This window comes from Oncorhynchus kisutch, linkage group LG17 (assembly GCF_002021735.2).
Source record: "Oncorhynchus kisutch isolate 150728-3 linkage group LG17, Okis_V2, whole genome shotgun sequence".
NCBI classification, from domain to species: domain Eukaryota; kingdom Metazoa; phylum Chordata; class Actinopteri; order Salmoniformes; family Salmonidae; genus Oncorhynchus; species Oncorhynchus kisutch.
The window spans coordinates 39,306,839-39,374,522 of record NC_034190.2 but is presented as its reverse complement, the minus strand read 5'-3'; the positions used below and the strand labels follow the sequence as shown (position 1 = coordinate 39,374,522).

The following is a 67,684-nucleotide window of genomic DNA, read 5'->3' as shown; positions in this document are numbered from 1 at the left end:
TTACTTTTTCCACATTTTGTTCAATTACAGCCTTATTTCTAAAATGTATTAAATTGTCCCCCCCTCATTAATCTACAATACCCCATAATGACAAAGCAAAAACAGGTTTTTAGAAATTTTAGCAAAGTTGTTAAATATAAAAAGCTCAAATATCCCATTTACATACACTACCCTTCAAAAGTTTGGGGTCACTTAGAAATGTCCTTGTTTTTGAAAGAAAAGCAAAGTTTTTGTCCATTAAAAGAACATCAAATTGATCAAAAATTCAGTGTAGACATTTCTAATGTTGTAAAAGACTATTGTAGCTGGAAAAGGCTGATTCTTTTATGGAAGATCTATATACAGTGGGGAGAACAAGTATTTGATACACTGCCGATTTTGCAGGTTTTCCTACTTGCAAAGCATGTAGAGGTCTGTCATTTTTATCATAGGTACACTTCAACTGTGAGAGACGGAATCTAAAAAAAAATCCAGAAAACCACATTGTATGATTTTCAAGTAACAAATTAGCATTTTATTGCATGACATAAGTATTTGATACATCAGGTTTCTTACCATCGTTTAGTGTCCTCTGAGAGGGAGGATATTAGAGAACACACTATGGTAGCTTGGGTTAATCATGAGGGGGACATTGATATTGATGATACAGTACAATTCATTACATACAAGGCTCCTAGTCTGTGTCTTATTTTGACATCCGAGGATGAAGGAGACTGGCATGGAGACTAGCATTCCATTGGCATAGGACAGAACGGATGGATGGTTCTTGCCCCCAACCTCGGGGTGGTGTGAAATTATTAAACATGTATTTTCTCTCTTTCCTGTTCCATGTGTCCATATGTTTTCTAGGTGTTGTGGAACATGAGAATGATCATTGCTCCAGAAGAGGGATTGTAAAATTGACTAATTGACTTGAGAATATTCTAGTATGTTTATAACTATAAAAGTGGATTAGCAGTAGTGACTAACATGTTATGGGTTAGATGGAATGATTTATGTGCAAATGTATTTGTGGCCGGAGGCAAGGTACATAGGGGGCCTGTGTTTGAGACAGAATGTTTGTATAAGGATGTCAGTTGCAGTGTCTGGCAGGACCGACATCAGTGTACTCTGTGAAGTCTCAAAAACCAAGGCATTAACATTACAGGGCACTGGGAAAGATGGTTGTAAAGTGACACAGGAATGGAGATCTGTGTGGCTCATAAATTAAGGAAGGGGGTATTAGAGTCTATGTGTATAGTGATATCAGGGGATAGCTCGTAGTAGAGGAAGGAAGGAAGTAGTTAAATTGAACGTCACACATACCCAGATCACGGTGAGAGTAGCAGAGATAGTGTTTCAAACACTATTGTCAACTTTCCGTGAGGGGTTCGTCAAAAGAGGTGCACCGCTTGAAGGATTCTATAGTGATTAAGGCCACCACACATTTATATCGGATTGCCGTGGAGGAAGAGGGAGATGGGGAGTGAAGTGAAAATGACATGGCTTGGAAACACCTCTTGGAACCTGTGGCCGGACGGGTGAAGACTGGGTACGAGGAGGTTTTCTAGCACCTTCATTTTTTGTGGAACCCAGCAGAAAAGCAACTCGAAGGCATAGAGTCAGGCGAAGAGAGAGTGGGAATCATCATGTTATCAAACTTTGGTTTTCTGTTGCATATACAATTATGCATAGCTCAACGCATTATTAATACTTGTTATGTTTTGTCTTTCTTTTTGACACTCTCTTAGGGAACTGAAGGAGGAAATGGAGAAAGTCAAAAGCTCCAGCTGAAATGTCATTGTCACTTGTTCGATGAGAGATGGGAATAAGAGTGTGCATAGTGTGATTACAGATCAGATGCAATAAGTCCGGGAGTTGTAAATAGACAAATCAACTGTGGGGTGGTGTGTCAATCATGTTTTTTATATTATTTTTTTCATGTTTTGTTTTTGTTCATTTATAAGTAATTTCAATGTTTATGTGATGTTAAACAGTATGGAATTACTATTCAAATAGGAGGGACTGTTGGGTTGTAATTTGAAATACTTGCTACACCAGAAGTTAATGTTTATGCGTATATAGGAGGAATTTACATGGTGGGATCAATTAAGGGTGGATATGAGCCATGATCTTGGAGAGTTATTAAGTAAGAGAAAAGGCAATAAATAAATACTTGGGTTGAGCTAGTCATCCATGTACTAGTTTTTACTCTGTTTATTTATATCCTAACAGCACCATACACCATCTTGCCCATTCACCATCTGAATAGCACACATACACAATACATGTCTCAAGGCTTAAAAATCCTTCTTTAACCTGTCTTCTCCACGTCATCTACACCGATTGAAGTGGATTTAACAAGTGACATCAATAAGGGATCATAGCTTTCACCTGGATTCACCTGGTCAGTCTGTGTCATGGAAAGAGCAGGCAATGAAAGGAACACATTTTATTGGATACAACTGACATCTATTTACAATAACTATTTAATATCTCAAATCTCAACCCTTAATCTGGCTGTTAATAATAGTATTTTATAACAACTGATATTACTTGATTTGGTTTTGTTGTATGTAAAAGTGCCATGCCATAAACACATTTCCTGGAATTCACTCAGCTCAGCCTTTACTCTTGCGGTTCATATTAGTTTCACAAACTACTGTACCTGTGTCGGAGCCTTCTGGGCAGGCCTCGATCTGGTCATTCCACTTTGGGTTTTTGGTCCCTCTGACCACAATGTTCCTGGTGAGGAGGCCCACATCAGCTCTGCCCTCAAACACGGTCCCGTCAGGTAGGGTGACAGACACCCCCAGGTGAGTGTATGTCAGAGGCTCTGTTAGGATAATGGTCAGGCCTCAGGATGATGGTCAGGCATCAGATGACACTGATGCTATCCTCCTCACCTCGTTCTCCTTCTGATGGCATAGTCATTCAAACTATGCACTTTTCAGGAGACCCAAAGCCACTTTACATAGAGATAATCAGCCAGATATAGTTTGAATAACATTGGAAACGTCCCGTGTGAATTCCGCCTTGAGGCAGTATGTCAAATGAGTGTAAATTCTGCTTTGGGGAGTGTGTTTGTCTCAAATACCAGTGACCTGTGGAGGCAATGACAATCAGCGTGAGTGTGACAGAGCCATTGGTGGAAGTCTGAGACAGTTTGAGACAGGTGGGTCCAGGGGACAAGAACAGGATTTACAGCCCAGTCAATACTCTTATCAGTCCTGGCAAAACAATGTACTTGCACTTGTCTTTTCCTACTAGCTCTGACTTTGCTGATAATTTCTTTATTGAGGAAAACAATTTCTTACTATGACTGATATGTGGTTGTTTTACTCAGATATCTTAAAATGAATGCACAAAGTAAATCGCTCTGGATTACTTTCTGCTCAATGACTAAAATGAAAATGTGTGTGTGTGCATGTGTTTCTGTGTGTGTGTGTGAAGTACAGTATAAAATAAACAATGCACTTTGTGTGCAACTGAAAATAAGCCAAGATTATATTATATATATATTCTTTTTAACTCACACTACAACTGTGCTTATGTAAGAAGAGACTAAAACACCACAGAGTCATGGATATGTAAGAAGAGACTAAAACACCACAGAGTCATGGATGAATTACATGCATCTTAACAAAGGATCAAATGCTCACTAACAGGGATGTAAACACATTCGTACACAACATTTTTGAGAAAATAGCTTTTTGTGCGTATGGAACATTTATGGGATCTTTTTTTTCATCTCATGAAACATGGAACCAGCACTTTACATGGTGTGTCGATATTTTTGTTCTCAATGTATATAGACTGAAAAAATGAATTCGTTGCCACTGCTATCCACTGGTGGTGCAGAGAGTAACTGATCTGGCTGAAGTGGAAATTGTCATCATATGAAGTGTAAACAATATGGTTGTCATTGGTAACTTAAATGCATCTAAATGTTCTGAGATAAATTGTGTATTGTGCAAACATCAATGGAATATTGTGTCCAGACTTAAAACAAGTATGCTGTGTACATTCTAAAGACTTATTTGTGAATTGTCCAACATTGTGGAAATGAAAACCTCTTAAAGGTGCACTATGCAACTTTTTGGGCGACCAGACCAAAATCACATAGAAAAGAGAGTTATTGATCTATCATTCTCACTGAAAGCAAGTCTAGGAAGCAGTACATATGCTCTATTCTGTGCGATTTCTGCATTTTGCACCCTTAAGTACAATATGTGAATATCACAAGAAAATTCTGGACTGGTGCATCAATCTAAGTAACATTTAAAAAAATGCCATTTGCAAAACACCAGTCTCAATGTCAACATTGAAGAGACGACTCCGGGATGCTGGCCTGAGTTTCGCTGGGTGGTCAGCTCTAGGAAGAGTCTTGGTGGTTTCAAATTTCTTCCAGTTAAGAATGATGGAGGCCACTGTGTTCTTGGGGACCTTCAATGCTGCAGAATTTTTTTGGTACCCTTCCCCAGATCTGTGCCTCAACACAATCCTGTCTCTGAGCTCTCCGGACAATTTCTTCGACCTCATGGCTTGGTTTTTGCTCTGACATGCATTGTCAACTGTGAGACCTTATATAGACAGGTGTGTGCCTTTCCATATCATGTCCAATCAATTGAATTTACATGCACACACTCTCCCCACCCATACATACAAACAAAAGCATGCTCAGATGTTCAACAATTGTTCCAACCAGGAGCCCAACTCATGAGAAAACTTGATTTATGAACGCGTCTACAGGTGTAGCTGTTTGAGAAGGCATGGGGAGATTTTATTAAAACTTCTTAGGGCTAGCGTCCTTTTTTCAGAATTTCCGCCTGACTGACATGCCCAAAGTAAATATATGGTTTAGGGTAGGTTCCATAGGGAGAGGAACCGAATGGGGGTGTTCCTCTGCGAGATCCAGGTAAATATTTGGTTTAGGGTAGGTTCCATAGGATTGGTCCCGAGTAGGGGTGTTCCTCTGCAAGATCCAGGTAAATATATGGTGTAGGGTAGGTTTCTTAGGGATAGGTCCCGAGTTGCGGTGTTCCTCTGCGAGATCCAGGTAAATATATGGTGTAGGGTAGGTTCCATAGGATTGGTCCCGAGTGGGGGTGTTCCTCTGTGAGATCCAGGTAAATATATGGTGTAGGGTAGGTTCCATTGGGATAGGTCCTGAGTGGGGGTGTTCCTCTGCGAGATCCAGGTAAATATATGGTGTAGGGTAGGTTCCATAGGGATAGGTCCTGAGTGGGGGTGTTCCTCTGCGAGATCCATGTAAATATATGGTGTAGGGTAGGTTCCATAGGGATAGAACCCGAGTGGGGGTGTTCCTCTGCGAGATCCAGGTAAATATACAGTGTAGGGTAGGTTCCATAGGGATAGGTCCCGAGAGGGGGGTGTTCCTCTGCGAGATCCAGGTAAATATATGGTGTAGGGCAGGTTCCATAGGGATAGGTCCCGAGTGGGGGTATTCCTCTGCGAGATCCTGGTAAATATATGGTGTAGGGATGGTCCAATGTGAGATGTCCCGAGTGGGGGTATTCCTCTGCGAGATCCACGTAAAAATATGGTGTAGGGATGGTCCAATGTGAGAGGTCCCGAGTGGGGGTGTTCCTCTGCGAGATCCAGGTAACCCAAGGGGGGGGGGGGGGGGGTAATGTTACCATAGCCTTAGAGGCACTAAAAAGAGCAGATGATCAGCACCAGAACCAAATAAATGGTGGGGAAAATTTGCCAAATTGGACTAAATTGGTACACATTTTCCAGTAGATGGTTAGTAAAACCAGCCAAGAGAGTATGGATGCAATCGTAGTGTGGAACACTGAAATCAGAGAACGGTACAGACCACAATACGCAGGCATCCTAACCACAGCATTTTATCAGCAGTGGATAAAACTAGATTAAAGAGACATCTACGAAGTAAAATGGACCAGGCAGTAGACAAGAATTAGGCGGCATATAAAAAACAAGGTATATCCGAAGGGCATGCACATAGATTAGATGAACAGAAACAGGAATTGGTTAATGCGCTTGAACAGAGTCAAAACCTAAATCAAGAGTCAGAGAAAGACCTTGAGGATAGGCAAAACCAATTTAAACAATTCACCAATTTAAACAACTCAGGGTACCAGATTTGGCAGACCAATTTCCATCTTTTCCGTCATCCTCAGAATGGTACAGTGTGTTAGACATGAAAAATGGAAGGTTCCACACAAAGTAGTTCCAAGATGGCATAGCAGTGGGGATGTCTGTTTTGATTGTCTTGTCCCGTCCCTTGTTTATATCGTTTTTCTTCGTATGTATTTCATATATATTTGTCTCAATTTCCATCTACGGACTTAACATACTCTCCTGCAGAATGGTACAGTTCTTGTTCCTGTTCCCAAGAAAGCTAAGGTAACTGAGCTAAACGACTACCGCCCCGTAGCACTCACTTCCGTCATCATGGGGCGGCAGGGTAGCTAGTAACCGGAAGGTTGCAACAATGCAATCTCAACCACACTGCACACTGCCCTAACCCATCTGGACAAGAGGAATACCTATGTGAGAATGCTGTTCATCGACTACAGCTCGGCATTTAACACCATAGTACCCTCCAAGCTCGTCATCAAGCTCGAGACCCTGGGTCTCGACCCCGCCCTGTGCAACTGGGTACTGGACTTCCTGACGGGCTGCCCCCAGGTGGTGAGGGTAGGCAACAACATCTCCACCCCGCTGATCCTCAACACTGGGGCCCCACAAGGGTGCGTTCTGAGCCCTCTCCTGTACTCCCTGTTCACCCACGACTGCGTGGCCACGCACGCCTCCAACTCAATCATCAAGTTTGCGGACGACACAACAGTGGTAGGCTTGATTACCAACAACGACGAGATGGCCTACATGGAGAGGTGAGGGTCCTCGGAGTGTGGTGTCAGGAAAATAACCTCACACTCAACGTCAACAAAACTAAGGAGATGATTGTGGACTTCAGGAAACAGCAGAGGGAACACCCCCCTATCCACATCGATGGAACAGTAGTGGAGAGGGTAGTAAGTTTCAAGTTCCTCGGCATACACATCACAGACAAACTGAATTGGTCCACCCACACAGACAGCATCGAGAAGAAGGCGCAGCAGCGCCTCTTCAACCTCAGGAGGCTGAAGAAATTCGGCTTGTCACCAAAAGCACTCACAAACTTCTACAGATGCACAATCGAGAGCATCCTGGCGGGCTGTATCACCGCCTGGTACGGCAACTGCTCCGCCCACAACCGTAAGGCTCTCCAGAGGGTAGTGAGGTCTGCACAACGCATCACCAGGGGCAAACTACCTGCCCTCCAGGACACCTACACCACCCGATGTCACAGGAAGGCCATAAAGATCATCAAGGACAACAACCACCCGAGCCACTGCCTGTTCACCCCACTATCATCCAGAAGGCGAGGTCAGTACAGGTGCATCAAATCTGGGACCGAGAGACTGAAAAACAGCTTCTATCTCAAGGCCATCAGACTGTTAAACAGCCACCACTAACATTGAGTGGCTGCTGCCAACACACTGACTCAACTCCAGCCACTTTAATAATGGGAATTGATGGGAAATGATGTAAAATATATCACTAGCCACTTTAAACAATGCTACCTAATATAATGTTTACATACCCTACATCATTCATCTCATATGTATACGTATATATTGTACTCTATATCATCTACTGCATCTTTATGTAATACATGTATCACTAGCCACTTTAACTATGCCACTTTGTTTACATACTCATCTTATATGTATATACTGTACTCGATACCATCTACTGTATCTTGCCTATGCCGCTCTGTACCATCACTCATTCATATATCTTTATGTACATATTCTTTATCCCCTTACACTTGTGTCTATAAGGTAGTAGTTTTGGAATTGTTAGCTAGATTACTTGTTGGTTATTACTGCATTGTCGGAACTAGAAGCACAAGCATTTCGCTACACTCGCATTAACATCTGCTAACCATGTGTATGTGACAAATACATTTGATTTGATTTGATTTGCAACCAGTGGCGTGCCGCGGGCCTGGGCCTTCAGTGAGGTCCTACACAATCCCACCCGAATTAATCCACCTCTTATTACCATCATTATGATGCCATGGCTCTAGACACTATACATTTAGACAGAAACGCAGTATAACCAGGAGTTGCGTCACCTTGAAATTGACATTTTTATTCAGAGAATTGCAGGGGAAGAGTACAATGCAGTACAGTTCAACTAATAGGCAAGAACATTTTCGAGTGCAACAGAGTTATATTAACATTCTTCTTCTATCCATTTCTGATCCACAAACTTTGAGCTTTAAGTCCCAAAAATAATAATACAGTTCCTGTCTACCCAAAAACATGACAAAATCAATGAGTCTTTTCAATATTTCCCTATTTTTCTTCACCTTTTCATTGTGCAGCTCCGTTGCCCTGCGCGCTTGTTCGTTGAGCTGTAGATCCACTCGGGTGTCCCCAAAAGTTTTCAAAAGCACCATTGCTTGTAAGTGCCCAGCCGTACTTTGGTGTCTCGTTGCTGCCTTGGTTAGACAACTCAAGTTTGCAAAGCCAGTGTGGCTCCAAACACCAAATCGATCACTTACAAATAATAGGCATTCCCAGCAGTACAGTTTGCAGTGCTTCTCGGAGCCTGTGAGTCATTGATAGCGCTCGTAGTTGGAACTTTGAAAGTGGCGAATGAACCCCTTTCCCGCCTGTGACAGGCTTTGTAGCGTCGGCGTCGGAGACCTCTTCTGACAATGTCTAACTTTTCTTGAAAAGTTCGTCTTGAGAATGGCGTTATAATTATATGCTCGACCAAATCGATATCTTCTCCTCCTTCCGCCATTGTGGGTTGAAAAAACAGCTTAGTAGTACGCAAATTAATTAGTTTATCAAATTCAGTTTCCTAGTTCTGCATAGACCTGCCCATAGGACTTGCCTCTCAATATTGGTAATCCAATCAAAAGACGTGCACGCACTCGCCTGCTAGCTGGCTCCTGTGTAACACTGGAGCCAGCCAGCAGGCGTACAATAGCCAACTCTAAAGCTGATTGGTTGACACAAAATTTTTATTTCCATTCACTTTAAGCTACAAACGCCCGCAATGTTGATTCTGAAGGCATGAGGGCAGATTTTAGACCCCTGGCAACACATGATGGCTGAATATGATTGGATAAAATATCTAACATAAAGACCAGCCCTCCAATCTCAACCTGGGGCTGGAAGCAGTGCAACCAAGAGGAAAGCTATGAAATGAAGAGTATAACTCTTACTCTGGGGAATAATTGAATACACATTTGTGGGAAAATATAAAATATAAAAAATATATATATTCTGATGATGTTTAGGCCAGCAGAGAAGGCCTTGCTGGCCCTGAGGGCCCACCACTGCCTGCAACCCACCTCACCCAATGTGGGATGGCTATTTTTACACTTTTTAACCAGTACCCCCTTCTGAAGCTAGCCAGCTAACTAGCTACTAGCTAGTAGTTAGCCTGGAGATAGCCTCGAACTAGGCCCATCTCCCAGCTAGCTGAAGAGATTCCATCAAGCAATTCCTGGGCTTCAATTACCTCTTTTGCCAATTGGCCTGGACCCTTTGCTGCTGACCTGGAGCCTCGCCGATCCATCAGGACTGGTCTACCAACGTAATCATCCGAGGGGGTTTCTGTCTCGAAGCAAGCACCAGTTAGCCTGGAGCTAGCCTGGAGCTAGGCCCTTCTCCTGGCTAGCCAAAGAATTCCATCAGATAATTTCTTTGCTTCAATACCTCTTCTGCCAATCGGCCTGGACCCTTTGCTGCCGACACGGAGCTCCGCCGATCCATCACAACTGGTCTGCTGACGTAACCTTCTGAGGGGGGTTTCAATAGACTCTTGTTGCGACGTCACCCTGAGGCCCATCTGCTAGCCTGCTGCTAGCCCCGACCTGCTAGCTGTTTGAATCGCCGTGCCTTCAGCTTGCCTAGCTACTCACTGGACCCTATGATCACTCTACTACACATGCATCTCCCTAATGTCAAAATGCCTTGTCTATTGCTGTTTTGGTTAGTAATTCTTGCCTTATTTCACTGCAGAGCCTCCAGCCCTGCTCGGCATGCAGCTGGCTTAAATGGTGCCTCTAGAGCCAAAACCTCTCTCATCGTCACTCAATGCCTAGGCTTACCTCCACTGTACTCGCATCTTACCATACCCTTGTCTGTATATTATGCCTTGAGTCTATTCTTCCTCGCCCAGAAAACTACTCCTTTAACTCTCTATTCCGAACCCATTAGACGACCAGTTCTTTTAGCCTCTAGCCGTACTCTTATCCTACTCCCCCTCTGTTCCTCTGGTGATGTAGAGGTTAACCCAGGCCCTGCAGCATCCAGAATCACTCCCATTCCTCAGACGCTTTCATTTGTTGACTTCTGTAACCGTAAAAGCATTGATTTCATGCATGTTAACATTAGAAGCCTCCTCCCTAAGTTTGTTTTATTCACTGCTTTAGCACACTCTGCAAACCCGGATGTCCTAGCCTTGTCTGAATCATGGCTAAGGAAGGCCACCAAAAATCCTGAAATGTCCATTCCTAACTATAACATTTTACGACAAAATAGAACTGCCAAAGGGGGCGGAGTTGCAATCTACTACAGAGATCGCCTGCAGAGTTCTGTCATACTATCCAGGTCTATGCCCAAAAAACTAGAGCTTCTACTTTTAAAAATCCACCTTTCCAGAAACAAGTCTCTCACCGTTGCCGCTTCTTATAGACAACCCTTGGCCCCCAGTTGTTCCCTGGACACCATATGTGAATTGATCGCCCCCCATCTATCTTCAGAGTTTGCACTGTTAGGTGACCTAAACTGGGACATGTTTAACACCACGGCCATCCTACAACCTAAGCTAGATATCCTCAAGGAACCTACCAGGTACAATCCTAAATCCGTAACCATGGGCACCTGCTTAGATGACCAACCTGCCCTCTAAATACAACTCTGCTGTCTTCAACCAGGATCTCAGCGATCACTGCTTCATTGCCTGCGTGCATACTGGATCCGCGGTCAACCGACCACCCCTCATCACTATCAAACGCTCCCTAAAACACTTCAGCGAGAAGGCCTTTCTAATCAACCTGGCCTGGGTATCCTGGAAAGATATTGACCTCATTCCGTCAGTAGAGGATGCCTGGTTGCTCTTCAAAAGTGCTTTCCTCTCCATCTTAAATAAGCATGACCCATTCACAAAATGTAGAACTAAGAACAGATATAGCCCTTGGTCCACCCCAGACTTGACTGTCCTTGAACAGCACAAAAACATCCTGTGGTGGACTGCACTAACATCGAATAGTCCCCGCGATATGCAACCTTTCAGGGAAGTCAGGAACCAATACACGCAGTCAGTTAGGAAAACAAAGGCTATCTTTTTCAAACAGAAATTTGCATCCTGTAGCTCTAACTTCAAAACGTTTGGGGACACTGTAAAGTCCATGGAGAATAAGAGCACCTCCTCCCAGCTGCCCACTGCACTGAGGCTAGGAAACACTGTCACTACCGATAAATCCACGATTATCGAGAATTTCAATAAGCATTTCTCTACGGCTGGCCATGCTTTCCTCCTGGCTACCCCAACCCCGGCCAACAGCTCCGTACCCCCCACAGCTACTTGCCCGAGCCTCCCCAGCTTCTCCTTCACCCAAATCCAAATAGCAGATGTTCTGAAAGAGCTGCAAAACCTGGACCCGTACAAATCAGCTGGGCTAGACAATCTGGACCCTCTCTTTCCAAAAATTATCTGCCACCAGTGTTGCAACCCCTATTACCAGCCTGTTCAACCTCTCTTTCGTATCGTCTGAGATTCCCAAAGATTGGAAAGCTGCCCCGGTCATCCCCCTCTTCAAAGGGGGAGATACTCTAGACCCAAACTGCTACAGACCTATATCTATCCTACCCTGCCTTTCTAAGGTCTTCGAAAGCCAAGTTAACAAACAGATTCCCGACCATTTCGAATCCCACCGTATCTTCTCCGCTATGCAATCTGGTTTCAGAGCTGGTCATGGGTGCACCTCAGCCATGCTCAAGGTCCTAAACGATATCATAACCACCATCGATAAGAGACATTACTGTGCAGCTGTATTCATCGACCTCGCCAAGGCTTTCGATATCTGTCAATCACCACATTCTTATTGGCAGACTCAACAGCCTTGGTTTCTCAAATGATTGCCTCTCCTGGTTCACCAACTACTTCTCTGATAGAGTTCAGTGTGTCAACTCGGAGAGCCTGTTGTCCGGACCTTTGGCAGTCTCTATGGGGGTGCCACAGGGTTCAATTCTTTGGCTGACTCTCTTCTCTGTATACATCAATGATGTCGCTCTTGTTGCTGGTGAGTCTCTGATCCACCTCTACGCAGATGACACCATTCTGTATACTTCTGGCACTTCTTTGGACACTGTGTTAACTAACCTCCAGACGAGCTTCAATGCCATACAACTCTCCTTCCGTGGCCTCCAACTGCTCTTAAATGCAAGTAAAACTAAATGCATGCTCTTCAACCGATCACTACATGCAACTGCCCGCCCGTCCAGCATCACTACTCTGGACGGTTCTGACTTAGAATACGTGGACAACTACAAATACCTAGGTGTCTGGTTAGAGTGTAAACTTTCCTTCCAGACTCACATTAAGCATCTCCAATCCAAAATTAAGTCTAGAATCGGCTTCCTATTTCGCAACAAAGCATCCTTCACTCATGCTGCCAAACATGCCCTTGTAAAACTGACCATCCTACCGATCCTTGACTTTGGTGATGTCATTTATAAAATTACCTCCAACACTCTACTCAACAAATTGGATGCAGTCTATCACAGTGCCATCCATTTTGTCACCAAAGCCTCATATACTACCCACCACTGCGACCTGTATGCTCTCGTTGGCTGGCCGTCGCTTCATACCTGTCGCCAAACCCACTGGCTCCAGGTCATCTACAAGTCTCTGCTAGGTAAAGCCTCGCCTTATCTCAACTCACTGGTCACCATAGCAGCACCCACCCGTAGCACGAGCTCCAGCAGGTATAACTCACTGGTCACCCTCAAAGCCAATCCCTACTTTGGCCGCCTTTCCTTCCAGTTCTCTGCTGCCAATGACTGGAACGAACTGCAGAAATCACTGAAGTTGGAGACTCATATCTCCCTCACTAGCTTTAAGCACCAGCTGTCAGAGCAGCTCACAGATCACTGCACCTGTACATAGCCCATCTGTAAACAGCCCATCCAACTACCCCATCCCCATACAGTATTCATTTATTTATCTTGCTACTTTGCACCCCAGTATCTCTACTTGCACAGTCATCTTCTGCACATCTACAATTCCAGTGTTTAATTGCTATATTGTAATTACTTCACCACCATGGCCTATTTATTGCCTTATTGCCTCTCTTATCTTACCTCATTTGCACACACTGATATAGACTATTTTTCTTTTTTTCTACTGTATTATTGACTGCATGTTTGTTTATTCCTTGTGTAACTCTGTGTTGTTGTATGTGTCCAATGTCTATGCTTTATCTGCTGTGCTTTTTCGCAGTTATAAATGAGAACTTGTTCTCAACTAGCCTACCTGGTTAAATAAATCAAATATAAAAAAAATACAGTTTATTTTGCTAGATATACATATGACATTTTTTTTTATTAATCTTTATTTAACTGGGCAAGTCAGTTAAGAACAAATTCTTATTTACAATGACGGCCTCCCCCGGCCAAATCTGGACGAAGCTGTGCCAATTGTACCAGTTATTTTTATTTTGAAGAATAGTGAAGACATCAAAACTATGAAATAACACATATGGAATCATGTAGTAACCAAAAAAGTGTTAAACAATCTAAATATATTTTAGATTCTTCAAAGTAGCCCTTTGCCTTGATGACAGCTTTGCACATTCTTGGCATTCTCTCAATGAGCTTCAGCTGGAATTATTTTCCAATAGTCTTGAAGGAGTTCCCACATATTCTGAACACTTGTTGGCTGCTTTTCCTTCACTCTGCGGTCCAACTCATCTTAAACCATCTCAATTGGGTTGAGGTCGGGTGATCGTGGAGGCCAGGTCATCTGATGCAGGACTCCATCACTCTCTTTCTTGGTCGAATAGTCCCTACAAAGCCTGGAGTTGTGTTGGGTCATTGTCCTATTGAAAAGCAAATGATAGTCCCACTAAGTGCAAACCAGATGGGATGGCGTATCGCTGCAGAATGCTGTGGTAGCCATACTGGTTAATTGTGCCTTGAATTCTAAATAAATCGCTTACAGTGTCACCAAAAAAGCACCCCCACACCATCACACCTCTTTCTCCATGCTTCACGGTGGGAACTACAGTGGGGCAAAAAAGTGTTTAGTCAGCCACCAATTGTGCAAGTTCTCCCGCTTAAAAAATATGAGAGAGGCCTGTAATTTTCATCATAGGTACACTTCAACTATGACAGACAAAAATCACATTGTAGGATTTTTTATGAATTTATTTGCAAATTATGGTGGAAAATAAGTATTTGGTCACCTACAAATAAGCAAGATTTCTGGCTCTCACAGACCTGTAACTTCTTCTTTAAGAGGCTCCTCTGTCCTCCACTCGTTACCTGTATTAATGGCACCTGTTTGAACTTGTTATCAGTATAAAATACACCTGTCCACAACCTCAAACAGTCACACTCCAAACTCCACTATGGCCAAGACCAAAGAGCTGTCAAAGGACACTAGAAACAAAATTGTAGACCTGCACCAGGCTGGGAAGACTGAATCTGCAATAGGTAAGCAGCTTGGTTTGAAGAAATCAACTGTGGGAGCAATTATTAGGAAATGGAAGACATACAAGACCATTGATAATCTCCCTCGATCTGGGGCTCCACGCAAGATCTCACACCATGGGGTCAAAATGATCACAAGAACAGTGAGCAAAAATCCCAGAACCACACTGGGGGACCTAGTGAATGACCTGCAGAGAGCTGGGACCAAAGTAACAAAGCCTACCATCAGTAACACACTACGCCACCATGGACTCAAATCCTGCAGTGCCAGATGTGTCCCCCTGCTTAAGCCAGTACATGTCCAGACCCGTCTTAAGTTTTCTTGGGAGCATTTGGATGATCCAGAAGAAGATTGGGAGAATGTCATATGGTCAGATGAAACCAAATTAAAACTTTTTGGTAAAAACTCATCGTGTTTGGAGGACAAAGAATGCTGAGTTGCATCCAAAGAACACTATAGCTACTGTGAAGCATGGGGGTGGAAACATCATGCTTTGCGGCTATTTTAGATTTAAAATTCATTTATCGTAATTCTACTCATTTTGCCATGGGATGGAGAGAAAATGTTGCAGTTTAATTGTGAATACCCTGCAGTTCTACACATTTTGCCATGAGTTGCCATGTTTATATGATATCTGAGTGAGAGTGATTAACAAAATAAATGGAGGCCCCCTGGAAGTCAGGGCCCTTGGGCACGTGCCTTGGGTGCCTGTTCAGTAATTCGGACATGATTACTACAAGGTTTAGATAGCAGGCTAGACTTACTTACCTAGCAATCTATTAAATGTTAGCTGACAATAATTGTCTGTCAGTGACTGACATAGCAAGAGGAAAACTGCTGATGCACTACCAGATTTAGAAATAGCATAGTAGAATACAACATGCAATCTCTCAACAGTAAGTTGAAACCCAGACTGATTTCCTAAAAGTCGGGGGCCCCCTAGTGGTCCTTTAGGGCCAAACCAAACATTGTCACGGACGGCTAGTTTGGTGAGCCGTGGTCTACACCATTCAAATGCTTTAAGACCCGTGACGCGACTTGTGCAAAAGCACAGTTAGGGAGAAGGGTGGAGAATCAGGATACAGCCCAATCTGGGGAGAATTCATAGATCTAGGATTGGCTTACCTTCCCCAAATCCTAACCCCAGCATTTGCAGAAGCAAAACTGACCTTAGATCAATGCAAAGCAATGTTAGCTTTCCAATCAGATGTTATGACTTTGTGGCTGTGCCAGCTACTGACCACCTTGCAGAGCTGCCTCAATGACAAGATTCATCTCAATAAATCCTAACATGCTAAAATATAGAACTGTGGCTAAATTGTTAGGGAAATTTTTTAAATAAATTTGTCCCCATATGAGAACCGGTTTTTGGTTTCAGGTAGAACCCTTTGGTGGGGAAAAAGGTTATACTTAGATCATTTTACTGGTGAAAGGTTTCCATATAGAACCTTGTATTAATTTTTTTCAGAGGGATTTCCTAGGGGGATATTTGAAGAACCCTTTATGGTTCTAGGCAGCACCTTCTTTTCTAAGAGTGTATGAATATACGTTTTTGAGAGAAAAAATAGGTTCCAACATAGGAGTCAAGCGCTTTCATTTCAAAACATTTACCAGCAGAAGCAAAAAAACTAACAAGGTCTAGACACCATCAACAGACCATTTAACCAACAGCTCTGAAAGCACTAATCTTCCAAAAGCATGCGGCAATAAATTGCAATATCTGTACTGTGAGACGCCTATGACAGGACGGACAGGTGATCGTACTCACAGTGGCAGACCATGTGTAACAACACCTGCACAGGATCGGTACATCCGAACATCATACCTGCGGGACAGGTACAAGATAGCAACAACAACTGCCCAAGCTACACGAGGAACGCACAATCCCTCCATCAGTGCTCAGGCTGTCCGCAATAGGCTGAGAGAGGCTGGACTGAGGGCTTGTAGGCTTGTCGTAAGGCAGGTCCTCACCAGACATCACCGGCAACAGCGTCACCTATGGGCGCAAACCCACCAACGCTGGACCAGACAGGACTGGCAAAAAGAGCTCTTCACTGACGAGTCACGGTTTTGTCTCACCAGGGGTGATGGTCGGATTCGCGTTTCTCGTCAAAGGAATGAGCGTTACACCGAGGCCTGTACTCTGGAATGGGATCGATTTGGAGGCGGAGGTTCCGTCACGGTCTGGGGCGGTGTCACAGCATCATCAGCCTGAGCTTGTTGACATTGCAGGCAATCTCAACATTGTGCGTTACAGGGAAGACATCCTCCTCCCTCATGTGGTACCCTTCCTGCAGGTTCATCCTAACATGACCCTCCAGCATGACAATGCCACCAGCCATACTGCTCGTTCCGTGCGTGATTTCCTGCAAGACAGGAATGTCAGTGTTCTGCCATGGCCAGTGAAGAGCACAGATCTCAATCCCATTGAGCACGTCTGGGACCTGTTGGATCGGAAGGTGAGGGCTAGGGCCATTCCCCCCAGAAATGTTCGGGAACTTGCAGTTGGTGGAACTTGCCTTGGTGGAAGAGTGGGTTAACATCTAACAGCAAGAACTGGCAAATCTGGTGCAGTCCATGAGGAGGAGATGCACTGCAGTACTTAATGCAGCTGGTGGCCACACCAGATACTGACTGTTACTTTTGATTTTTAACCCCCCCTTTGTTCAGGGACACATTATTCCATTTCTGTTAGTCACATGTCTGTGGAACCTGTTCAGTTTATGTCTGAGTTGTTGAACCTTGTTATGTTCATACAAATATTTACACATGTTAAGTTTGCTGAAAATTAAAGCAGTTGACAGTGAGAGGAGGTTTCTTTTTTTGCTGAGTTTAGATGGAAAATAATGAAGGAAAAACAATGTGTAATAACTAAATCTCAACAAAGCACTCAACCCTTTTGCTAAAATCTTCATCTCCAAGACATCAATATTAACTAAGCTTTCCTTAGCCTGATAAAACTCACAGGGTCATTGGCTCATAAGGTTCTCTTTTGACCGGTCTCTGGCTGGTTCCATAGGACAAACTCAATCCACTGCCGGAGAGGCAGTCAACATAATGTTAAGGAGGCTGTCAAATGTTATTTCACCAAGAGAGGAGCAACCTCAGAGCCAAATATTTATGTTGAGATGGAAAGGAGAGGAGTCCATTGTGGATTGAGTCATCATAAATCCACCCACACCATTATCATTTTTCCTGGAAAAACCTTATTACTGAAATTGGACCAATTTTCACATCACAAACTGAAAAGAAAACTGACACACTCGCCTGGAGGTGATCTGAAGAATTGAGAAAGTTAATTATATCTCTTTGTTGTTGATCTGGTCAACTCAGGCACTATCTGGGTCTGGCTGGGCTTTAAGAAAATAATGAGGAGGAGAGGGGTGGGCTGCCCTCTCACTCTCTCTTTCTCCTTCCATCTTTCCCTCACTCACTCCAGCACTCTTCTCGCTCCTTTTTCCTCTCTCCCACTTTCTCCTGCTCTCTCTCTTTCCATCCCTCCCTCCTCTTATCCTCCCTCCCTGTTAAACAGTGTCTGTGCAGTGTGAAAGCATCAGGTCACCTCAATCTCCCAGCAGCCTTCGTGATAAGGCAGACCCAGACCACTAAAACAGTTTGATGCATTTCCTCTGCCTTTGCTTATTCATCTCCAAACAGCTCTTTCAAGCTACATGCACACTCTTGACAACTAATTTAGCCCTCCTCTCCCTCTATGTAATATAACACAAAATACAGAGTACAGATTAAAGTGGTGGTTCAAAGTTGCCATTAGTGCACTTCTGAATGTATTGGAAATGCTTTTTTTATGTGTGTATTAGCCAATACACAAAACATATTTTTATGGCTTTCTTCTCCCATTCAATTCATCAGAGTGTGTCAGAATAAATAGAAATGGGTTTGTTCTGTGCATAAACTAAAATCACAGAGGGTGGAAAATGTGTTGTGTCATTTGCCTTTGGATGCTCCAGTTCCTGAATACCATGGTCTCTCTAATTTGCACGCATTTCCTAGCAAATACTGAACCAGGGGCCTTCATTTATCAACCGTGCGTACATTTCTTACAAAATTCAGGCGTACGTGGAGGGGGGGGCGCAGGCGCAAAACCGTACAGGAAGATCACATTTGTGACTCAACCCACTCAAGTGACGCATCCCTCCTAGGGACGGCATGGAAGAGCACTAGTAGGACAGTGACTCAGCCCCCGTAATAGGGTCAGAGGCAACGAATCCCAGTGGAGAGAGGGGAGCCGGGACAGGCAGAGACAAGGGCGGTTCGACGCTCCAGTGCCTTGCCGTTTACCTTTGCACCCCTCGGCCAGACAATAGTCAATCATAGGACCTATTGAAGAGATCAGTAATGATTTAAAAGTCGAGACCGAGTGCATCTCTCACATGGATAGGCAGACCATTCCATAAAAATGTAGCTCTATAGGAGAAAGCCCTGCCTCCAGCAGTTTGCTTCAAAATTCTAGGGACAATAAGGAGGCCTGCATCTTGTGACCGTATGCCGAGATTCTTCACAGTTTATTTTAGACAACTGTACAACCATCAAGAATAATTGTCAGATCCAACAGCAGATCGCTTTGTTTCTTGGGACCTAGAACATTCCTCTCTGTTTTGTCCAAGTTTAAAAGTAAACATTTGCCGCCTCCACTTCCTATTGTCTGAAACAAAGGCTTCCAGGGTAGGCAATTTTGGGGCTTCACCATGTTTCATTGAAATGTACAGTTGTTGAGATTTTGTTTTCGAATGACATCACCAAGATGTAGAATATATAGCGAAAACTTACAATTGATTTGTCAGAGGACAAACCATCCACAGAGACTAACTGATATCTTTCCGACAGATAAGATGTAAACCAGGCAAGAACTTATCCATGTAGACCAATTAGGGTTTCTAATCTCTCCAAAAGAATGTGGTGATTGATGGTGTCAAAAGCAGCACTAGGGTCTAGAAGCACGAGGACAGATGCAGAGCCTTAGTTTGATGCCATTGAAAGGGCATTTACCACCTTCTCAAGTGCAGTCTCAGTGCTATAGATGGGGTCTAAAAACAGAGTGAAGCATTTCGTATACGTTACTTATCTTTGAGAAGGCAGTGAGTTGCCGAGCAACAGCTTTCTCTAATATTTTGGAGAGGAATGGGAGATTCGATATAGGCCAATAGTTTTTTACATTTGGCCTTTTTCAAGAGAGGCTTTATTACTGCCACTTTTAGTGAGTTTGGTACACATCCGGTGGCTAGGGAGCAATTTATTACTTTCAGCATAGGAGGGCCAAGCACAGGAAGTAGCTCTTTATGTAGTTTAGTTGGAATAGGGTCCAGTATGCAGGATAAAAAAACTTGAGTATCTCCATTGGTCCATTCATCCTAGCTGTCACATTTACCTCCACCACGTCCCTCCGGAGCTCGACGTCGCCAGTTGTCTTATTATTACGCACACCTGCCACCATCGTTACGCGCACCAGCTTCTCATGACACTCAGTTTGACTCCATGACCTTCCTGATTACCTCCCCTATATCTGTCACTCCCCTTGTGTCACGCCCTGGTCTAAGTATTTTGAGTGTTCTTTATTATTTTGGTCAGGCGAGGGTGTGACATGGCTTTTTTATGTGGTGTGTTTTGTCTTGGGGTTGTTGTAGGTATTAGGATTGTGGCTTAGTGGGGTTTTCTAGCATAGTCATGGCTGTCTGGAGTGGTTCTCAATCAGAGGCAGGTGTTTATCGTTGTCTCTGATTGGGAACCATATTTAGGCAGCCATATTCTTTGAGTGTTTCGTGGGTGATTGTTCCTGTCTCTGTGTTAGTTTGCACCAGATAGGCTGTTTAGGTTTTCACGTTACGTTTGTTGTTTTGTAATGTTTGTGTTTATTCGTTTTATTAAACATGTATCAAAATTACCACGCTGCATTTTGGTCCGATCCTTGCTACACCTCCTCGTCAGAGGAGGGGATAGAAGAAAACCGTAACACCTTGGTTATTTTCTCAGGCGTTATTGCTTTGTTTTTATGTTTCATGTCTGTACGCTACTTGTGTTTCTTGTTTTGTTCCATGTTCGTTTATTTATTATATTCACTCTCTGTACTTGCTTCCTGTTTATTAGCATACACGTTACATGAGCTTTGGAGAAAAACGCAGATTCAATGAGGAGTCCGTAATTTACTGTCTAATTGTCATGATCTTTTCATCAAAGAAGTTCATGAATTTAGCACTGCTGAAGTGAAAGCTATCCTCTCTCGTTGAATGCTGCATTTTAGTTAGCTTTGCGACTGTATCAAAAATACATTTTGGATTGTCCTTATTCTCTTCAATTAGGTTGGAAAAACAGGATGATCGAGCAGAAGTGAGGGCTCTTCAATATTGCACGGTACTCTCTTTCCAAGCTAGTCGGAAGACTTCCAGTTTTGGCCATTTCTCTTCCAATTTTCTGGACGCTTGCTTCAGGGCTCTGGTATTTTCTGTATACCAGGGAGCAAATTTCATGTGCAAAATATTTTTTGTTTTTTGGGATGTGACTGCATGTAGTGTATTACGCAAGGTTACATTTAGGTCCTCAGTTAGGTGGTTAATTGATTTTTGTACTCTGATGTCTTTGGATAGGTGGAGGGAGTCTGGAAGGACATCTAGGAATCTTTGGGTTGGCCGAGGATTTATAGCACGGCTTTTGATGATTCTTGGTTCTGAGTAGATTGTTTGTTGAGATTGCAAATGTAAAAAGATGGTGATCCGATAGAACAACAAAATGTATTCCACAGACAAAACTCGAGTATGGGTATGACTGGCAATAAGTAGGTCCGGAGATATGTTGGACAAACCCACTGAGTTGATGATGGCTCCGAAAGCCTTTTGGAGTGTGTCTGTGGACTTTTCCATGTGAATATTAATAACCTCTTAATATGGCTAGTTCCGCTAGCGGAAACCCCTCAAACATTCCGCTGAAAAGGCAGTGCGCCGAAATTCATTATTTTGGGGGGGACATTTGTAACTTTCATACATTAACAAGTGCAATACACAAGATGAAAGAAACTTCACAGCGAAAGCACAACATATGATTACGTTAGAGAGGAGTCACAAAAACTAGAAAGATAGATTAAATTAATCACTAACCTTTAATGATCTTCATCAGATGACACTCATAGGACTTCCTGTTTCACTATACATGTATGTTTTGTTCGATAAAGTGCATATTGATATCCAAAAATTTACATTGGCGCGTTACGTTCAGTAATGTTTTGCTTCCGAAACATCCGGTGATTTTGCAGAGAGCCACATCAATTTACAGAAATGCTCATAATAAACATTGATAAAAGACACAAGTGTTATTCACAGAATTAAAGATACACTTCTCCTTAATGCAACCAGCTGCAGGCCCAGACGGCATCCACAGCAGAATCCTCAGAGCATGCGCAGACCAGCTGGCTGGTGTGTTTACGGACATATTCAATCAATCCTTATCCCAGTCTGCTGTTCCCACATTCTTCAAGAAGGCCACCATTGTTCCCGTTCCCAAGAAAGCTAAGGTAACTGTGCTAAACGACTACCGCCCCGTAGCGCTCACTTCCGTCATCATGAAGTGCTTTGAGAGACTAGTCAAGGACCATATCACCTCCACCCTACTTGACACCCTAGACCCACTCCAATTTGCTTACCGCCCCAATAGGTCCACAGATGACGCAATCGCAACCACACTGCACACGGCCCTAACCCATCTGGACAAGAGGAAGACCTATGTGAGAATGCTGTTCATCGACTACAGATCAGCATTTAACACCATAGTACCCTCCAAACTCATCATCAAGCTCGAGACCCTGGGTAACAACATCTCCACCCCGCTGATCCTCAACACTGGGGCCCCACAAGGGTGCGTTCTGAGCCCTCTCCTGTACTCCCTGTTCACCCACGACTGCGTGGCCATGCACGCCTCCAACTCAATCATCAAGTTTGCGGACGACACTACAGTGGTAGGCTTGATTACCAACAACGATGAGACGGCCTACAGGGAGGAGGTGAGGGCCCTTGGAGTGTGGTGTCAGGAAAATACCCTCACACTCAACGTTAACAAAACTAAGGAGATGATTGTGGACTTTAGGGAAGAGCAAAGGGAGCATCCCCCTATCCACATCGACGGGACAGTAGTGGAGAGTGTAGAAAGCTTTAAGTTCCTCGGCATACACATCACGGACAATCATATTTGGTCCACCCACACAGACAGCGTGGTGAAGAAGGCGCAGCAGCGCCTCTTCAACCTCAGGAGGCTGAAGAAATTCGGCTTGTCACCATAAGCACTCACAAACTTTTACAGATGCACAATCGAAAGCATCCTGTCGGTCTGTATCACCGCCTGGTAGGGCAACTGCTCCGCCCACAACCGTAAGGCTCTCCAGAGGGTAGTGAGGTCTGCACAACACATCACCGGGGGCAAACTACCTGCCCTCCAGGGCACCTACACCACCAGATGTCACAGGAAGGTCATAAAGATCATCAAGGACAACAACCACCCGAGCCACGGCCTGTTCATCCCGCTATCATCCAGAAGGCGAGGTCAGTACAGGTGCATCAAAGCAGGAACCGAGAGACTGAAAAACAGCCATCACACTGTTAAACAGCCACCACCAACATTGAGTGGCTGTTGCCAACATACTGACTCAACTCCAGCCACTTTAATAATGGAAAATGATGATGTAAAAAATGTATCACTAGCCACTTTAAACAATGCCACTTAATATAATGTTTACATACCCTACATTACTCATCTCATATGTATATATTGTACTCTATACCATCTACTGCATCTTGGCATCTTTATGTAATACATGTAACACTAGCCACTTTAAACAATGCAACTTTTATGTTGACATACCCTACATTACTCATCTCATAAGTATATACTGTGCTCGATACCATCTACTCCATCTTGCCTATGCCGTTCTGTACCATCACTCATTCATATATCTGTATGTACATATTATTTATCCCTTTACAGTTGTGTGTATAAGGTAGTTGTTGTGGAACTGTAAGGTTAGATTACTCGTTGGTTATATTTCGCTACACTCGCATTAACATCTGCTAACCATGTGTATGTGACAAATAAAATTTGAATCGCTGTGTTAGATTTCAAAAAAACTTTATTGAAAAAGCAAACCATGCGATAATCTGAGTATGGAGCTCAGACAACAAATCAAGCCAAACAGATATCCGCCATGTCCGCCATGTCAGAAATAGTATTATAAATATTCACTTACTTTGATGATCTTCATTAGAATGCACTCCCAGGAATCCCAGTTCTACAATAAATGTTTGATTTGTTCGATAAAGTTCATCTTTATGTCCAAATACCTTCTTTTTTTTGCGCATTTAGCACTGTAATCCAAATTCATGACGCGTGGTCACTAGGAGCAGACGAATGGTTTCGTTATAGTCTGTAGAAACATGTCAAATGAAGTATAGAATCAATCTTTAGGATGTTGTTAACAAAAATCTTCAATAATGTTCCAATCGGAGAATTCCTTTGACTTCAGAAATGCTAACTCTTAAGTGCGTGGCCAGCTCGTGGCACTCTGCCAGAACACTGACTCAAAGAGCCCTCATTCCCCCCTCGTTCACAGTAGAAGCAACAAAGTTCTAAAGACTGTTGACATCTAGTGGAAGCCTTAGGAAGTACAATATGACCCCATAGACACTGTGTATTCGATAGGCCAAGAGTTGAAAAACTACAAACCTTAGATTTCCCACTTCCTGGTTGGATTTTTCTCAGATTATTTCACCTGCCATATGAGTTATGTTATACTCACAGACATCATTCAAACAGTTGTAGAAACGTCAGTGTGTTTTCTATCCAAATCTACTAATAATATGCATATATTAGCAACTGGGACTGAGTAAGAGGCAGTTTACTCTGGGCACACTTTTCATCCAAACGTGAAAATGCTGCCCCCTATCCCAAACAGGTTAAGGATCCGCCCCTTTTTTCTATTTACGCCTAAAATGACATTCCCAAATCTAACTGCCTGTAACTCAGGCCCTGAAGCAAGTACATGCATATTATTGGTAACATTTGAAAGGAAACACTTTGAAGTTTGTGGAAATGTGAAAGGAATGTAGGAGAATATCACAATATCACAATATATCTGGGAAGAGATAATACAAAGAAAAAAACAACCTTTCTTTTGTATTCTTTGTACCATCATCTTTGAAGTGCAAGAGAAAGGCCATAATGTATAATTCCAGCCCAGCTGCAATTTAGATTTTGGCCACTAGATGGCAGCAGTGTATGTGCAACGTTTTAGACTGATCCAATGAACCATTGCATTTATGTTAAAAATGTTGTATCAAGACTACCCAAATGTGCCTACTGTGATTATTAATAACTTTTCATGTTCAAAACTGTGCACTCTCCTCAAACAATAGCATAGTATTATTTCACTGTAATAGCTACTATAAATTGGACAGTGCAGTTAGATTAACAAGAGTTTAAGATTTCTGCCAATTTCATATATGTCTATGTCCTGGGAAATGTTATTGTTACTTACAACCTCATGCTAATCAAATTAGCCTACGTTAGCTCAACCGTCCTAACTCCACTCCACTAAACAGCCTGCTGCCTCGCCTGCATCGCATCTCATTGTGGAGCTAGAGGAGTTTAGAGCCCTGTCTATGTTCATAGGCTTAGTCCTGTTTGTGGGTGAGTCCCATAAAGAGGGCAAATTATCTACAAATTCTATATTTTGGGAGGGGCAGATAAGTCTTCAATCTGCTGTAGAGCTCATCACAATTACTTGATGCTGACACATCTCTCTAGCTGATTTACACACTGAAACTATTTTGCACTTGGTGACCTCTGACTGTTTCATTCTAACATCGTTAGTGCCTACGTGGATAACATACAACAACACAGAGTTACACATGGAATAAACAAAACATACAGTCAATAATACAGTAGAACAAAGGAAAACAAAAAGTATATATACAGTGAGTGCAAATAAGGTAAGTTAAGGCATTAAATAGGCCATGGTGGCGAAGTAATTACAATATAGCAATTTAACACTGGAATGGTAGATGTGCAGAAGATGAATGTGCAAGTAGAGATACTGGGGTGCAAAGCAGCAAGATAAATAAATAAATACTGTATGGGTAGGTAGATAGATGGGCTGTTTACAGATGGGCTATGTACAGGTGCAGTGATCTGTGTGCTGCTCTGACAGCTGGTGCTTAAAGCTAGTGAGGGAGATATGACTCTCCAGCTTCAGAGATGTTTGCAGTTTGTTCCAGTCATTGGCAGCAAAGAACTGGGAGGAAAGACGACCAAAGGAGGAATTGGCTTTGGGGGTGACCAGTGAGATATACCTGCTGGAGTGCGTGCTATGAGTAGGTGCTGCTATGGTGACCAGTGAGCTGAGATAAGGCGGGGCTTTACCTAGCGGAGACTTGTAGATGACCTGTAGCCAGTGGGTTTGGCAACGAGTATGAAGCGAGGGCCAACCAACGAGAGCGTACTGGTCGCAATGGTGGGTAGTGTATGGGGCTTTGTTGACAAAACGGATGGCACTGTGATAGACTGCATCCAGTTTGTTGAGTAGAGTGTTGGAGGCTATTTTATAGATGACATCACCTAAGTCGAGGATCGGTAGGATGGTGAGTTTTACGAGGGTATGTTTGGCAGCATGAGTCAAGGAGGCTTTGTTGCGAAATAGGAAGCCAATTCTAAATTTAATTTTGGATTGGAGATGCTTAATGTGAGTCTGGAAGGAGGGTTTACAGTCTAACCAGACACCCAGGTATTTGTAGTTGTCCACGTATTCTAAATCAGAGTAGTGATGCTGGACGGGCGAGCAGGTGCAGGCAGTGATCGATTGAATAGCATGCATTTATACTACTACTGTACATACTGGTGGCACAGACGCTGTTTCATCCTTTCCTACACTTAAATTGCCCTTGCATAACGATTACATCTGAATCTGTGCTTGTAACACGGCTATACTTACCATATGACAATAGTTCTCCTGTATATTATGAGTCTCGGTCTTGTCTCAGGATGGTAAGTTGGTGGTTGAAGATATCCCTCTAGTGGTGTGGGGGCTGTGCTTTGGTAAAGTGGGTGGGGTTATATCCTTCCTGTTTGGCCCTGTCCGGGGGTGTCCTCGGATGGGGCCACAGTGTCTCCTGGCCCCTCCTGTCTCAGCCTCCAGTATTTATGCTGCAGTAGTTTATGTGTCGGGGGGCTAAGGTCAGTTTGTTATATCTGCAGTACTTCTCCTGTCCTATCCGGTGTCCTGTGTGAATTTAAGTATGCTCTCTCGAATTCTCTCTTTCTCTCTTTCTTTCTCTCGGAGGACCTGAGCCCTAGGACCATGCCTCAGGACTACCTGACATAATGACTCCAGTTTCAACTGTTCTGCCTGTGATTATTATTATTTGACCATGCTGGTCATTTATGAACATTTGAACATCTTGGCCATGTTCTGTTATAATCTCCACCTGGCACAGCCAGAAGAGAACTGGCCACCCCACATAGCCTGGTTCCTCTCTAGGTTTCTTCCTAGGTTTTGGCCTTTCTAGGGAGTTTTTCCTAGCCACCGTGCCTCTACACCTGCATTGCTTGCTGTTTGGGGTCTAAGGCTGGATTTCTATACAGCATTTTGAGATATCAGCTGATGTACGAAGGGCTATATAAATACATTTGATTTGATTTTGATTTGATTTGATACAGCGACTGCAGTCCAATGGCATAATGTTAATGTTACTAGTTAGCTGTTTCGGCTGGTGGAGGTCCTGGAGAAACATATCCAGATAAAGTGTCTAGGCTAACGGTCTATTACTTTCGAGCGTGTTTGGCTATTGAATGAGCGATGGGTAAATGGTAGCCTAATATTTGTTGTTTAGCAGGAATAAAACAGTCATATCAGAAAATATGATTAAGACTGAGGACCCATTTAATAAAACTCAAATAAACATATTAAGCTACATACTGTTATGCAATCTTCTTACCAACGATAAATACATGTGGTTTAACATTAGCATACATTTTTATATTTTTATTAGCCTTCCATTAGGCCTATTATAATTTCCTTGCGTTAAACACTTCCCTTTCCCCAAAATAACAATATTTGCTTGTAATACAATTCTTCAAAAAAGTTGTGCGTACGCATGGTTTGAGATTTGCGTGGAGATACGCACACTTTCCCGACAAGTTTAAAGTTGATAAATACCAACCTTTCCGCGAAAACTGGCACACGTAAGGTTTAGTCTTTTTTGTGCATGCACCTTTGATAAATGAGGCCCCTGGTCCTTGAATGAGGAAATTTCAAACAACTGGCCACTTCATCACATAACTCAGACACTGGGATGACAAGGAAATTGTCCAGGCCCCTTTTATGTCTATTTTAGATTATGGTGATATTATCTATATACATGCTGCAGCATCTACACTTAAACCACTAGATGCTATTGTCCATTGTGCCCTTAGGTTAATTACTGGTGATAGTTATAGAACTCACCATTGTGTTGTATATCAAAAAGTGGGTTGAGCCTCTTTGTATGAAACCAACGTAACCATAGATGGCATAGCAGTCAAACGTCCTTTGTCCTCGTCTTGTCGTGTCCCGTGTATATACACTGCTACATAGTTGAATGTGCTGACAACAAAATCCCACAAAAATTATCAATGGAAATCAAATTTATCAAGCCATGGAGGTCTGGATTTGGAGTCACACTCAAAATTAAAGTGGAAAACCACACTACAGGCTGATCCAACTTTGATGTAATGTCCTTAAAACAAGTCAAAATGAGGCTCAGTAGTGTGTGTGGCCTCCACGTGCCTGTATGACCTCCCTACAACGCCTGGGCATGCTCCTGATGAGGTGGCGGATGGTCTCCTGAGGGATCTCCTCCCAGACCTGGACTAAAGCATCCGCCAACTCCTGGACAGTCTGTGGTGGATGGAGCGAGACATGATGTCCCAGATGTGCTCAATTGGATTCAGGTCTGGGGAACGGGCGGGCCAGTCCATAGCATCAATGCCTTCCTCTTGCAGGAACTGCTGACACACTCCAGCCACATGAGGTCTAGCATTGTCTTGCATTAGGAGGAACCCAGGGCCAACCGCACCAGCATATGGTCTCACAAGGGGTCTGCGGATCTCATCTCGGTACCTAATGGCATTCAGGCAACCTCTGGCGAGGACATGGAGGGCTGTGCGGCCCCACAAAGAAATGCCACCCCACACCATGACTGACCCACCGCCAAACCGGTCATGCTGGAGGATTTTGCAGGCAGCAGACCATTCTCCACGGCGTCTCCAGACTGTCACGTCTGTCACATGTGCTCAGTGTGAACCTGCTTTCATCTGTGAAGAGCACAGGGTGCCTGCCAACCTTGGCGAATTTGCCAATCTTGGTGTTCTCTAGCAAATGCCAAACATCCTGCACGGTGTTGGGCTGTAAGCACAACCCCCACCTGTGGACGTCGGGCCCTCATACCACCCTCATGGAGTCTGTTTCTGACCGTTTGAGCAGACACATGCACATTTGTGGCCTGCTGGAGGTCATTTTGCAGTGCTCTGGCAGTGCTCCTCCTGCTCCTCCTTGCACAAAGGCGGAGGTAGCGGTCCTGCTGCTGGGTTGTTGCCCTCCTACGGCCTCCTCCACGTCTCCTGATGTACTGGCCTGTCTCCTGGTAGCACCTCCATGCTCTGGACACTACGCTGACAGACACAGCAAACCTTTTTCCCACAGCTCGCATTGATGTGCCATCCTGGATGAGCTGCACTACCTGAGCCACTTGTGTGGGTTGTAGACTCCGTCTCATGCTACCACTAGAGTGAAAGCACCGCCAGCATTCAAAAGTGACCAAAACATCAGCCAGGAAGCATAGGAACTGAGAAGTGGTCTGTGGTTACCACCTGCAGAACCACTCCTTTATGAGGGGTGTCTTGCTAATTGCCTATAATTTCCACCTGTTGTCTATTCCATTTGCACAACAGCATGTGAAATTTATTGTCAATCAGTGTTGCTTCGTAAGTGGACAGTTTGATTTCACAGAAGTTGAGAACTTCAAAACACTCTCCTGCAACCCGCCTCACCAATTTAAAAGTATTATTTACCTCAAATCTGAAATCCACAATAGAAGCTAACCAGAAGCTAGCCAGAAGCTAGCCAGAAGCTATCCAGAAGCTAACCAGTTTACTGGCTACCGTTAGTATTCAGCTAACCACGGATTGTGGTCATCAGCTATCCTTTAGCTCGAAAAGCCAGTTTTGTACAACGCGACTCAATCCTGAACATACCTGACCTATTTTTCTCTCCATATCCCCGGATTTCAACCGAAAGCTCTGGACATTTACACCTGGATCTCGCAGCTAGCTAGCTGCTATCCGTGTGACTATTGGCTTACGTCGATCAAACATAAATTATTCCAGAGCTAGCCAGCTGTAGAGTTCCATCAGCCACTCCTGGGCTACAATCACCTATCCGGACCCGTTTTACTGCCGATGCAGAGCCCCACCGGGCCTTCATGACTGGACTACCGACGTTATCTGCCCGAGAGAGTTATCCACCTGGCCCCTCCGTCGCGACATTACCTGAACGCCCATCTGCGGCCGGCTAATCATTAGCTGTCTTACCGGCTGCTATCTGAATATGTCTATCGGACAATTTTTCTTGGGTCACTATAACTATCTATTTTGCCATTTGGATTGATCCCTTCTACCACACGGAACCCCACTAATCTACCGACGGAAATGCACAAGGTGGCTAAAAACAGACCTCCATCCTATGCTAGCATGCTACCGATGGCCCGGCTAGCTGTCTGAATCACCGTAACCCCAACCAACCTCACTACTCACTGGACCCTTATGATCACTCGACTAAGCATGCCTCTCCTTAATGTCAGTATGCCTTGTCCATTGCTGTTCTGGTTAGTGTTTATTGGCTTATTTCACTGTAGATTCACTGTAGATTCCCAAAGATTGGAAAGCAGCTGCGGGGGGGACACTCATGACCCAAACTGCTACAGACCTATATCTATCCTACCCTGCCTTTCTAAGGTCTTCGAAAGCCAAGTCAACAAACAGATTACTGACCATTTCGAACCCCACCATACCTTCTCTGCTATGCAATCTGGTCTCAGAGCTGGTCATGGGTGCACCTCCAATGTCCTAAACAATATCTTAACCGATATCGGTAAGAAACAATACTGTGCAGCCGTATTCATTGACCTTCATTGACCTTCATTTCGACTCTGTCAATCACCACATCCTTATCGGCAGACTCGATAGCCTTGGTTTCTCAAATGATTGCCTCGCCTGGTTCACCAACTACTTCTCTGATAGAGTTCAGTGTGTCAAATCAGAGGGCCTGTTGTCCGGGCATCTGGCAGTCTCTATGGGGGTGCCACAGGGTTAAATTCTTTGGCCGACTCTCTTCTCTGTATATGTCAATGATGTTGCTCTTGCTGCTGGTGTGTCTCTGATCCACCTCTACGCAGACGACACCATTCTGTATACTTCTCGGCCTTCTTTGGACACTGTGTTAACAATCCTCCAGATGAGCTTCAATGCAATACAACTCTCCTTCCGTGGCCTCCAATTGCTCTTAAATACAAGTGAAACTAAATGCATGCTCTTCAACCGATCGCTGCCTGCATCTGCCCGCCCGTCCAACATCACTACTCTGGACGGTTCTCACTTAGAATATGTGGACAACTACAAATACCTAGGTGTCTGGTTAGAGTGTAAACTCTCCTTCCAGACTCACATCAAACATCTCCAATCCAAAGTTAAATCTAGAATTGGCTTCCTACTTCGCAACAAAGCATCCTTCACTCATGCTGCCAAACATACCCTTGTAAAACTGACCATCTTACCGATCCTCGACTTCAGCGATGTCATTTACAAAATAGCCTCCAACACCCTACTCAATAAACTGGATGCAGTCTATCACAGTGCCATCCGTTTTGTCACCAAAGCCCCATACACTACCCATCACTGTGACCTGTACGCTCTCGTTGGCTGGCCGTCGCTTCATACCCGTCGCCAAACCCACTGGCTCCAGGTCATCTACAAGACCCTGCTAGGTAAAGTCCCCCCTTATATCAGCTCGCTGGTCACCATAGCAGCACCCACCTGTAGCACGCGCTCCAGCAGGTATAGCTCTCTGGTCACCCCCAAAACCGCCACTCCTTACAGTTCTCTGCTGCCAATGGAACGAGCTGCAAAAATCTCTGAAACTAGAAACACATCTCCCTCACTAGCTTTAAGCACCAGCTGTCAGAGCAGCTCACAGATTACTGCACCTGTACATAGCCCATCTATAATTGATCCCAAACAACTACCTCTCCCCCCTACTGTATTTATTTATGTATTTTGCTCCTTTGCACCCCATTATTTATATCTCTACTTTGCACATTCTTCCACTGCAAATCTCCATTCCAGTGTTTTACTTGCTATATTGTATTTACTTCGCCACCATGGCCTTTTTTTTGCCTTTTACCTCCCTTATCTCACCTCATTTGCTCACATTGTATATAGACTTATTTTCCTACTGTATTATTGACTGTATGTTTGTTTTACTCCATGTGTAACTCTGTGTTGTTGTATGTGTCGAACTGCTTTGCTTTATCTTGGCCAGGTCACAATTGTAAATGAGAACTTGTCCTCAGCTTGCCTACCTGCTTAAATAAAGGTGAAATAAATCAATAAAAATGTAACGTTATGTTTATCTGAAAAGCACTCATGCAGAAACTCCCTATGCATCTATCATCATTAGTATAAATGACCAAACCGGTCTCAGGCTTGGATAACACTTCGGTCTCCACAGAATTGGATAGAGCTCTCTGAATGTTCTGGTCCCCCTTGGTCAGTTCAGAGTAATTATTGGAGACCTCTATGTTGATAAATGTGTATATTTTGTCATTTTGTTTGATGTGTTTATGCAGTGCTCATCTGTAAAATAAACCCTAGTCTCACAGTATGACTTCGCTGTCAAAATAAAAGGTTCAGTGTTCAGTGCGCTCTCTGCTTAGCAGCGGTCTCTGCTCAGTTTGGTAGTTGCCTAAGTGGGAGAGGGAGATGCCCATGTGCTTCGTGGTTTACCGGATTGTTTTCAGCAGTTTTCTTGAAGATCACACAGCAGATGATGCGCTGTCAGCCACTGACTTTCCATTCCCACTCGCCATCACTCACCGCTGTCATCAAATGGACTCAAGCTAGCCACAAGTTCTGACTGAGCTCAATTGTCATGAAACGCAAATGCAGCGATGAGTTTCTCTTCCTTTCATACAAACTTATAACGAGCTCCGCCCACAATGTCTTTTGTGCAGGGAAGTGCTTAGTAGTGCTTTGACAGTAGAAAAATAAGTCAGATAGCAAGGCATTGTGTTCATTTTATAACAGGTGATGATAAGCAGTAATAAGGGAGTACTAACTAACTCTCATAGTAGTAGATGTGAGTTTCTCTTTCAAACAATCTCCTGGCCTTGTACACAGCTAATAGCTAACATCCGCCAAAGTAAGCTAGCTACTGCAACGCTAGTAACAGTATAGATGAAGATGAAAAATGATCAGGCCTACTGTACATCTTACTGTAGAAATGATTGTTGAAAACTATTCTAGGTTGGAACTGTTGCTGTTAAAATACAAGTAATCATTTTTATAAATAACTGGAATTATATTATTTTCCTGGCAATTGACGCTTATCGCAAAAGCAGGCTCGCACACACATCCAATCTCTAATACATACAGTATACAGGTGTGATCAATCACAAACCCTGTTGCAACACCTTCAATGTTCTATCTATGAGCAGTGAAAAAAATATCAGCTTCGCATGTTCTATTTTCTTAGGACATTGCCTTTTGGACTTTTTGTATCTCGGGTCTGAGATTTTTTGCATACTTTTTTCTTAAATAATTTGGGGGGCCAAATAATATTGCTGGTGGGCCAGTTGGGGAATCCTGGACTACAGTGCCTTCAGAAAATATTCATACCCCTTCACATATTCCACAATTTGTTGCATTACAACCTGAATTCAAAATGGATTAAATAAATACAAATCTTATCCATCTACACACAGTACCCCATAATGACAAAGTGAAAACATGTTTTTAGACATTTTTGCAAAAGTATCGAAACTAAAATAAAGAAAAATGTACTTAAGTATTCACACCAGTGAATACTTTGTAGAAGCACCTTTGGCAGCGATTACAGCTGTGAGTCTTTCTGGGTAAGTCTCTAAGAGCTTTCTATACCTCGATAGTGCAACATTTGCCCATTATTCTTTTAAACATTCTTCAAGCTCTGTCATATTGGTTGCTGATCATTGCTAGACAACCATTTTCAGGTCTCACCATAGATTTTCAAGTAGAGTTAAGATAAAACTGTAACTCAGCCACTCAGGCACATTCACCGTCTTCTTGGTAAGCAACTCCAGTATATTTGCCCTTGTGTTTTAGGTTATTGTCTTGCTGAAAGGTGAATTCATCTCCCAGTGTCTGGTGGAAAGCAGACTAAACCAGGTTTTCCTCTAAGATTTAGCCTGTGCCCAGTCCTTAACGCTTACAAGCATTCACCTAACATGATGTAGCCACCGCTATGAGGGACCGTACAGATAATTGTATGTGTGGGGTACAGATGAGGTAGTTATTCAAAAATCATATTAAAACTATTAATGCACACACAGAGTCCATGCAATTTATTATGGGACATGTTAAGCACATTTTACTCCTGAACTTATTTTAGTTTGGCATAACAAAGGGGTTAACTTCTTGGTGACAGGGGGCAGTATTTTCACATCCGGTTGAAATGCATGCCCAAATTCAACTGCCTGCTACTCATCCCCAGAAGATAAGATAAGAGATAAGATAAGATAAGATATGCAAAACATATAACATTTGAGATATGTTGTAGTCACGTTGATCAAGTTGGAACCAGTGTGTCACGCCCTGGTCTTAGTATTTTGTGTTTTCTTTATTATTTTGGTTAGGCCAGGGTGTGACATGGGTTTATTATGTGGTGTGTTTTGTCTTGTTGGCAGCCAGAGTCGCCAGTCAGCATGGAGCAGCCAGAGCCGCCAGTCAGCATGGAGCAGCCAGAGCCGCCAGTCAGCAAGGAGCAGCCAGAGCCGCCAGTCTGCCAGGATCCGCCAGTCAGCCAGGATCTTCCAGGTCAGCCAGGATCCGCTATTCAGCCAGGATCCGCCAGTCAGCCAGGATCTGCCAGAACTGCCAGTCAGCCAGGATCTGCCAGTTCCATTAACCTGCCTGAGCTTCCTCTCAGTACTGAGCTTCCTCTCAGTGCTGAGCTTCCTCTCAGTACTGAGCTTCCTCTCAGTGCTGAGCTTCCTCTCAGTGCTGAGCTTCCTCTCAGTGCCGAGCTTCGTCTCAGTGCCGAGCTTCCCCTCAGTCCCGAGCTTCCCCTCAGTCCCGAGCTTCCCCTCAGTCCCGAGCTACCCCTCAGTCCCGAGCTACCCCTCAGTCCCGAGCTGCCCCTCAGTCCCGAGCTGCCCCTCAGTCCCGAGCTGCCCTTCAGTCCAGTGGGGCCCTTGGTGAGGGCTACTAGGCCAAGGTCGGCGGCGAGGGTCGCCAATCAAAGGACGCGATGCAAGGGGACTAAGACTCTGTTGGAGTGGGGTCCACGTCCCACGCCGGATGCCGCCCCCGTGGACGGACGCCTCCCCTATGGGTTTAGGTGTGCGGCCGGGAGTCCGCACCTTGGGGGGGGGGGGGGGGGGGGGGGGGGGGGGGGGGGTTCTGTCACGCCCTGGTCTTAGTATTTTGTGTTTTCTTTATTTTGGTTAGGCCAGGGTGTGACATGGGTATATTATGTGGTGTGTTTTGTCTTGGGGTTGTTGTAGGTATTGGGATTGTGGCTTAGTGGGGTTATCTAGTATAGTCTATGGCTGTCTGGAGTGGTTCTCAATCAGAGGCAGGTCTTTACCGTTGTCTCTGATTGGGAACCATATTTAGGCAGCCATATTCTTTGAGTGTTTCGTGGGTGATTGTTCATGTCTCTGTGTTTGTTTGCACCAGATATGCTGTTTAGGTTTTCACGGTACGTTTATTGTTTTGTGTTGTTTATATTTTATTAAACATGTATCAAAATTACCACGCTGCATTTTGGTCCCATCCTTGCTACACTTCTTCAGAGGAGGAGATAGAAGAGAACCGTAACAGTGTTTTTCTGGATCAAACGCACCAAATAAATTGACATTTTGGATATATATCGATGGAATTAATCAAACAAAAAGGACCATTTGTGATGTTTATAGGACATATTGGAGTGCCAACAAAAGAAGCTCGTCAAAGGTAAGGCATGAATTATTTTTATTTTTGCGTTTTGTGTCTCTCCTGCAGGGTTGAAATATGGTTTCTCTCTTTGTTTACGGAGGTGGTATCCTCAGATAATAGCATTGTTTGCTTTCTCCGAAAAGCCTTTCTAAAATCTGACATGTTGGCTGGATTCACAACAAGTGTAGCTTTAATTTGCTATCTTGCATGTGTGATTTCATGACAGTTTGATTTTATAGTAATTTATTTGAATTTGGCGCTCTGCATTTTCCCTGGCTTTTGGCCAGGTGGGCACCACATATCCCAGAGATGTTAAATACTTATTGACTCAAGACATTTCAAATTAAATTATTTTAATCATTTAAACATTTTGAAAACATAATTCCACTTTGACATTATCTGATATTGTGTGTAGGCCAGTGACAAAAAATGTGAAATGTATTCTATTTTAAATTCAGGTTGTAACACAACAACATTTGGAAAAAGTCAAGGGGTGTGACTACTTTTGGACGGCACTCTATTTATCAGTGTTGATTAGTCTTTTAAATAAAGAATATGTGATGAAATGGGTACTTTGATAGAAATATGTTTGTCAAATGAACCAACCATAAACCCTCAGGCGTGTTGTGAGTCCCTGTTATTTACCATTCTGAAGATCAGGTGTAGCATGTAGATGAGCTTTCTTATCGACTCTTAGGCCTAGCTTTCAAGAGTAGAATATCCTCTAACAATCCAATTTAGCAAGGCTCAAGTATTGCTTCACAGGATCAGAGACAACCTGGCATTGTCTCTTTATGTTTCATGTTACTAAATGAAGAGATCTGGATTATATCCAAAGAAATTAGCAACCTCTACTAAATCACAAACCTATCCCTTCCAGCCAGTTAGACATTTGAGTAAAGCTTTACATGAGCTCTATCTTCATAAAGCCTTAATAACATAGGCTACCCAGTGAAAGGGAATTAAAATTGAAGAAACATTATAGAGCATGATTTATGAAAGCTTTATAACGTATTTGACATTATTTATGTTGTAAATGCACAATAAGATATAGCTTGTTTATATGAAGCTTTGCAAACACTTCACTAATGATATGTCATATACTATATACCTTGTTCTTATAGATACCCACTGTGCAAGGATTGAACTAAACACATTTCTGTGTCTGTGAACTAAACTTGTTGGTGAAGAGATGGGGGAGCTCTTCACCATTCACCATCCTCCACAGCATATCTCAAGTCCAAGCCGGGGTCTACTCCATGGAGGTCCTGCTCCTCCACACCCAGAAAGACCCGTCGTTGGGCTGTGGTGCCAATGGAAGTGGTTACCCTGTTTCTCTGAACTGGATCACAGTCTCTAACACTGCAGAACAGGGTGAGTGGGGTGGGGATTTGTGGTCCCAAATGGCACCCTATTCCATGTATAGTGAACTACTTTTGTTATGTTCCCCCGTTTCTGTGTTGTGGGTTTGTTTGTATGTGTGTGTTTCAGGATGGCTTCCTGAAATTCGGGATTGGTCTGCCAATGATTGTCCTGAGATTGGTCGGCCCCAGCAGATTTGAGCTCTGATCCCGCCCTCTCGTCAGGGGATACAGATGTCGGTAATTACAAACTCCTTCCCCAGCTGGATAAAAGCCAGTGTTCCTTTGTTAGGAGAAAGAGCTTCTTGGATGTCCTGTGCTGGTTGTTGCTCAGAGACAGTTTTGTTGCTCAGAGACAGTATTTTGTAGCTGCTACTTCTGAGGTATGTGTGTGCCAATAGGACTCAGTGGAGAGGGGGCTCTTTAACTTTAACTAAGGGATGACTGTATGTGGATGCTGGTATAGTGTATGTAGTTCAGAAAGTGTTAATACTAAAGGGAATATTATAATTTAGGCGACTGCCTACACCTTGCATGGGAACTAGCTAATTCTGTTGTAAATTATTAGGGAGTGGTAATAGTAACTAATTTGCATAACTAAGATAGTCATTCAGGATTTTTTTGTGCCTCATTCAAATGAAACATCTTATTCATATGAAGATATATCACTTCGTTATTTCTTTAGTTTCTCAGTGAAAGTGCGTAATAAGTTGACGAGGGCTAGCTAATTAACCAGTAGCTATGAATTAGGATGTGAGCATTTGTCATTTTTACCACCTTCATGCTCATCATTTCTACTATCAAAGGCCATTTCTATTATCAAAGGCTAGGCTACAGGGTATACATTTAGTTCGGATTTAGGGAAGCAAAATGTTAATTAATTGACTTAATTAACTCTAGTTATGATGCCTCAGCTGTAGATTTGTGTCTTCCAAAACAAATTAACTTTGATTGGGGACACTGCCCTGTGTAGGGTGCCGTCTTTCGGATGGGATGTTAAACGTGTGTCCTGACTCTCTGAGGTCATTAAAGATCCCATGGCACTTATCGAAAGAGCAGGGGTGTCCTGACTAAATTCCCAATCTGGCCATCATACCATCATGGCCTCCTAATCATCCCCAGCTTCCAATTGTCTCATTTATCCCCCTCCTCTCCCTGTAACTATTCCCCAGGTCGTTGCTGTAAATGAGAACGTGCTTTCAGTCAACTTACCTGGTAAAATTAAAAATAAAAAAATGTTGCTATGGAGAATTTTCATAAATATTCTGGGCATTCACCCTAAAGCCAAGTTACCTCGTAGTAATGAATAAAAGTAGGGTAGAGCAGAATGAGAAAATTAGACATGTGGTGCAGCATCCCAAATGGCATATATAGTATAGAGCACTTCTTTGATCAGGGCCCATATGCTTGGAATAGGACATTGGGGAGCCCCATCCTAGGTGCGTGGCATTTGGAGATAATTTGAAATTGGCTAGCTGCTCCCGTTGTTTGCTGATAATTATTTTGGTGTCTGTCCCAGAGTTAGTGTCGAGACAGTGTTTGGGTTATTAATTAGCCATGTTTGATGTCCAATCTGTGGCAATGCCAACTTTTGTTTGCTATGGAAAATGGAGTATTGCAGTATTGTCATGACATAGGTATCATGACACCCCTACCCTCAACAGTGCCATGTTTGGCTGTGGAGTGAGCTCCTGATTATGGTGAGGGGACTGTAAGAACAGGGTCTGAGTTCTGTAGTTGTGTACTGTATTATTAAAGTTGCTGTAGTAAACCTAACTTTGGGGGTTAAGGTGGAGCAGAGTGGAGATTTGTTCAATTTATTAGAATCAAAGGTTCTTGCAGGGCTCTGGTTCCTTTCTCTGCTGGTGTGGATGCTAGGGCTGTGACGGTAATTGAATAACCGTGTAACCAATGGTTATGGATAAAGACAGTCTAGAAAATAAAATAACCGTTGAAACAGTTTAAATAGGCCTACTTTCAGTTTTGGAAAAACATTTTTATTCATTTATATTTTCTATGTACTGTATATACTGTGATGACCTGACTAGATCATAAAGGAACAATTGCCCAGACAGAAGATTGAGTTTACGAATTTACGGTTTATAAACTCAACTTCACACAGGCTACCGTTTGGTGGTAGCCCGCGCCAAATAAATTAAGGATACCCCAAAAAAACAACCGTGACCCCCCCCCCCCCCCCCCCCCCCCCCCACGCCACTCCGCCAACAACCAGGATCCCCGGCATCAGAACATTCCAGGCATTCCCGTGATTGGCTGATAGCGAGTTGATTGGCATGTTGGAAACGCGAACACTGGGTACTGGTAAGTACAACACAACCAACTAATAGCCTAACACATAACACACAGCTGTCTGTGCGTGCCACTACACAGCCCTCGTCCCCAAGGGAACAAACAAAGTCTCTGAAGCGACCCGGAGGTCTCCTTTGCCTGCGTGGCCGTGATGGTCGCAGAGTGTCCAGATGTGAAACAGGGAGCTCAGTTCGTGGCAGCCTCTTTGGGACCCAGGGGATGAAGGCAGGGATATGGGGGACAAGGATGCGGGAACGGGTAATATAGTCCGTGGCTCCGGGGAACCATGCGGTGACACAGGGCGGGAGACTGGGCTGTCTGAAGCCCTGTCTGCGGCACCTGGGGGTGGGTGCCTGGAAATTGCCAGAGAGGGGAATTGTGGGGGTCCTTGGGGTTTGGGGAGAAGAGGCCTCTCTGTATGGGGCTAACCTGTCCCAGTGCAGTGCCACTTTTCTCCTCCTGGGTGGAAGCTGCAGCCAGTAAACAACCTCCCCTACCCTCTCCAGGACACTGCAAGGTCCCACCCAGTGACTGTCCAACTTGGGGCATCTGCTTTTTTTCTTAGGGGGCTGTAGACCAGCTCCCCAGCCAAAAAGTGCCTTACCCTGGTATGCACGTCATAGTTCCTCTTCTGCCTCACACCTGAATTCACCAGCTGCTCTCTGGTGGAGGTGTGGGCTGTCTCCAGGCGGTCCTGGAGTCTCCGGGCATACTCCGGCCCCGGGGGAACATGATGGCTGTCCAGGGGCCGACCAAACACCATCTCTGCAGGGGTGCGGATCTCTCTCCCCAGCATCAGGAGGGCAGGCGTGCAGCAGGTCTTGGACAGCGGAGCGGCATGCCATGTGGACCATAGGCAGGTGCTTGTCCCAGTCACGCTGGTGTTTGGCAGAGACAATGGCCAGCTGCTGTCCAAGCGTTTTGTTGAAGTGCTCCACAAGGCCATCACTTTGAGGATGGAGAGGAGTAGTGCTTGTCTTGTGCATACCCAGCCTCTCACACATGGTGGCGAACGCACGGGACTCAAAGTTTCTGCCTTGGTCGCTGTGGATGGACTCCGCAGCGCCAAACCTGCTGAACATCCCCGCTGTCAGGGCATTGACGATGGTCTCTGCCTCCTGGTCAGGCAGAGCATAGGCCTCGTGCCATTTTGTGAAATAGTCCATGGCCGTGAGCACCCAGCGGTTTCCACTGTCTGTGGTGGGGAACGGCCCAACTACATCCACTCCCACCATCTCCATGGGAGCCCCCACTGGTAACTTTGGAGCTGAGCATGAGAGCGGCCAGGGGGGCCCTTTCTCGCTGTGCAGTTGTCACAGCGGCGGAAAAAGTCCTCCACATCCCTCTTGTGCTGCCTCCAGTAAAAGCCCTGACGGAGACGGTGGAGTGTTTTTGTGACCCCAAAGTGTCCAGTCCCCACCCCCCTATGAGTGCTCTGGAGAACAGCCTCCCACAGTGCTTTTGGGACCACTACCTGCCACCTCTCCTCTCCCGTAGCTGACTCCCATGTCCCGCTGTAGCACGCCATCAGCCAGCCACAGTCTCTCAAACTTGGCCTTAGTTGCGCCTATACCCACTGTAGGTCTGTGTCCCGTCACTGCTGCCCCCCGATTCAGCCACGTCGACAGTCTGCAGCTCATTACAGACATGCCCGCTCACCCGACACAGTGTGGCACAGACCCTCTCCTCTGCACACAGCTCTTTCTCACGTCCCTCTCTCTGCTCAGTGGCGGCAGCCGTCTGCAGTACAGGGCCGACGGGACATGGTGTCGGCATTGGAATGGCGTGCCCCTGCCCTGTGCACCACTATGAAGTCGTACGGCTGAAGCTCCAGCGTGCCACCTGCCCCTCTGGCTCTCTGGAAGACATGAGCCACTGAAGAGCAGAGTGGTCAGTTCTTACTATAAAGGGCAGGCCACCCAGTTAGTACTTGATGTGTTTGATGGAAGCCACAACAGCAAGGAGCTCCCGCCGGGTGACACAGTAGCAGCGCTCATGTTTGTCAAATGTTTTGCTCCACTCTCTCCCACTCTGGCCCCACCTGGGCCCACATTGCTTGCGTCTGTGTCCAGGATAAAGGGCAAGGTGAGATCAGGAGGGGCAAGCATGAGGGCCCTGATAAGTACATGTTTGAGGGTGTTGAAGGCCTCCTCACACACCAAGGCCTTGTCCTTCAACATCAGGCGGTTCAGGGGAGCAGAAGCCCCATACAAACCTCCTGTAGTACAAGGTCAGGCCCAGGAAGCTCTTCAGCTGATGCAAGCCCTCATCTTGTCCTCCATGGTGCTGATACCCTCCTTCTCCACTTGGTGGCCCAAGAAGGACACCTCTCTCTTCATGAAGTGGCACGTCTCGGGGGGAATCTTCAGCCGTGCGGCAGCCACCCGCTCCAGTACACATCGTAGCTCCCCCAGGGCTGACTAGAAGGAGCTGCCATGGGCCAGGATGTCATTGAGGTATACCAGACACTGCTGTCGGGGGATGCCATCCAGCACCCTGTCCATCAAACACTCAAAAGTAGCTGGAGCGTTGCACAGGCCGAAGCACAGGACATTGAACTGCCAGTGTCCTCTGTTAGTGGAGAACGCAGTTTTAGCTCTGGCCTCTGGGGAGAGGGGCACCTGCCAGTAGCCACTGCGGAGGTCTAGTGAGGAGAACCAGGAGGACCCCATAACCAGGTCCAGCGACTAATCGATACATGGTATGGGATATGAGTCCTTCCTGGTTACCTCATTCAGCCACCTGTAGTGTGCACAGAATCTGAGCTTGCCCCCCTTTTTAGGAACCATGACGACTGGTGCCGCCCAGGGGCTGTCTGAGGGCTCGATGAAGTCTGCCCGCTGCATCTCCAACACAGCCTTGTCTGCCGCCTACTGGCCTACTGGGATACGGCGGGGAAGCATCTTGATTGGCCAAGCATCACCTGTGTCGATCTCATGCTGCACCAGATGAGTGTGACCCACCTCTTCCTCACTCAGCGCAAAGCTGCCTCTGAATTCAAACAGCAACTGCCACAACCGTTTCTGCTGGCCAGGGTCAAGACCAACACAGTTCCTCCCCCATATCTCCCTCACTGCAGACAGTGTCCTCTCCTCTCCCATCTGGGTTAGCTGGGCTGGAGGGTCCTGCACAGCCGCCACCCACACAGGATGACGCACAGATCTGCCTCCTACTGTCAGAGTCATTATTCCCTTACCTTTCATGGGTGCCAGCTCACCTGTGACTGTGCAGATCTGCAGAGTTGTGGACTCAAACTGAGTGTCCACCACAACCCAGTGTCCACCAGGGCAGAGCAGGGCACCCCCTCCACAGTGACAGGGACATGACCAAAGTAACCAACACAGGTTCCCCCCACCACAACAACAGGCTCCATCCGCTTGCCCTCGTCTGCTTCTGGGGGAGGTGGAGCCTTACTTCCCCATCTGTGCCAGTGGGCTCCTCCTGAAGATGATGGTGGTTGGGAAAGAGAGCCAGGGGTACGCACTATCCGGTCTATGAGGACCCCGAGCCATTTCCCTTAGCTCTGGGGGACTTGGGGCAATATTGGCGCAGATGGCCTGGATGGCCACACCCCCAGCAGACCCTGGGACCAGGGCGTGTGTTTTGTACAGCCTGTAGCGACACAGCACGAACGAGTTCAGTCATTTCAGCCACCCATGCAGGCTTTTCCAGTTCTGTGCTGCTCTGCCCCCCAGCCAACACAGTGGATCTGTCTCCCTGCACCCCCACCAAAGCGCCAGCTGAAGCCTCAGCCCACACCAGCTCCCTCTCCAAAGCCATCTCCAAGGCTATCTGCAATGACTCAGGATGAGCCAGCTGGGTCTGTATATGCAGCTCCGTAGGAGAGAGCCCCTGTATGAACTCGTCCCGTGCTAGCTTGCTCTGCAAGGAGGGGGGCATGTGAGCTTATGCCCGCCGAGAGAGGCTCTCAATGTCATTAGCTAGCACCCGTAGAGGCTCTCCAGGCTGCCTGCATCTATTACTCAGTTCGGAGTGCAGCAGCCCGGGCTGTACACACTGTGCAAAGCGCTTGCTCTGCTCACACTAAAGCACCATAATCACGTCTGTCCTCGGGGCTAACGTCGTTTTAGAGAATTTGGCAGTACGTCCAACTGGCCTCACAACCGCAGACCACGTGTATGGTATCGTGTCGGCAAGCGGTTTGCTGATGTCACCATTGTGAACAGAGCGCCCCACAGTGGCGGTGGGGTTGTGGTATGGGCAGGCATAAACTACGGACAACGAACACAATTGCATTTTATCGATGGCAATTTGAATGCACAAAAATACAATAACGAGATCCTGAGGCCCATTGTAAGGCCCATTAAGATATCTGTGACCAACAGATGCATATTTGTATTCCCAGTCATGTGAAATCCATAGACTAGTGAATTTATTTCAGTCAACTGATTTCCTCATTTGCACTGTAACTCAGTAAAATCAATTAAATTGTTGCATGTTGTCTTTATATTTTCGTTGTCACGTTCGTTGTATGGAGGAGACCAAGGCGCAGCGTGATATGAATACATTCTTCTTTTAATAAAGAAGAAACACTAAACAAAATACCAAAAGACAGTGCCGCTATATAAACCGAGTGCTGACAGGCATCTACACATAGACAATAACCCACAAAACCAAAATGGGAAATGGCAACCTAAATAGGATCCCCAATCAGAGACAACGATAAACAGCTGCCTCTGACTGGGAACCAATTCAGGCCACCATAGACCTACATTACCTAGACATACAAAAACCCTAGACAGGACAAAAAAACACATACTCACCCTCGTCACACCCTGACCTGACCAAAATAATACAGAAAACATATGTAACGGATGTGAAACGGCTAGCTTAGTGAGCGGTGGTGTGCGCTAAATAGCGTTTCAATCGGTGATGTCACTTACTCTGAGACCTTGAAGTAGTAGTTCCCCTTGCTCTGCAAGGGCCGTGGCTTTTGTGCAGCGATGGGTAACGATGCTTCGTGGGTGTCAGTTGTTGATGTGTGCAGAGGGTCCCTGGTTCGCACCCGGGTATGGGCGAGGGGACGGTCTAAAGTTGTACTGTTACACATAGATAACTAAGGTCAGGGCGTGACATTTGTTCAGTGTAAAATAAATCCTGCTAACGTCTCCAGTCATCTAAATTTATGTAGAATTGCATGAAATGTGTTTATAAAGGCCAAATTGCCGGACCATAGGCTACAAAAAAGTTTCCGATGTTTCTGCTCTATACCAGCACGCAAAACAATGATATTGCATTCAATGCTTTATTATAAACAGTTTTTTTTTTCAGTCGTTCTGGTACCTCAGAGCTCACCAGGTCACCCCCCTCTTGGGCTCACTTTTTGTTCCGGCACATCCCAATTTACAAATGAAGCACTGCCTGAGGGGAAAGAGGCACTGTCACTATTTGGACACCGAGGAACTTGAAGCTCTCTACCAGCTCCATGGCCGAGCAGCCGCACACAAGCCTAAGATCATGTGCAATGCCAAGCATCGGCTGGAGTGGTGTAAAGCTTATCTCCATTGGTCTCTGGAGTGATGACTCACGCTTCACCATCTGGCAGTCCAACGGACAAATCTGGATTTGGCGGATGCCAGGAGAACGCTTCCTGCCTCAATACATAGTGCCATCTGTAAAGTTTGGTGGAGGAGGAATAATGGTCTGAGGCTGTTTTTCATGGTTTAATTCCATGGCTTAATTCCATCGAAGGGAAGTCTTAACGCTACAGCATACAATGACATTCTAGACGATTCTGTGCTTCCAACTTTGTGGCAACAGTTTGGGGAAGGCCCTTTGCTATTTCAGCATGACAATTAAGAAAATAGGTTTTGTTGAGATCGGTGTGGCATGCACAGAGCCCTGACCTCAACCCCATCGAACACCTTTGGGATGAATTAGAACGCCGACTGCGAGCCAGGCCTAATAGCCCAACATTAGTGCCCGACCTCACGAATGCTCTCGTGGCTGAATGGAATTTGGCCGCGGCTAAATCTAGTTGATGATCCCTCCTATACGATATCTTTCATTGATAAACCGAATTAGAACAGAGCTGAGGTTCCATAGAGAATCTCTATTGACAGCTGGAGACTGATACATTACAAGGCACCCTGAACCATTCACTGTTGACCTAGAATCTGTCAAAAGGTGGTTGGGGAAGCAAAGCTCTTTGCAGTCCAAGCACACCATGTAGAGTCATCACATCAGGCCCTTTACTGAGCAAGGAATTTGATGGAATTGAGCAAAGGACAAAGCTAATGATCCAGTATTGAGTTAAGCCATTCAGAAGAGTGGAGGACATTCAGGTGTGGATGATTGAAGTGCAAACACAGCCAAAGACATCATATGCATGCTGTACTCGTTACCCCAATCCTGAGGCCTTAACGGAAAGATCGTTATAAAGCTGAGTGATGCAGAATAAGCCTGCGTCCCAAATGCAACTCTATTCCCAAGATAGTTCACTACTTTTGACCTGAGCCCCATGGGCGGTGGTAAAAGTAGTGCCCTATATAGGGAATAGGGTGCCATTCAGGACGTAACCTAAGACTTGTCTATCGATGTGAGAGAAACACACTTCTTGGCTCTCTCTGCCCCAAGTCTCCATGTGATTGAACTGAACATTACAGACAGACAGTTGTTCTCGGAAGCTTATTAGAAAAGGATGATAAGATACAAATGAGCATCAATTAAATCCAGCACAAAGTAGCCGACATTCAAAAGGACTGGGCAGCGACGACCCTTTTGTTGCCATGGTGCTTGATGGAAGCACATATTATGTATCATATTATACACATTTAAGATCATTTTCTCTGGCAACCTCTTAATGCCCTGTTCAATTTGTAAATCGGTCCAGGCACAATACCCCCCCAACTTCCCTTCAAATGTACACAAAGCCTTGCAAGGAAAGATAATTATAATAATTGTAACTCAAGCCAAAAATGGCAACGATGAGGATCATGGATTTGATTACTATAATTTGCCTCTGCTCAGACAGAGAATGGTGTGATATCAAGAATCAGCCCTTATCATGGTCAAGGCTGAATAGTTTAGGTGGGAGAGTGTTGTTCTCTCTTGGGTGTCATGAGTTCGTGCCACATCGTACTTTCCAAATGGGATGGATAAAGTCTACAGCTATGCCAGCTGTTATGGACTAACGATGAGCCATGTTCAGTAATCCCAGCTAGCACATAACGTTCTGAGAACCATATGTTTTTTATAGCTTGGTTGTCCTATGGTTATTTTGCACACAACCTTCCCACAACTTTCTGGGAATGGTGCAGGATAGTTGATTAGCTATGGAACCTCCTCAGCACATTTAAGGAACTTGACAAAAAAACTAAAATGTCTTTCTATTTCATTACTTTAAACAGAACATTTCCCAAAAAATGTAACATTAGTTACATTTCAATGTTGGTAAAGTTTCTGAAACATTCTCCAACTGTTATAACATTGGGAACGTTCTCAAATAGTTCAGATTACATTAAGAAACAACAATCTTCTGTGGGATTTTCAGTACTTCAGCGTAACGTTTTCTACAGGTTTCCTCATAGTTTTATTTAAAGTCACGTTCTCAAATTGTTCTGAGAACATTAAGAAAACTTTCCATAAAAACCTAAAGAAAACGTTAAATTTCAGGGAATGTTCTAAGAATGTTATTTAAAAACATACATTCCGTTCTCAGCATCTACAAAACTCTCTCTATCCTCTAGCTTGTTAAGTGTGTTCAGGTGTGTTGGTTAGCGTTTTTCATCATGAATATTGTTCTGGAGGCAGCTCTGCAGTGGTCACTAGCTGGCTCAGCCCCAAAGTTATAAAATCTGATTTTAAACCTAACTCTAACCTTATCCACACTGTTAACCCTAACCTTAAATAAAGAGCAAAAACAACATTTTTGTTTTTAATAAATTTTTACTAAATAGCCGATTTTGACTTTGCAGCTGACCTAAAGGGAAAATTCCTCAGTTCTGCCTCTTGCTTGAGAGTCATGACAAGTGTCAACCTGCGTTGGCCGCACCCACTAATTGGCTACACCTGATCTTAATGAGTGCTAGTTTCCTTTGAAATGGGGTCTGTTTGAATAGACTAAAAAACATGGCATGCTAGCTCCACCCAGGTGGTGGAGTGGACTAATTCCATGGATAGGTTTGAATCTCACTGATTCTGTGTCACCCCAAAAAAGACATGAATTTGCTTGATTAATGGCTAAGGAAATGAAATTCCATGTGTCCTATATGTGCTTGGAGTTAATAAAAAGTTCACCCAGTGTTATTCAAATACTTATTGAAACATTCAGTGAAAGTAAAAAAAAAAGTAATATATCTAGTTAGGAGGCAATATATATATATATATATATATATATATATATAACCGTTCCAAAGTTTGGGGTCACTTAGAGATGTCCTTCTTTTTGAAAGAAAAGCTAATTTTTTGCCCATTAAAATAACATCAAATTGATCAGAAATACAGTGTTAATGTTGTAAATAACTATTGTAGCTGGAAACGGCTGATTTTTATATGGAATATCTACATAGGCATACGAGGGCCATTGTCAGTGTCACGTTCTGACCTTTATTTCCTTTGTTTTGTCTTTATTTAGTATGGTCAGGGCGTGAGTTGAGGTGGGCAGTCTGTGTGTTTGTCTATGTTGAGGTTTTGAGTTCAGCCTAGTATGGTTCTCAATCAGAGGCAGGTGTCGTTAGTTGTCTCTGATTGAGAATCATACTTAGGTAGCCTGGGTTTCACTTTTGAGTTGTGGGTGTTCTGTTTTCCCTGTGTGTGTTTGTTTCCACACGGTACTGTTTTGGTTTCGTTCATGTTCACATTTATTGTTTTGTATTTTCATAGTGTTCAGCTTATATCTTAAAATAAACGTTACGGACACTTCGATCACTCCGATCCTTCCAGTGGGTCAGAAGTTTACATACACTAAGTTGACTGTGCCTTTAAACAGATTGGAAAATTCCAGAAAATGTCCTCATGGCTTTAGAAGCTTCTTATAGGATAATTGACATCATTTGAGTCAATTTAAGGTGCATCTGTGAATGTATTTCAAGGCCTACCTTCAAATTCAGTTTCTCTTTGCTTGACATCGATGGAAAATCAAGAAATCAGCCAAGAACTCAGAAAATAAATTGTAGACCTCCACAAGTCTGGTTCATCCTTGGAAAGCTATTTCCAAACGCCTGAAGGTACAACGTTCATCTGTACAAACAATTGTACGCAAGTATAAACACCATGGGACCACACAGCCGTCATACAGCTCAGGAAGGAGACGCGTTCTGTCTCCTAGAGATGAACGGACTTTGTGAAAATGCTGGAAGAAACAGGTGCAAAAGTATCTATATCCACAGTTAAACGAGTTCTATATCCACATAACCTGAAAGGCCGCTCAGCAAGGAAGAAGCCACTGCTCCAAAACCGCCATTAAAAAAAGCTAGACTACGGTTTGCAACTGCACATGGGGACAAAGATCATACTTTTTTGAGAAATGTCCTCTGGTCTGATTAAACAAAAATAGAACTGTTTGGCCATAATGACCATCGTTATGTTTGGAAGAAAAAGGGGGAGGCTTGCAAGCCGAAGAACACCATCCCAAAAGTGAATCATGAGGGTGGCAGCATCATGTTGTGGGGGTGCTTTGCTGCAGGGGGGACTGGTGCACTTCACAAAATAGATGACATCATGAGGATGGAAAATTATGTGGATATATTGAAGCAACATCTCAAGACATCAGTCAGGAAGTTAAAGCTTGGTTGCAATTGGGTCTTCCAAATGGACAATGACCCCAAGCATACTTCCAAAGTTGTGGCAAAATGGCTAAAGGACAACAAAGTCAAGGTATTGAAGTGGCCATCACAAGCCTTGACTTCAATCCCATAGAAAATGTGTGGGCAGAACTGGAAAAGTGTGTGTGTGTGAGCAAGGAGGCCTACAAACCTGACTCAGTCACACCATCTCTGTCAGGAGGAATGGGACAAAATTCACCCAACTTATTGTGGGAAGCTTTTGGAAGGCTACCCAAAACGTTTGACCCAAGTTAAACAATTTAAAGGCAATGCTACCAAATAGTAATTGAGTGTATGTAAACTTCTGACCCACTGGGAATGTGATGAAAGAAATGAAAGCTGAAATAAATCATTCTCTCTACTATTATTCTGACATTTCACATTCTTAAACTAAAGTGGTGATCCTAACTGACCTGAGACAGGGTATTTTTTTACTAGGATTAAATGGCAGGAATTGTGAAACTGAGTTAAATATTTTTGGCAAAGGTGTATGTAAACTTCCAACTTCAACTGTATATGCTGTATTCTATTTAACTGAATTTTAGTCAATGCCACTCTGACATTGGTCAATCTAATATTTATATATTACTTATGTCCATTCTTCTACTTTTAGATTTGTGTGTATTGTTGTGAATTGATACTACTGCACTGTTGGAGCTAGGAACACAAGCATTTCGCTACACTCTCTATAACATCAGCTAAATTTGTGTTTGTGACCAATAAAATTTGATTTGATTTGCGTGGGACTTGGGAAACGGTGAGGCTGAAAGCTGTGGCTAGTGATCAATTGTTGATAATCTTTACTCTTTAGAGTTGGCCCTTCCTTGGCCAACTCTACCTCCTCTGCCACCAACGTTCCCTCCACCTGGGGCAGAGCGATGACGGAATGGAGGTGCCAAAGAAGAGAAAAAAAGGAGAGATGGAGAAAGAGAGAAGGGATAGGAAGAGAAAGAGAGGAGGACGAAGAGGATGATCGAAAAGAAATCCAAGATATTGATGAAAAGTAAAGTGACAGTAATGTCAATAGAGGGAAAAGGATGACAGTGAATGACAGATGAAGAAGCAGAGAGATACCGGGAGAAAAGGAGACGGCAGAGAGCGTGGTAAGTCTTACCTTTTGCGTAACACATACACTGACAAAGGGACATAGAGCATAGTGACACCTGGTGGACATCAAAAGAACAGCCAGTTCTTCAGGTAATTTCCTCACCAAAGCATGGAAAGCTTAAGGCTTCATGAATTCATTAAGGGCCTCCTGGTCTTTCTGAGGCCATCATCTCTTACACATGTAGGCTTACAATAATGGCATGTTTCCACCAAAGCTTTTATGGTTTTTCACCAGCTTGTGTGTTTGTGTCTAATGATTCGGCACGTCTATACTGTGACAGAGATGGTAGGAGATAGTGATGGAGAAGAAAGTGAAGCAAGTATGGAGCATAGTGGTACAAATAAGGGGGGAGGGTAAGAAAGATACAAATTAATGCAGGAGAGAAAGTTCAAAGAGTGCAAGAAGGGGTGGAGTTAGGATTGTCCTTTTATTCAGTTACACTTCAAGTGACCATAGGATATATGAGTTATTATGTGAGGGCTTGTGTACCAAAGCATTTAAGATATTATAACTGCCAGAGGTTTGGGCATGTGGCAACGGCATGTAAAGAGAAAAATAGGTGTGCCAGGTGTGGTGCGGAGCATGAGTATAGGAAGTGCGGGGATGGTGTACAACCAAAGTGCTGCAGCTGTGAGGGTGCTCATATTGTGGCATATAGTGGGTGTGAGGCAATGAAGCAGACATTGGAGGTGCAACAAGTGAGAGTGGAGAGAAGGGTGTCTCATGCTGAGGCAGTGAGGTTGGTCCAGGTCCAGAGAGACACAGGTTGAAGGGAGAGATGGGTAGGAGCATCTAGACCGGGGATTACGTGGCAGGTAGGCGGCGATATGGTATACATAGATAAGAGAAAGCTGGTGATGTTCATAGCAGGAGCTGTCAATAGCACTGCTAAAGTAGAGTCTAAAACAGAGAGGATTCAGCTAATAGTGAAAGCGGCTGGGAGACATCTGAGTATAACAGGATTGACATAGGAAGAGGTTCGACATGACCTCAATCAGCCGACGGTGGAGTCCTGTATTACTGGATTTTAGTTATGGTGGTAGTACTACAATGGAATGCTCGAAGCCTGTTGGCTAATGGGCATGAGTTCAAACGGTTAATTGCACATTTGCCAGCTAAACCTGATGTGATTTGTGTACAGGAAACATAGTTCAAAACAACTTTGGAGTTTATCATACAGGGATGTGTAGTGGTTCATAGGGACAGAGATGTGGGGGGGCAGGTTAGAAGTAAGGTCATGTGGTGTGGGAATTTTAATGAGCAGACGATGGCTTGGATGGATATGAGAGGGGATGTGGATACTATGAATAACTGGGTGATTTGGGGGCAGCTACTGAGGTTATACCTAAGAGTTCAGGGAGGAGGAGGAGGAGGAAAGCAGTCCGATGGTGGACGGAGGAGTGTGGAGCAATAGTGGGGAGTAGGAGCAGGGCATTTAGAGTACTGAAAAGGATGTATAACTTCCAACATCTGATTCAGTATAAGCAGGCCCAGGCTCTGGTGAGGAGAACTATCCGTCAGGCAAAGAGGTCATGTTGGCTTCGGTTCTGTGACACCGTTGGAAAGGCGACACCTGAGGGAGAAGTGTGCATAGCTCTGCAAATTTAATTTTGGGTAGAGGCGGAAAGAGAGAGGAGCATCCTGGAGTGCTGGATATGAGGGAGGATATAAGTGATGGGTTGAATGCACCATTTACCATGGCAGAGGTGAAAAGGGCAATAGGTAAGGCTGGGTTAACTTCACCTGGGAAAGATGAGGTGTGCTATGTTATGTTGGCCCATCTTAGTGATGAGGCACTGGATAAGGTATTGGTGTTGTACAACACAGTGCTGGAGGAGGGGAATCTACCAGGAAGTAGGCAGTAGTGGTACCTATCCAGAAGTCAGGGAAGGACCCACAATAAGGCCAACAGGCTGTTGCCCAATAGCTTCAACATCACATGTATGTAAGTAAGATTATGGAACGTATGATTACGGAGAGGCTAACTTACGTCCTGGAGAGCAGGGGGGCTAGTATCGCTACATCAGAGTGGGTTCAGGAAGGGTAGTGGAACTATGGACTCAGTGCTCTGCTTAGAAGCAAGAGATCAAGAAGGCTCAGGTGAACAAGGAGACTGTTTTAGCTGTCTTTTTTTTATGTGGAGAAGGCATGTGATATGATGTGGAAGGAGGGGTTGTTAATCAAGTTTGATATTATGGGGGCAGGAGGAAGAACGTAAAACTGGATAAAGGATTTCCTGTTTGGAAGGTCTATCCAGGTGAGGGTGGGGGAGTCTATCAGGCAGCTACTGTACCTGGTGGATAAAGGAACACCGCAGGGGAGCGTGATTAGTCCTGTGTTGTTCTCAATCATGATCACTGATGTTTACTCTCAGGTATGGCCAGATATTGGGAGGTCATTATTGGCAGATGCTAGGGCCTTATGGAAAAGTGGAAGAAATGTGCCATACATAGTCAGGAAGGTACAGGAAGCAATTGATGAGGTAGAGCGGGGGGCATTAACATTGCGATTTAGGTTCTCTTCCTCTACCAGGAGGAAGGTGGTAGATGAGGTATGCTTGAGGTTATATGGGAGAAACTTGGAGAGGGTGGGGGCCTTCAGGTTCCTTGGGGTGTAGTTTGATACTAGACTGACCTGGGCAGAACACATTGAGAGAGTGGTGGGAAATTACAGGGTGCTAAATGTGATGCGCTGTCTGACAGGGAAGGAGTGGAGGGCTGGGCGTTCCTCATTGAGGACCATGTATGTTGCATTGATCTGTAATAGACTATGGCAGTATAGGATATGGTTCGGCAGCCCGGACCTCATTGGAAAGGCTAGATGTCATACAAGGGGCATTTCGTAGTTCCCCAGTGGCTGCACTACCGGTGAAGATGGGGGATATGCCATTTCAGATTAGGAGACAGCAGCTGGCAATTAATTATTGGGTCAACCAACAAGGACATCCTTCGAATGGGATCTTACAAGCATGCTGGAAACATGCGCAGACAGAATACAAGCTTTGGGTGTGTGGGTAATACCCAGGCGAAGCAGATACAACTGTATGGAAGGGAGTTTAGTCCCTTTTATCAAACAAAACTATGCTCAATTCTATCTCTGGGACCCTCAAATCAGAGTAATATTATAATTTAACTTCAGAGGTGAATATATCAAACCAGTTACCGTGATTAAAGTGTTTTGTTGTTGTGTACTCTCCTCAGACAAAACATGGTATTTTTTCACTGTAATAGCTACTGTAAATGGGACACTGCAGTTAGATTAACAATAATTTAAGCTTTCTGCCCAAATGAGACATGTCTATGTCCTGGAAAGTTGGCTGTTTTTTACAACGTCGTTCTAGTCACATTAGCGCACATTAGGGACACCAATCCCATAGAGGTTAACCACTTAATCTTTGCTTGTAGGCTTGGCAGAGTTACGGATTCGTGTTTTCAGTTTATACCAAACAAGTTTGATCGGGTTTAAATCAGGAGACCTATAGATGTAGAGATGCAAAAAATATTTTAAATATACCGTAGGTGTTGTCGGTCTTTTTTTATTTATTTTTATTTTACTACATAAAGTTCTACTTACTCTGCTGGCGTCTTGACCCAGTTTATGCCCTCATTTGCAATGCAAACCCGGGTGGCAGTGTGTTTTGGGTCATTGTCTGCATTTGGAGAAGAAAAAAAATAATTTAGCCTAACAGCCAACATTGTAAATAGGCCTAAACACAACAAAATATTGCTATAATCCTACCTTGAAAGAAACGACGTGGTCCCAGAAACACCTCTATGACATAGGGTCCATCATATCTCTTGAAGATTTCTTCCTCAAAGAAATCTTGAGCGATGATACCTGAAAAAGGAAGCAACAGTGAATTATTGTGGAACACATAGCAGTCCGTGAGGTGTAGGCTACAATATTTTATTTACTTTTTGCTTTTATATACATACCATCAAAAATCCAATATGGGACTTGTCCATGACGAGAAATTGCCCTCCACACATGGAGTTTGAGGGGATGCTTGGGACTTGGCTTGCTTGATCTTCTTCCTTTTTTTTCTGTAGCAATTTTGAGCAAATTGCTCAAGGGCCACGGTTGATTCATCTGTGAAGATGGCGTCATTGAATGTCTCGCCAGCTTTGATCCATGCCTGGATGCAAAGTTATTTCTTTGTCAGACGAATCATTGGGATGAAACTGCAGAACAGTATAAAACAAGAGAACACACATGGTTATTGTTTTGAAAAAAAAAATGTGTGTGTGTGTATATATATATATATATATAAAATGTCTTACAGAGCCTTTGCATAAGTCCTCTCAAGTTTCTTCAACTGTCTAATAACTGTGATTAGAGCGATGTTGATGTTGTGCCTTGAAGCCAGCAGATTCCAGATTGCCTTTGCTGATCGCTCATCATCTTCATCCATCAGTGAGTTGATCACTTGAATTGTCTTGCTGGAAATGGAATACAATGTAAAAATGTGCAGCATACTGTAAAGACCAGCAGTCGATTTATTTAAGCATTATTTTTAGCATTAATTAGGCCTACTTTACAGTATTGTAGTCTACTGTACCTGTTCATTTTCCTGGGCTTTCGTGTTCGGCATAACACAGGCATTTGATGATAGTGTTTGCGAATAGCACAGTCCGTGACCAAAATCCCCAAGTCTACCAGTATTTTTGAAATGTCTCCAGTAGATTTTCCATTCCTCCTGAAAGCCCTAATCTGCTCACTTAAATGAATAGAGATCCTGCTACTGTCACGACGTCCGCCAAAGTCGGGTCCTCCCCTTTGTTTCGGGCAGCGTTCGGCGGTCGGTGTCGCCGGTCTTCTAGCCATCGTCGATCCACTTTTCATTTTCCATTTGTTTTGTCTTGTTTTTCCTCACACCTGGTTTCAATACCCTCATTTACTTGTTGTGTATTTAACCCTCTGTTCCCCCCATGTCTTTGTGTGGGATTGTTGGTTGTAGTGCTTGTGCACGTTCCCCTGGAGCACACGTAGGGTTATTTTGTGCCCATTTACTCTTGTTGTTCTGGATGCCGTTGGTGTTGCTTAATAAATCTCCGGTTATTACCAAGTTCTGCTCTCCTGCGCCTGACTTCTCTGCCGCCCATTACGCACCCCGCTACAGCTACAGTATGTTGTTACGTCATAATCGAAGTGAGGACAATCGGCGATCTGCTGTATACTTATGGCCTCTTGTAACCTGAAAGCCACATCTTTCCAGTACTCCTCACCCCACCCCAAATTCCACCCTTAGCACAGTTACCATTCAAAAACAAGCTGTTTACCTACAAAAAATAACATTGTGATCAAAGAGAACAGACGAAATGGACATAGTTTTCATCAAGCCAAAATATTGTTATTTTTTAAACAAGCCATAGAAAGTTGGTTGCAATTTCAGTTTAATCCCCCAGAAAAAAAAACTGAACAAATAATACAACAAATATTGTGGTTAAACTCAAATATACTAATAGATTTTTTTTTAAAGTCAATTGGAACCTTTAACAAGTGGAAGGGGGGAAAGGTATTATTATTATTAACCCTGTAACCCCATCTATCCACGGTTTGTGGTTTGGGTATGTTGTATACACTTCCTGATGAACTTAGTCACCGTGTTCGTGTATACATCGATGTCATTATCCGAGGCTACCCAGAATATCCCAGTCAGCGTGTCCATCAGTTGACAGCAAAACATCTTGAATAATAAGCAGTATAAGCGGTCCACATAACTTGTTTGCAACCCTCAAAGATTGGTCAAAGTAAGATGATAAGTTATATTCCAAAAACCATATTCCAATAGAACAATTGTTATTATTCTAACCCACAACTAATAGCTGATAACGGTATTATTCGTTTAAGATTAAAAGGAGGGTGTTTCGGCCCCCAAAGCTTTAATCAGAAAATAAATGGTATTCTTGTAATAAAGTTCAAGTACCATTTGAGACCATTTCACCTTGACCAGAGCCTTGTATTTACTTTGAACAGCAAGATATGTGCACTTTGGGAAGCATATCCAGTTTGTATTGTGATTGCTGCCATTGTGCATGTTGTCTGTCTAGACTAGAATGTGTTTGCTTAGACAGGCCAATGGCCATTGACCCTCAGTATTAATACCGGACTTGATCTCAAGCATTGAATGACAGTCAAAGCAGAATGGAATATAAACTGTGTTGCCTGTACAGCAATTTTTAAGCAAAACCAATATGTTATTTTCTTTCAGACACAAGAAATGAAATATTTTAATACCCCTCATTATTTCAAGCTAAAGGAGAAAAAAGAGAGAATAGGGACAACTGTGGTATGATTCCCAGCAGTTCTTGACCACCTGTGGCTCAGAATGGGCTGCTGGTAGCATTCTTGCCTGTTCAGAACAAAATTACATAAATAGTCCAGCTTTGGCATGATTCTCTGCACTGTTCCTTTACCACTACCAACAGCACAGTTGGTGTGGGGGAGAGATAATTCTCACATTCAGTGTTGAGTAGAATAAGCAGTGGAATCCCAGATGAATCTGCAATGAAATCACAGGCATGTAAACATTTGAATCTGTTTTCTCTCAGAGAAGCTTCAGTACCACCACAATGCTCTACCGTAGTTGTTACTGTATAGTGAGAGAAATTGTGGGGTATGACAGGGTTTTATAGGCCTACATATACAGTAATAAATAGGCATTAAGCTAAATGTTATGGTACAATGCAAGCCTAATGTTTACATACAATATCATTGCTATTCCTCCCTCATTTACATAAACATAATGTATCCAGAAACAAAGCAAGATATAAAAAAACTCTCAGGGGCTGCATTTGCTACATTTATTTTTAAATTAATTAAATACATTGAGTGTACAAAACATTAGGAACACATGCCCCTCCCATGACATAGACTGACCAGGTTAACCCAGTTATGATCTTTTATTGATGTCACTTGTTACATCCACCAATCAGTGTAGATGAAGGGGAGGAGGCAGGTTAAAGAAGGATTTTAAGCCTTGAGACAATTGAGACATTCTTTTTGATTTTACCTTTATTTAACTGGGCAAGTCAGTTAAGAACAAATTCTTATTTTCAATGGCGGCCTAGGAACAGTGGGTTAACTGCCTTGTTCAGGGGCAGAAAGACAGATTTTTACCTTGTCAGCTCGGGGATTTGATCTTGCAACTAGGCTACCTGCCGCCCCAAATTGCGTAGCTGTGCCATTAAAAGGGTGAATCTGTGCCATTCACAGGGTGAATGAGCAAGACAAGGTACAAATCTGTCGTTCTGCCCCTGAACAGGCAGTTAACTCACTGTTCCCAGGCCGTCATTGAAAATAAGAATGTGTTCTTAACTGACTTGCCTGGTTAAATAAAGGTAAAATTGAATTTTTAAAAAGTGCCTTTGAATGGGGTATGCTAGCCTAGGGGCCAGGTGCACCGGTTTGAGTGTGTCAAGAACTGCAACGCTGCTGGGTTTTTCACGCTCAACAGATTCCTGTGTGTATCAAGAATGGTCCATCACCCAAAGGACATCCAGCCAACTTGACACAACTGTGGGAAATATTGGAGTCAACATGGGCCAGCATCTCTGTGAAATATTTTCGACACCTTGTAGTCCATGCCCAAATAAATTGAGGCTGTTCTGAGGGCAATAGGGGATGCAACACAATATTAGGAAGGTGTTCCTAATGTTTTGTACACTCAATGTATACCTATTGATTCTTCAAGAATATAAATTGTAGATGTCTCGTGATCTTACTTCAACTGTTGTACCCCACCGGAGCCCAAAATATAAGCTTGGTTTACTCCTTTGTTTGTAACCAATGTAAATGTAAACAAACACTGTGTAGCCTTAGAACGAGTGGTTAAAACTAGAATGTGTATATAATGGATGGTCAGTTCATGTATTCATCACTCTGTCCATGAGTTTGAGAGTGGTTACATTTCTCCAGCCCCATCCTTCAGCTGTTTACTAAATCACTGGCGGTGCCACAGCTTTGTTATTGTTCGAACTGCAGGTTGCCCCTTTACTATCTCAGCGCTATTCTGATGATGTAATCCTGGCGTGGGAAACATTTGATTTTCCTCATACCAACTCAACCCCCTTATCTCAATTAGATCAAGATCTCCCTGTCCCTTCGTACTACATCATTAAAAAAAGTCCCTATGGGTAGAGTCTATTCAAACCCCATGTCCCCCTAACTTCACTCTAAATTAACCCAACTGAAATGCCCTGCTTGCCCTTGCCTTACTGTCAAACGTTCATGTACCAATGTGTTTTTTACTCCGTGGGGCTGAGAATTTCAAATGGACTGAGCTATAGACAAGACATAATCTGTAGCATGAAGTATTACATCACTATGCATGTTCCTATATACTGCAGCTTTGTGTAAGAGGCATGGGAAGCTTCCTTTGCACTTCTATTCTTCTGTTCAGTATTTAAATGGCTGACATCCATGTAAACAACACTTCCGTCAAGTCTTTGTGACAAAGTTATTTTCTTTATCACACTGAGTGCCTTTTGTTCATTGTTCCCGATGGTGAAGAGCCCAGTGCCTGATGGTTGTGTTGAAAATGAGAAATCCCAATTACCTATCCTGCCAATCAGTGGGAGGCCTGAGAAATGTTTGGCTTATGTTATCATGAAACAAAATATAGATTACCACACCACCGCTGCCATCATCCCAACAAAATAAAAGCAAATAGACCTATGTTCAGACCTAGTCACAGTGGAATATTCTATTTTCTAATAAACAGATTTAATTGGGATTCATCTTGATCTCTCTCTCGCTCTCTTTCTCTCTCTCTCTCTCTCTCTCGCTCCCTCTCAGTGTATACCTATTGATAGAAAGAGAGAGAAATGCAGCTCGCTCTGGCAGACATTCTGATCATTCAGATGAATGCTTTTTGTTACCACCATTTGTGAATGTCACATCCACAAAAAGTGTCTCCAAATGATAAAGTATACTATTATGGTTAGAATATATATATTTTTTACATTTACAATGATATCATAAAAAAGGGAACCAAATGTGTATATATTGTGGGCTAGTCACATAACCATTCAAATTATTTTCACCATTCTTACCAACGGTTATGAACCAACAATACACTTAAATTGATTCAATTGTTTACTCAATTACTAAACAAAATACTTTTTCACGATGGCATAAAGCAACTGGTGACAGATTATTTCCCCCAAATCGTCAAATCTCAGAGAGCGCTTTGCTCTGATGATGCAGAGAAAATGACCAAAAACCAACCAACATCCCTCCTCTCATCCCTTTCAGTCAGGCCCACTCTCCTTATTTAGTGACACCACTGTGACTTCGATGCGCGCACTGACTCCCTGTTTCACTTGCTACAACTTTGGATGAAAGAAACACTGGACACAACGGCGCGCTCTCACATTTACGCACGACATGACAAGGAAAACTCAATGCTTATTTTGCAAGTGTGAGAGAAAGTGGAAAAATATGTTTTGGAATTGAAGCACAATACCTTTTAACCTTTTGGCATGGATGTATTTTTCAACTAGTAGGTTGACAGGCTTACTTCCCATAGTATTATATACTAGCCTACTACCGTGTAATAGCCTACTGATTCGGTTATAGGCCTACGTGTAGTGGGTAGGCTACTTTATAAATTAATTGTTTTCTCTCTACTCGACATATTCACAGAACTGAAAATGGAAAATGTTACTGAAGCTCAAGAAAATCAGACTTGGGGGACTTGGACGGACCAAATAATCGAATACAAAGTGGTGAGCACTTTGTTAGTTATCGTGATATGCGCCTTTGGGATCGTTGGTAATGTTATGGTGATCTTAGTGGTGCTTACCACTAAACACATGAGGACACCCACCAACTGCTACCTGGTGAGCTTGGCCGTTGCAGATCTCATCGTACTAACTGCGGCGGGCTTACCGAATATCACGGACAGCATCTTCGGGTCTTGGGTGTTCGGCCGATCAGGATGTCTCGGAATCACCTACCTCCAGTACCTGGGAATCAATGCATCGTCCTGCTCTATCACCGCCTTTACCATCGAACGGTACATCGCTATTTGCCACCCGATAAAAGCCCAGTTGCTGTGCACACTGTCCAGAGCCAAGAAGATAATATTGTTTGTCTGGGTTTTCACTTTACTTTACTCCGTCATGTGGTTCTACCTGTCAGATATCAAAGAAGAATCATATGAGAACGGCGTGACCATCGTGACATGCAGCTACAAAGTTTCAAGACAACTCTATTTGCCCATTTACTTTTTGGATTTCGGGATATTTTTTGTTGTGCCGCTTATGCTGTCAACCATTCTGTATGGTCTCATCGCCAGAATCCTGATCATGAATCCGTTACCTTCTGAACGCAAGGGTAAAAGTAAAAATGAACAAAGCAACACAACGAGGGGATGTAAAAACTCCCACCACACCAGCACTACCGCTACTTCTCGGAGACAGGTGATTTGCGGTTGCTAAAAAAATAAGTGCTCTCCTATTCATTAGCAATTGATAATAAATTGGAATGCACATGGGTGAGTTAGCTTTTTGTCACAACATCGGGAGTCTGGTTCCTAAAACTACAAGTGCGCTCCTATTTATTAGGTATTGGTAATACATTGGAATAGCCAGCATAAGCGGTGAGTTAGCTTTTTGACACAACATCAGGTGTCTGTGTGCAGCCTGGTCTCATTTCGTATTATTTCCTCTCTGCATTGTTGGGCATTAAGCGTTTCACTGTTCCAATCAAATCAAAATCCAATCAAATTGTATTGGTCACATACACGTGTTTAGCAGATGTTATTGCGAGTGTAGCGAAATAATTGTGCTTCTAGTTCCGACAGTGCAGCCATATCTAACAAGAAATATCTAACAATTCCACAACAAATACCTAATGGAATATGGAATGGAATAAGAATATATAAATATATGGATGAGGAATGACAGAGTGACAGGCTAAGATGCAATAGATAGTATAGAATACAGTATATACATATGAGCTGAGTAATGCAATATATGTAAACATTATTAAAGTGGCATTATTAAAGTGACTAGTGTTCTATTTATTAAAGTGGCCAGTGATTTCTAGTCTATGCCTATAGGCAGAGGCCTCTAATGTACTAGTGATGGCTGTTTAATAGTCTGATGGCCTTGAGATAAAAGCTGTTTTTCAGTCTCCCGGTCCCAGCTTTGATGCACCTGCACTGACCTTGCCTTCTGGATGGTAGCGGGGTGTCCAGGCAGTGGCTCGGGTGGTTGATGTCCTTGATGCTCCTTTTGGCCTTACTGTGACATTGGGTGCTGTAGGTGTCCTGGAGGGCAGGTAGTTTGCCTCCGGTGATGCGTTGTGCAGACCGCACCACCCTCTGGAGAGCCTTACGGTTGTGCGCGGTGCCATTGCGTACCAGGCGGTGATACAGCCCGACAGGATGCTCTCAATTGTGCATCTGTAAAAGTTTGAGGTTTTTAGGTGACAAGCCACATTCCTTCAGCCTCCTGAGGTTGAAGAGGCGCGGTTGCACCTTCTTCACCAAACTTTCTCTGTGGGTGGACCATTTCAGTTGGTCAGTGATCTGTACGCCGAGGAACTTAAAGCTTTCCAACTTCTCCACTGCTCTCCCATCGATGTGGATAGGGGGGTGGTCCCTCTGCTGTTTCCTGAATTCCACGATCATCTCCTTTGTTTTGTTGATGTTGAGAGAGAGGCTATTTCCTGACACCACACTCCAAGAGCCCTGACCTCCTCCCTGTAGGCTGCCTCATCGTTGTTGGTAATCAAGCCTACTACTGTTGTGTCATCTGCAAACTTAATGATTGAGTTTGAGGTGTGCATGGCCACGCAGTCATGGGTGAACAGGGAGTGCAGGAGGGGGCTGAGACCGTACCCTTGTGGGCCCCCAGTGTTGAGGATCAGCGAAGTGGAGATATTGTTTCCTACCTTCACCACCTGGGGGGGCCCGTAAGGAAGTCCAGGACCCAATTGCACAGGGAGGGGTTGAGACCCAGGGCCTCAAGCTTATTGATGAGCTTGGAGGGTACTATGGTGTTAAATGCTGAGCTATAGTCAATGCATTGTTTGGAATTAAGCATTGCACTGTTAGTCTACACCTGTTGTTTACGAAGCATCAAACTGACCCCTAGCTTTGGGACATAACATCCAGGCCTACTGAGGGATACCAAATAAAATCCTGTTTTATTTGTCATATGCTTGTAAACCACATGTGTAGACTAACAGTGCAATGCTTATTTCCCAACAATGCAGAGGAAAAATAGAGAAATCATCCAATAATAATAACACGAGGAATAAATACACAATGAGTAATGATGACTATATACACGGGGAACCAGTAGCTAGTCGATGTGCAGGGGTGTTTGAGGTACAGTAGATACAGTATGTACTGTACATATGTAGAGACAAAGTGACTAATATTATAATCATTTGAAATAATGATCCGTTTTTATAAGCTAACTAATCCAAACAACTAATGTTGCATGTTTATTACACGTTTAAAGTGACAGTTCACTTCAAAATCAACGTTTTTCAGATGATTGTATTGCCCAATCTGTAGATCCAATATGCTTCAATTCCAAATGAATGGGAAATATAGGCACCATCTGAAATTATATGGAACCTTGAGGCATAAACAGTATAGCTGGATCTACACAACAGATGGCATTTCTGTCTCACTCTATAATTATTGTATTGCTGAGAATATTGCAGACTGCAGTGTAAGGGAAATAAACCCAGTAGCGTTGTTCGATTGAAAAGTGGCCCATAGTCACCATCTCTTCCATGTCGTAGGTGACCAAGATGCTGGCTGTGGTGGTGATCCTGTTCGCTGTGCTGTGGATGCCATACCGCACCCTGGTGGTGGTAAACTCCTTCCTGGAGCAGGCCTACATGAATACCTGGTTTATCCTCTTCTGTCGGAGCTGTGTCTACATCAACAGCGCAATCAACCCCATCATCTACAATGCTATGTCGCAGAAGTTCCGTGCCGCCTTCCGCAAGCTCTGCCTCTGCGGACGGAAAGGCTCTGAGAAGCCTACTGGCGGCACGTACAGCGTGGCGCTGACCTACAGCGTGGTCAAGGACACATCTATGGTGGAGACTACGGACCAATTCAACACAGAGCTGGACGAGATCATGGTAACCTGTGAGTTGCCTGACAAGAAGATGGTGTTTCAGGACACCTGTGTGCACGACAAGGTGACTTTATGCAATGACTGATGTTGTAAGGTTCGAGGTTCAGGGTTCAGTTACTGAAGATGACAGCTCCTCTAAGCCTTGAGGGATGTGCTGAGGCCACAGGAATCTGACTTGCTCTCAACTGTCCTGTGTCACAGCCATTTTCACTCACACTGAAGTTGACTATCAAGAGACCCAAGCTTGACCTTCGGTGAGTAATTGTAAGGCCCCATGTACAGTACAATGTGAAGGCTATGTGGTGACACATTACTGTGTTGTGTTTGCTCTTCAGACACAAGTCCCAAGAGCAGACACACGTTTCAAGTGTGTGCTCTTGGGACACGGACAATGTGAACTGCCCTGGTGTGACTCAAATTGCACATTTTCCACTCTTAATGAGACCTCACTAGCAGGGTCAGAGACAAGCCTCTCTCTTTCTCTCTTTCTCAAACAAGGAATACAGACTTATGAGTCTAAGGCCAATGTCCTTTATGCAGGCCTATTTCCACATTTAGATTTTTCTTTATTTTTATTATATTATGCACCATATTATTGTGTAACGTGAAAAATCTGTTGGCTATTTGTTACAGAGAGTAAAATGTAAACATCAGAACTTGAGTCCATTTTGGAGGATCAAGAGTGAGTGATTCTGATTTTGATACAGTTACTGTATATATTGTGGTATATTAGGACTTTTCTACCTCTAGGATGAGGTCCCCCAGTCCATTTAATCTTAGTTATTCATTGGGATTTTAAAGGTGCTCCTGCTCTGAGACGCTTGATACATATTCCCCCTGGATCCTGGAACTGAGGAATCTATGAGTGTGCCCGGCGACACAAAGGCAACACAATTTGGCACGGTGCCATACCTGTCATAACATAAATCTCTATTTCTTAGCCAGCTGTACACTGCCGAGAGTTCAATGATTATTTGAATGGAGAGTGATTGATACATTTTACCTTCCATGAATGTACAAATATTTCACCTTGATTATTAATGAAATCATGCATCACTTTGTGGAAACTATCAAAATATATTTTGAAACTATTTGTAAAGTAATCATTCTTGTACTTTATTTCAAATCCTGTTTGCTTGAGGTGAGGATCGCTGTATGTTGATTGATGTGTGATTTTTCTGTGAATTATCACATACATATACATTAAAAGTACTTTTTTTCCTTAGTGCTGAAATAGACATCAATATTTAGATATCAATAAGATAAGCAGATATCATTAAGTATATTGTGCGGTAACATATGGTGGACGTCTTTCCTTTTTAAAGGAATATGATTGCGTTTGTCGGTTGTTTTGAATAATGTTTTGTTGAATAACTACCATAATGATTCAAATAAACAACTTTAAAAACATTTGACTGGGGTAATTTGACCAGAGAGAATGATGATTATGTATATAACATATTGTAACATACTGCTGATGTAAAAAAGGGCTTTATAAAATACATTTAATTGAGTACTTCACTAGCATACCCTTTTCAGTTATGGATCATGTGGCAGTATGTAAATGTCACTACTGTTCTGTCTGAAAATGGCATACATTATTTTTTACTTTACATGTATTTAACTAGGCAAGCCATCACAGTGAGAGATGCCTGTTCAGGGGTAGAATGACAGATTTGTACCTTGTCAGCTAGGGGATTTGAACTTGCAACTAGTCCAACACTCTAACCACTAGGCTACCCTGCCGCCCCATTAAAGCAGGGATTATCAACTAGATTTAGCTGAATGATGTCAATTAGCCTATCAGAAGCTTCTAAAGCCATGACATAATTTTCTGGAATTTTCCAAGCTGTTTAAAGGCACAGTCAACTTAGTGTATGTAAACTTCTTTGATTTAAAACACAGATAAATATACACCTTATGGAACAGCGGGTACTGTGACGCAACACACGATAACATACGCACTATACACACACGTACATATGGATTTTGTGTTCTAGATATGTGGTAGTAGAGTAGTGGCCTGAGGGAACACTTAATGTGTTGTGAAATCTGATGTGAATGTATTGTAATGTTGTGTTACTGCCTAAATTTAGCTGGACCCCAGGAAGAGTAGCTGCTGCCTTTATTATTGGGCATCATAATAAATACAAATAGCCACAAGGAAACTAGCATACAAGTACTATGTTGCCATTTCTCTAGTAGTTTAATGGTGTCCATCTACATTCACTCCTCTTCACACAAAGAGGACATTACAATAATGGCATCTAGCAATCACTCCGGACACATGCAGCAAATATTACTCCTAAACAAAGCTTGACGTTAATGGTGATTTCAATGGTCGTTTTCAGAAAGCTAAATAGACTCATCTATTGCAATGTCCTTGTATCTAACATATGACTATACTTCATGACCGTACCTGTGTTCTTTACGTTTTTGAAGACCCTCAGAAAGAGATAGTGGGCTGTAATACCAAAAGTAAGCCATCAGCCCACTTTTTGGGGGGTAGATTTTCATGAGGGTTTTGTCTGTGTTTTGAGCATGTTAAAAAGACTCATACTGAGGCAATGTCCTGAGACTAGCACAAAGATGCCATCTGAAAACACATTTCTTTCCCTTAACGTTTTAAGAGGTGTCTCTGAGGTGTTGACAGAACTGCCAGTACTAGTAATTACTAACCTAAAAAGGTTCTTCACATACCGAGGTCGTTGAATGTCGCTGGGCTGGGCATCTCAGACAGGTTCCACCTTGAACAGGTACTGATGGCTCCCCAAGTTCACCTGGAGAAAGATAACATTTTATTAGTCCCAAATAGATGGTTTGTAGATGTAACTGTCAACCATGTCAACTAACCCTAACCCTTATCCTAAACATACGCAATTCTACATCTGCCATTGAGTGTTGAAGAAGTTTGTCTTTGATGTAAGGTCTCATCCCTTCAGGTCTCTCTCCCATTATAGCATTTTTAGCCCAGTGAATCTCAAATCTTGAGTGGCTCAGAGAAAAAAAATGTAAAATGGCTCCCTCCAATAAATGTATTGTGTAAACAGCAACATCCATAAAACACATAACACAATCTTAATCAACGGACAGAATATCTAAGTGTTCCAATCAGGAGAGGACAAGGAACCAGGACATGTGATCAGTTTCCCAGAAGGCATCCGTTTTCATTATTCCTCCCATAGTGGAGGGAGGAAGAGAGACAAAGGAAGAGACAAAGAGTGACAGAGAGGGAGCTAGAGAGAAAGAGATTGAGATTGAGAGACAAAGCCAGAGAGAGTCCCATTTTGTAGCCTACAACATTGACATTGTTCTCTTTTTACACATCCTTTTGCTATTATTGTATTAATGCTTCATACATTTTAGACACTAAGAATAAAAATGCCTGCAGGTCTCATCAGTGACATCCTCATACATCCAGTGTTTCACACCTGGCACAGCATGTAAATCTCTTTGCCAACTTGTTTTATAGGTAGACAGCTCTCCCCTCCAATTTCCATGCTCACTTGACAGCCATTGAAAATTTGTATCATTAACTGGCCCATATGTGATTGCTAGTTGGCGGTTGGTGACAGTTTCACGCACTTAGGACGTACAAACTCCTCAAAGCTACAGTTTACTTTCCTCCCACTTTTCTGTCACCCTTTTGTGGCTACTTCCCGCATGCTACGTCGCATCAGCCTATTAGGCTTTCATAAAATTTGTTTGTGTAAATGGAGTGACAACGAACGTTGTCAATAACAACTTTGGCCGTAATTTACAGTCCGCAACGACGTTGGAGCACAATACATTATATATGAGTAGAGTACACAACGGTAACATTTTATAATGTTCAGTAATAAACTATTTCCAGCTATTTACCAACAGTTTGCTCACCATTTTTTAAATCATTACTCCCACATTTGTCAATGTTAGTAAGCAAATTATTCACACATTTATAAACAACTTTTAAATTTGATTAATGATTCATACGATCATTCATAA

General features: G+C 43.6%; 1 protein-coding gene across 2 annotated transcripts; it reads left to right on the top strand.

Annotated features, from left to right (window-relative positions):
* The first annotated feature begins 37,446 nt into the window (after window positions 1-37,446).
* trhrb (thyrotropin-releasing hormone receptor b) lies at window positions 37,447-65,110 on the top strand. 2 transcript variants are annotated; one of them, XM_031793806.1, is made up of 2 exons: window positions 37,447-37,628; window positions 63,357-65,110. In XM_031793806.1, the coding sequence occupies exons 1-2, from the start codon at window positions 37,623-37,625 to the stop codon at window positions 63,783-63,785; spliced, it is 435 nt and encodes a 144-aa protein (XP_031649666.1). In that variant the 5' UTR covers window positions 37,447-37,622; the 3' UTR covers window positions 63,786-65,110. The 2 variants fall into 2 exon arrangements, with proteins under 2 accessions (XP_031649666.1, XP_020362938.1); XM_020507349.2 differs by lacking the exon at window positions 37,447-37,628 and adding an exon at window positions 59,913-61,015 and having other exon boundaries at window positions 63,357-65,109.
* The last annotated feature ends 2,574 nt before the right edge of the window (window positions 65,111-67,684 follow it).

Excerpts from the sequence above, each read along its gene's own strand:
- trhrb (XM_020507349.2), top strand. The coding sequence starts at position 60,245 with ATGGAAAATGTTACTGAAGCTCAAGAAAATCAGACTTGGGGGACTTGG. Across the intron at positions 61,016-63,356 it reads CCGCTACTTCTCGGAGACAG|GTGACCAAGATGCTGGCTGT; the intron begins GTGATTTGCGGT and ends TCCATGTCGTAG.